We start from the raw sequence: 72,089 nt of genomic DNA, 5'->3' as shown, positions 1-72,089 counted from the left end.
ACGGGGCTAACACAGCTTCTCCATGCGGGATCCTTGAAACTTGCCTCAGAGTCACTGGCGGTGTTTGTTTCAAAATACTTCTTGACTTTCGCCTTAGATGATAAATCAGAACCCACAGGGATGGCACCTCCAACATGCACTTTCCACGAGGCTCCCAGCAGATTCTGACACATGCAAAACTTCTCATATTCCTAGATGAGCAATAAGGCATCTCACGACAGCGAGTGAAGAGAGAAGCCCACCGACACCCAGCCCTCTGCACCGGGTTCCACCCAGGAAGCCCGGTTCCCTGACATAAAGGAGATTCCTTCTTTCCATCACTGAACTGCGATAATGCGCATGGTACGAATCCAGGCAACGAAGCTAGTAACGCCATCCACTGGGTTTTCAAGCTGAAGGAGATAGCAGGGGTGGGGTTGAGGAGGCAAAGGAACTCAAAAGTTCAAGAAGCTGAGCGAGGCTGCAAATGCCCACATCCAACAGGGCTTTTGTGCCGCACACGCACCAAGTAGTGTACGGAAGCATCTGGCACGTGCCTGGTACAGAGCAGATTCTCAACACACGTCAGCCGCCCCGGGATTGTTTCCGCCGACTTTTCCTTTCAAGTGCCCTTTGCTGAGTCTGGAGAAGGTTCCGAGGAATTCACCCAGGATGAGCACCGTCCCCAGTGCACACATCTGGTGCCCACACGCTATGTACGTCAGGTGACTGGGGCTGAGTTCACCATCTCACCCTTGAGGGGTGTTCTCACAGATAGGGGTGCTCTTGGGGAGAGTGTTGCTCCTACTCATTAGGGCCCCGGGGCCACTGGCCTCTGCAAGCCACTCTACCAAATATTCTGGTCTCCCCGCCCTGAATTGTGGGGAGCACAGGATGCAGGGGGAGGTCCAGAAGGACCGAAAGGGGTGAAGCTCTGAAATTTCACAAGAATTGCATGGAAGGCTAAAGATGATGGTGTTTGTCACAGAACAGGGCCCAGAGCTGTCTTCCGGCTTTCCTCTATGCCAAGCGGCTCAAATGTCACAGAAGAGGGTCAGAGTAGGTTTTTATCCACTCTCGGTATTCAGTATATATTGCTGGGGCTCCCTTTGACCCCTACAGAGTGACCTGTAGGTCCTTGTAAAGTGGTGCAGAAGTACCTCCGACACAAAACGTCCCCGAGTCAACCCATCTTCTCCCCTAAGCTTGCCCCTTCTCTGGTATTGCCAACTCTGACTGATGGCCTCACCATCGGGCTACTGGCTCAATGGAAAACCTAAATCACATTCCACTCTCCTCCTCTTTTCTCCTGCATCCAAAACATCCTGTCGATGCTAACTCTCACTGAATGTTACGGCTCTTTTCTCCTCCCCACCTGCACTATCGCTGACTTAGTTGAGACCTCGACATTACTCACCCAGAATACTGCCAGAGCCTCCACACTATACTTCCCACTTCTAATCTTTCTCCCCTCTGATACATTTGCCACAGGACCATCGTAGTGATTCTTCTTAATAAACAAGATAACCGTACCGTACCTCCTATTAAAAAAAAAATCTCTACTATTTTCTGCATTGTTTAGTGCATTGCTTTCTTCAGGAAGACACATAAGATGGTCTTTGTATCATGCCTCGGGCAGTATGGAATCCTAGGTATGTTCTCTACAAAACAGCTTACTCCTGAAAAGCATACCCTTTAATGCATCGTTGGTCTCCCGTGATGTAGAAGCGATGTTCAAGAACAGCACTGTCCAGGAGGAATGTCTGCAGTGATGATAGTGTTCTCTGCTGTCCAGTGTCTTTGCCACTAGCTACACGTAGCTCTTGATCTCTGGAAACGTGTCTAGGGTGACTGAGAAGCCGTAGGTTTAATTTTACTTCATTTTACTTACCACAAATAGCCTGTGGCTGTCATACTGTGAGCTGAAATCTGAGCTTCAAAGGGTAAGCAAACTCAAGAAGTGGGAAATCTGATTCCTAGACTTCCACATGAAGCCCTGGGTGCTCAAGACCGGGTGCCCAGGCTAGATAAATTATGGCTCAGTAGCGCCCCCTGGCTCTCAGGAAAGGAAGATGCAAATCATTTGAGAATAAATGCCTCCAGTATTCCCACAGGTTACTATCAACCAACTATGATTTTATAATACAGTATCACCAAACATACAATAAAACAAGCCACCACGAAATAAGGTCAGCAGAAACAACAAACAAACAAAAACAGACTTAAATCCTAAGATTATCAGCTACTGGAGTTATCACATACAGAATATAAAATAACCATGGATGAAATATTTTTAAAAAATTAAGAGTTTCCAAAACAAACAAGTGGTAAGATCATCATATATGACCCAGCCTATCCGAAAAGAAACCAAACAAATTTTAGAGATGAAATATGTAAGTATTTCAATTAAAAATTGAACAGAGGGTTAAACAAATTAGACACCACTAACAAGAGAGTTCGTGAGATAAAAGATAGATATGAAGAAGTAGCTGAGAATAAAGTGTAAGGACATGGAAAATATAAAAGGAAGATTAATAGATGCAGAACATAAAATAAGAAATTCTACGTCTATTTTAAGTCTCAGAAGCAGAAAATACAGAAAGTGAATGAGAGGCAAATTTAAAGAGATGTGGCTGAGAAATTCTCAGAGCTTATGAGATACACGAATCCACAGAGTTTGAAAGCAGTCTTATGAGCAGAACCAGATCCACAAAGAATTACAAAATAGACTATCTTCTCGGTCCCTCCTATTCTTGGAAATGTTCTTCTCATTTTCAAGGATCCTCTTCCAAGCTTCCAAATGCCCAGTTTCCCCCACACTGCCCCCAGCCCACTCAAGTTTATTTATTATACACGTGCCCTCATCCAAACAGGCATCTTTCAAGATATGGTAATGAAACAATCAGATAAACCAGCTTGTGCTTATATATGTTCCAGCTAATGGGTTGCCTCTCCCATTAGATAATGCTTTAAAATCACTTTATGTTACAGATGTCCCTTGAGGAGTCACACAATTATTGGAATTCAAGGCACAGTGCCAGAAGAAGATTTGAAAGAGAAAAAGACTCTGAGTGTTCTCAGTTTGAGGGCCCTACCCAGCTGGATAACTCCTAAGATGGATGAGTGTCTAACTCACCCACACGTAAAATTAGCCCACCAGGGTAGTGGGTCCTTCATCATCCAAGAGAACTGACTTCATATTTATTATCAAAATTAGGAGGATGGAAATCAATATGTCTTATCTCTCAGAGTATCCCCCAACCCTATAAATGGCATATATGACCAATGTCTAAAACAACTAACACACAACATTTCTCTGGCCACAATTATTGGTTCAACGGGGAAGGCAGCCACTCAACAAATACTTGTTGAGCACTTAGTATGCCTCAGGCACTGGAGACACAGCACACAACAAAGTGGACAAGATCTCTGCCCTAATGGACCTTATGCTGGAGGTGGACACAATATATAAATAAACAAATATGTTTATATACACATCTTTATAAACATCTCTTTAGGCAGGCATATAGATGTATACATGCATCTGTTTATATGTATACCTATATATGTGCATATATTTGTATACGTGTGTGTGTGTGGCTGCACTGTGAAGAATGGATGGAGGAAAAGAAAGACAGGATGCACGTTAGGAGTTCTGTTTCTGGTATCCAGAGGAGGGACCATGGAGGATAATGGGTGAATTTGAAAGATACCAGGATGTCGTGTTGGTCATCCTGATACGGGCAAAGGAAGAAAAATCACTGTGGAAAATGATATATGAGTCCCATTTGGACCTCTGGGTAGATGGTATGGCCGTTTTACGAAGAGCATAGGGAAAGAGGGGTGGGTGAATTCAGTGTGGGGTGTCTGTGTCACCTGTAGGTGTCCATGGGAGCAGTCGGATATGTGGCTGGAACTCAGCAAGAAGACCCAGGAGATAAAGATTGGAGAGCGGGTCAACAGAGAACTAATAACTGAAGCCAAGTCACTGTTATCGGTAACAAATGGCACCCCACAAGAAAACTTTAAGGAATGTTAACACTTCAAGGGTAGGCAGAGGGAGTGTTGGAGGGTGTTGTGTCTGGGCAGCAAAGAGAAGAAAGCACTTCAAGAACGTCCGCAAAGAAGCAGGGGGAGGAGGTCCAAGGCACCGCTGGAGTTTTAAGTCTTTAAGAAAAGCTGTTAAAACTGCTGGTCTGAGACCGGGAGCAGCAGAGATAGTGTGATGAACAGCACCATCTCGTGGAAGATAAGATGAACAGCCGGGAGAAGACCGGTTTTCTTGCTTGTTGATCATGGGTCACATTGACTTGGGGTTGGAAAGAATCTTAAAGGTATATTTTCAGAGGAAGCATAGGCCACAAGAACTAAGTTTGGCTTCCCCACGAGTCATGTAAATTCTCCAGTGAGAGCTAGGGCAAGTACATGGCTTGTGGGCTCCCAAGCCAGTAGCCTCATTACACTGTCCTGCTTCTGAGGGGACTGTAAGTCATAGAACAGTCAGACCCAGACTAACTGTCACCGAGGTGTCCCTGGGGTCTCTCTGCTCCTTCGTGCCTGTACAATGTTTGGATCAGAAATCCCCGTTCCTCGCCCTGCAGAACGTCCACCGCTCTCCCAAGACCTGTGTAAATTCCGGAACACCTCGGGATATCCAGAATCTTCCTCTCACCGGTTCCCATCTTCAACTTTATCTCTGTGTTTGCATCACCCCCAGATTGAAAATAAACCCTGTCGAGGGTCCCAGCATTGAGAGAACAACCAAGACGAGCCCCACACCACCACAAACCACAACAAGCAAAACACCTCACTCGACGTCAACATGGAGATTAAAACTGGACATTAAGAAGCCCTGTCTTGACAGTATTTTGCCAATTCCACCACATTTCATGGGTTTCCTTCTCTCTGCTTTCTCCCCTGACACTTTCAGGAGAAAACCATTTTTTCCACATTGTCTTTCATAAAAAGTGTGATCATACGATTAATCCTCCAAACCAAGACATTTCTGAAAGTAAAAAAAGCACCAAAAATGATTCAAGACAGACAGACAGACAGACAGACAGAGTAGGGCATAGATGTAGATCTATGATGTCTTTCCTTGACTGCCAAACTGGTTTTATTTTATTGGTGGATCCTTAAAGTAGTTCTACACAAAAGCTATTTTCAGCACGCCTGGGTAGCTCAGTAGGTTAAGGGTCCAGCTCTTGATTTTGGCTCAGGTCATGATCTCACGGTTCATGAGTTTGAGCTCCAAGTTGAGCTCTGTGCTGACAGTGCGGACCCACTTGGGATTCTCTCTCTCTCTGACCCTCCCCCACCTGCTCTCTATCTCTCTCTCAAAATAAATAAAAATAAACTTAAAAATAAAACCATTTTCAAAATTAAAATTATCTTTTAAAATAATATGTGCCAATGCACACTAAGCAAAATGTGAAAAAGGAAAAAAACCCCTTGACTTGATTATCTGAGCGTTAAAAAAATAATAACATAAACACAAGCGGGATAATTACTGTGTACTTTAAACAGTGTTTGAGATGCACTGCTCTCCAAACCTGTGTCAATTGTATTTTTCTGAAGACTGTAGTTTTTCAATATGATTTATTTTTAATTCTTTCATGAAACCGGCAGAAATCTTCTTCAAAGTTGCATCTTATAATTAATAAAATTAATATTATTGAGAAAATCATCTCGCTACAGGTGCCAAGGTAGCTGGTAAGCTCAGAGCTAGTTCTCCTGCGAAGGAATATTTTCAATTCGAACTTTCTGTATCTCAGTACTAGAGTAATCCAGCCCCAATAGTGTCACAGGTACAGTGTCTTTGCCTTGACTCAAAGGACATTTATCCTACAAGCCAAACGTGTCGAATAAGTTATCTCTGTGGATCTCTTTGAACATACCACCAAATTTAGATTATGCAAAACTGAGGGTCTCACCTTTATTCTATCCTGGTATTAAAATATAAATGGATATAGAATTAAAAATCCAAGCTCTATCAAAGGATTCTTCCCACAAGTTGAGATCTTCTAAAGGGCAGTTACAGAATTCCGAATTTAAGTCTTATACACCTTTGAGCAACTCTTGTTCCTAAATGTAGTCAGCTCCCCCTTTCTTCTTCAGTAATTAATTTAAATGCTTTCCTGTCTGCAGGTTTTGTGTTCAGTAATTGCAGTTAGCCAAAAGTATCAAAAGCTGAGGTTTGGGGATGCGCTGTTCCTTAAATGCTTTGATCAGAGACTTCCAGCGAGTAGTGAACAAAACACAACCAAACGGTAAAGAATCTACTTGCCGAAACCAAGAACAAAACCTTAAGACGCGGACATAAGGAGAACTTGAGTTGGTTTACAACATAGCCCTTCACGGACTCAATGAAAGACGATGTCAGCTACCTCCATGTCGACCTCAGTCTGTACTTTCTAACTGGTTAAGTTCTGTCCAGCTTATCTCAGGCTGGAAAGGCCAAAGACATGGAGGACAAAGCATCCCCTGATGGGAGCCGAAACTACCCCCTCAAGCAATAAGGACCGTCCTGAGCCTGCAAGACCCCACATGCTTGACCCCAAGACAATGATCAGCTTGACTTTTACAGCCCACCTGCATGTAGCCACCAACCTTCGTCCCACATTTTCGTTGTACAAACCCGGAAGTATTGTTGGCACTTTGGAGCACAATCTTTGAGATGCTGGTTCACTGTTTCCCAGGTGTTGGCCTCACTGAAATAAATTCCTTTCTGTTTCACCACCCCTCATCTCTCCGCCTTTGGATTTTGTCTGCAGCAAATGGCTGAATCTGGTCTGTTTGGGCCCCCCTAGGCCCAGACACTCTTACCCCCCTGCACCCCAGTTACATCAAGCTTTTCCAAATTCCCATTGATGATGGCGTCACAAAAATTCTGTAGTTACCCTGTGTGTATTTAAAAATCTAAATTTTTACAACTGCAACTTCTATTTTGGTAGAGTAACACAGCATATTTGGACACCCTTATGAATTTTATGAACACCACACACAATTCCAAGTCTATTGCTGTTTTAAGAGGCTTTTTTCACTTAGGAGAGAAAGTTGTTTTCATTAAAACATTGAGGTCCACCAAAGTTTCTATTTATGTCATCAGTATAAAAATAATTTTATCTTTAATGCTGAGCCTTTTAACTAAATTTACAGTGGAGTTCATAAGAATGTCAGGAGTTTTTCATTTGATAAATTGAAATCCGAAAAGCTTATGAACCAGACAAAAGGAAAAGAGAACCGTTGTTGAAATTAACATAAATGATTTTCTGCTTGAAGCAGCTGGAGACACTGATATAAAGCTGACATCATTTGGGACGTCCAGATGTCTCAGTCAGTAAGCATCTGACTTCAGCTCAGGTCATGATCTCTTGGTTCGTGGGTTCAAGACCCGCGTCAGGCTCTTTGCTGACAGCTCAGAGCCTAGAGCCTGCTTCGGATTCTGTGTCTCCCTCTCTCTCTGCTCCTCCCCCCACTTGCACTCTATCTCTCTGTCTCTCTCTCTGTCTCTCAAAAATAAATGAACATTACAAGAATTGTTTTAAGATGACATCATTTAACCAAGGCATTCTTCTGCTAATGGAACCAATACATCCATAGCTTTGCTTCACTTGGCCTCTGCACACAAAAAACGTGGAACTGAAAACAAGTTCATTAATTTAGAAAAATAGTCACATGAATATGAATGAAAAAGACATTTCCCGGGGCGCCTGGGTGGCTCAGTCGTTTGGGCATCCGACTTCGGCTCAGGTCACGATCTCGCGGTCTGTGGGTTAGAGCCCCGCGTCGGGCTCTGGGCTGATGGCTCAGAGCCTGGAGCCCGCTTCCGATTCTGTGTCTCCCTCTCTCTCTGACCCTCCCCCGTTCATGCTCTCTCTCTGTCTCAAAAATAAATAAACTTAAAAAAAAAATTAAAAAAAAAAAAAAGACATTTCCCAAAGTGCCCCATAAAAGTGCCTTCTCAATGGGGTGTGTTTATATACAATGGAATACTATTCAGCCATAAGAAGAAGGAAATCTTGCCTTCTGCAACAACATGGATGGCTTGTGAGGACATTATGCTAAGTGAAGTAAACTGCCAATGTTCTCACGGGTTTTCACACCCCTACCACCCAACAACTAGCCTAATCCCCTGCCTCTCTGCTTTGCAAGTACTGTTCCCTCCCTTACTTTCCTCATCTACATAATGCCTACTTGTCCTTTAAAACTCAGTTTGGATTCTGGAGGATCCCTGGGCTGGGCTGGGAGCCCTCCATCTGTGCTCAGAGGTCTCCCTGATTACCTCCTCCTAACCAGTGGCTGCTCATTTCCTGCGTGACTATGGCCTCTGTGTCTTTTTTTTTTTTTTTTTCCAACATTTATTTATTTTTGGGACAGAGAGAGACAGAGCATGAACGGGGGAGGGGCAGAGAGAGAGGGAGACACAGAATCGGAAACAGGCTCCAGGCTCTGAGCCATCAGCCCAGAGCCTGACGCGGGGCTCGAACTCACGGGCCGCGAGATCGTGACCTGGCTGAAGTCGGACGCTTAACCGACTGCGCCACCCAGGCGCCCCTGGCCTCTGTGCCTTGATTTCCCACATTTTGTCCAGTGTCCAACACAATCAATGTCTATCAAATGAATAATTGAATGATTGAGTTGATGAAAGTTTTATTGATAACTTTGTGGACAAGACGGAGATAGGAAATGATCGCCCACTTAGGAAGTTTCGATAGGGCAGCAAGCGTCTTTGCCTGTTGGATGCTCGAGACAATTTGATTTAAAAAAAAGAAATTCATTATTGAGCCTGGTGCACTTAAAATTATTGACAACAGAAGCATAAAGCTTATTCACTGCCTACTGTAACTCCATCATTAGTGCTTGAATTCCCGCTGGGATTTATTTTATGGCAAAAGAATGACGCTCAGGATGACCACTTACCCAGCTCAGGCAGGCTCACTCTCTGGCCAGCAACTCTGCAATGATGCCTCGCCAAGAATGGGAAAACCTGTTCTCTACCTGGAAAGCCATCGACCTAATTACCCTACCCATTTAGTTTCTGCTTTTTCCACAGTCAGCAAAGAATAAGAATTAAGGGCAGGGGAACACAGCTCATGTCAGCTCCCCATGACCTGCCTTTGGTGTTTGATCAAACTTAGGGGATCAACACCAGGCTCTTGAAAAAGGAATTTTGAATAGTGCTCCAGTGAACTTAGGAGTGCAACTATCTCTTCGAGATCCTGACTTCAATTCCTGTGGCTAAGTCCCCAGCCCTGGCATTGCTGGATCATTACGGTAGTTCTAGCTTTAGTTTTTTGAGGAGCCTCCATCCTGCTTCCCACGGCAACTGCATCGCTTTACCTTCCCACCAACAGCGCACAGGGAAAGTCTATCTACTTCTGATTGGCCTGACTTTACATAAGCGTCGTTATCTTAAGAAAGTAGAATATTAAATTGGTGATGATGACGTCAACAATGGTAATTATAATAGAAGTAATGATGGTGTGATGATGCTTTTACTTCTTTTGAAAATGTCACCGAGTACCGAACAGGGCCACCTTTAGCCTGTACAGCACCTTTGTATGAATTCAGAAGAGGTGACTCTTCCTCAGACTGACACAGCCTCACACCCTGGCGCACTGCACTATGAAGGGAATGCCAGCTTGATGTCAGCCCCCTTGCCCTCTCACGAGGTGCCCTTGTGCAGCCAGCAACCCGCACAACCACACGCAGTGGCATTGGGGGACATCCAAATAAAGGGGAAAAGACTGGGTGGTCCGTAGGAAAAGAGCCAGGTCTGTGTTATAAGCAGACAAAAAAACAACAACAACTAGATGATGCCAAGGAGAAGAAGCTGGTTTCATTGCCTTGACACTTTCTGGCTGCCTCAATAACCTCCTTTCTAGGAGTGCTGGGGGAAGACTCATTTGACCACTAACGTGAGGTCCTAGAATCGGCACAGAAGAGGCTCTGCGTCAGGTGTTTCCATCCTCTACCTAAGTGAGAGGGCCATGGAAATCATGCCTCTCCATCCTGGAAAGGCCAACCTTGGTTCCCATTGACAAAAAGGAGAGCCAGCTCCTTGACCATGCTGTCAAGGGTGGAGGTGGTGATTGGCTCTGCATAGATGGATGAGTGAGGACTTGCTCGATAGAGAAGACTTGTGTTGGCCTGTGGGGGGGGGGGACTTACTGCCATCAGTAGGAATCTAAGAGATCATTGAGATAAAGGTTCTCCCTCATATTTAAGTAGCACGTGAGCCTTTGAAAGGGGGCATGGCTTGGATGCTGGGATCCAGGCTTCCTGCTCCCCATGCCAGCGTTCTTTTCACAGCGCCCACCTGGCAAGTTGACAAATCTGGACTTTTCTCCCCAACTTGATGTTCCAGGTAAGTTTACTTTGTCCAAAACTTGCCCCGCGAAACAATAGCCCTCCAAGATAGAGTGTAACTAGCACGTGTAGGGTTCATTGAAATTGAAGCAACAAGGCGGCACCTGGGTGGCTCAGTCAATTAAGTGACCAACTCTTGATTTCTGCTCAGGTCATGATCTCACGGTTCATGGGATCAAGCCCTGAGTTGGGCTCTGTACTGACAGCACAAAGCCTGCTTGGGATTCCTTCTCATCCCTCTCTCTCTCTGCCTTCCTCCCTCAAAATAAATGAATAAACATTTTAAAAATGAATAAATTTAAGAAACAAGGTCCCACATGCTTCCCCAGAGAGTTACACAGCCCACTGACCTCCCAAAAGCTTAGAAAGTACTGCAGGAACCTCTTTCATCTCATTCAACACAATCTGTGCACAACTTTTTAAGCATGGATTCCTATTTTCATAGCATCGTCTCATCCCCACAGAACTATTGATCCTCCAGACTCATTTCAGAAGTGCTGAATGATTTTTTTTTAAGTCAGCAAAGAAGGCGTTGTTCTGAGAAAGCAAAACAACTCAAACGGGTGGATTACCTGCAGAATCAGATGCTCTTTTCCCATCAATCAGAAGTATGTATTAATATTTACTGTTTATGGAAGGCACGGAGCTTATGGTAGAGATAGAGAGGACTCAGTCCAACTGCAGGGGTCTGGTAAGGCTCCTAAAAGGCAGTGAGGAGTTCCAGTGACACGGCTGTACCTACCATGTCTCTAACGGAGAATAGCGCCGTCTACTTATTCTGTTCCAGGACTTGGGTCAGGAAGAGTCATTCCCTATGATCTGCTCACTTGAAAGCCCCCACAGACTGGAGCTGCTATTACAGTTGGGCCAGAGGATGGAAACAGGGAGAGAAACCTGTGAGCAGGGACACGCCCATCTACTAAATCCTCTGTGGCAGTGGGGTGGGGCCAAGGGCAAGAATGCTGTGGAAGCAGTTTCAGGTCTAAGAGCAAAAAACTAAAACAGGGAAGCCTTTCAAATCCGGTAGGAAGAGCAAATGGCATACAGGTGACTGAATATGACCCCCGAGGAAAGAGCTCCGAACTGTTAAAAAATAGATTACATTTACCCAGAAATGCTTGAAAAGTAAACATTCCTACAAGGTTTGCTTACTGAGGGAAATATTTAGCTAAGGTTTATCTTTACCTACATTCGTTTGTCTTACATTTAACACAATATTTCATTTTTTTAATGCTTATTTATTTTTGAGAGAGAAAGAGCGAGCATGAGTGGGGGAGGGACAGAGACAGAGAGGGACAGAGGATCTGAAGCGGGCTCTGTGCTGTCAGTTCCCAGAGGTTTGTCTCTTCCTGCCAGGTTTTGCTGTCAGCTCAAATGTGCCCAGGTGTAACCAGCTCAGTTGGGTACATTGATAGAACATCCTCTACGGGCCAGGTGTTATATGTGAAAGTCTTTATGGATGTTACTCATTTGCGTATTCTTACAATAACCCTAGAGTTAGGCGCGATGCCCATATATTTCAGGAGGAAATATGGGCTTAGAGGAATTGGGCAAAGCATCCAAATCGGTGATTGGCAGAGTATGTGTGCAGCTCTGTCTGACCCCAGAGCCTACGGTCCTTCCGCGGTGACTTACGGTCCTTGGACCATGTGGGGCCATGTGGGGCTCAAACTCATGAACTGTGAGATCATGACCTGAGCCAAAGTCAGACGCTCAACCGACTGAGCCCCCCAGGCACACCACAAAATTTCATTTTTAACATAAATCGAACAAGATCGGCCCTTGAAGCAAATTTAATGGAATTCATCAAGTAAGAATTGTTAATGGAATCAAATGCACTGAGGTTAATAGTATGGGTTCTGAGTCCAAGAGTGAGGGTGTCCATCTTCGTAACACAATCTAGCAGCCACATGCACTCAGCAAGTTTCTTCCGTGTCTCTAAAGCCTCAATTCCTCTAGCCGGTCCTCAGGACTGTTGTGGAAGCTGAATTAAAATACATGTTATGCTTAGCACAGTACCCAGCTCCTAACTGGCAGTGGGGTTGATAAAAGTAAGAGTTGAAAAAATGCTCATTAATAATAATTATTTAATAATAATGGTACTAGTAATAATATACTAGCACTATTTATAAAATATTACTATTATAATTACAGTAATAATTATACTGTAATTATACTTTTTATACATTTAATTATACATTATTATACATTATATACATGTATATATATAATATATACATTATTATAACTCATTTGCATGAGTTAGTGCAAAGCCATCCAGAGAGAGCCTGCCCCAGTGCGTTCCTCCAGTGAGGAACCTGGAGAACCACTTTGGAAAACTGGCTGAATATTTGCATATGGGTCAGTAATTCCATTTCCCAAGTATGTGTGTGTATAAATATATACAAGTTATATATATATATTTTTTTTGAGAGAGAGAGAGAGTGTGCGAGTGGGGGGCACACAGGGAGAGGGAGAGAGGGAATCCCAAGCAGGATCCACTTGGGAGACGGTGTGGAGTCTGATGCAGGGCTCGATCCCACAACCATGAGATCATGACTTGAGCAGAAATCAAGAGTTGGATGCTTACTTGACTGAGCCACCAGGGGCCCCTGTAAGTTATATTTGTATGTGCCCTCCTTATACACGGCCATTGCAAGGCAGCTCTGGGTCAGCCCCGCAGCCCTGGACACAGATATCATCAGGCCGCCTGGTGCCAGGACCCCCCCATCCAGCCAGTTTCAATCTGGACTCTTGCTGTTTCCTTCTGGTTCCACATGCACTCTGAGTCTCGTGTGCAACACTTCATTTTCCTAACAGGACCACCGAGCACGTGCTTCTTTCTGTGGGGTCCCTGCCCTCTCTCTCTTTCCACATCTGGACTAAGGCTCCAGGCCCTTCTGAAATCCCCTGTCCTTCCCACTGCTTTCTGGGTGCAGCCACCTCAGCAGAGAGACACTACCCTGTCACTGAGTGCCAGTGAGCCTATGCAGCCCCTCAGGGCAGGGGAGAGGTGCTCCTGGTGTCCTGGTGAAGACCAGCACAGGGACTAACCAAGAAGTTTTGTTCTGTTCTGTGTCCTTAAAGGACAAGAGACAGGCATTGCTTTGGCAACACTGGGTGGCCAGAGGTCCCATGTGATGCATTAGTTAGTGCAAAGCCATCCAGAGGGAGCCTGCCCCAGTGCATGGTTCAAGGGCTGTAAGTCACCGCGGAAGGACCGTAGGCTCTGAGGTCAGACAGAGCTGCACACATACTCTGCCAATCACCGATTTGGATGCTTTGCCCAATTCCTCTAAGCCCATATTTCCTCCTGAAATATATGGGCATCGCGCCTAACTCTAGGGTTATTGTAAGAATCCATAAAGACTTTCACATATAACACCTGGCCCGTAGAGGATGTTCTATCAATGTACCCAACTGAGCTGGTTACATCTGGGCACATTTGAGCTGATAGCAAAACCTGGCAGGAAGAGACAAACCTCTGGGAACTCCAAAATAGAGAAGGTCCAGAGGAGGGAGGAATTCTTCCAGGCATCTGCAGTGGCCGCTTGCCAGGGGCCAATGCCAGGTGGAAGTTGGTGGCAGCGAGGTCAGAGCCCTGGCTCTGGACTCAGTCTGCAGGAGTTCCAATCTGGCCGTCAGCTCTCATCAGCTCTGTGCCCTTGCCCTGGTGATGTACCCATTCCATGTCTCAGTATCCTCACTTATAAGACGGGATTGTGGTTTCCTCCTCATACGTCTGTTGCCATGATTAAATGAGGTAATATACCCGTAACGGGTTTATTGGTGAACCAGGCACTTACTGCTTCCCTTCTGATGCCTTCTCAAGTCCACGCTGCTCCATCGTCCTTCGCACCCCCTAAACCAAATGCCCTAGACTGATGCCTCTCCGGTCACTTTCATGTATTAATGAAGACATTTTCAGAAGTGAAAAAGCCCAGAATTCTGCTAAATCAGAACTTCAGATTCTCCATCCATCACAGCTTGGGGTATGTTGGGGCTCACTAACCCACAGAGGACGGAAGTGGAGGGAGGCTTCCCCACCACTTACCCACCCTGCTCTTCTGCTGCTCCTTATAATAAGCAACTTGTGGGGCGAGGGGAGGAAGGAGAGGGAAGGGGAGAAGGGAAGGACCTCGCCTCACTGGTGCAATTGGACTCTAGGGCGAGAGGTGCCTCTTTCTCACAGGACGCTCCCGTGGGCTCCCGGGAGAACGCACACCTTCACTGGGCGGACCTTTGAGCAGAGTCTTAAAATACTCCAGCGTGGCCCCCTGCACGTGTCACTGCCGCTGACAGCAGGCACCCTCTCTGCATGCCCCCTGCACCCCCTTCTCCCTGCTCTGCCCGGGGGACCCCTCCCCAGCCTCTAGGGTCCCAGCTTCCTCACCCTCAGCAGTGCTCAGTGTTGGCCATTCTCTGGGATGTTCTGGGCATGGTAGAATATTGAGAATTCTTGGCCTTTACCCACTAGATGCCAGCAGCACCCCACCCTAGTTGTGACAACAAAATGTCCCTAGGAGACAGAACTGCCCCTGGTTGAAAACCACTGGATTAGAGCATCCCAGGCAAGAGTAAATCCGAAGTTTTGGTGCTTTCCAAATTCCGGGAGACATTTCAAGCTCCCTGAACACTTGGCTTAAAGAGGCATTAATCCCTTCCCTCCTCTAAATACTCACTACACCTTTCTGCATTAACCCATGCTTTCTGTTTCATAGCCTAGAGGGGGTAATGAGCCAAGAGTGGCAAAACCTGGTTTGGACCACCCCCCCTCCCCAGAAAGCCTGCACAAATGGCTCTTTCTTTTGGGGGGAATTGGGGAGCATTTTCCACTTTTTGTGCTCAACCATTCCTGCAGGAGAGGACACATTCTATGTGGGCACAGCACAAGGACAGGAGAAGGACTATGTTGGATGTTAGGTTCAGGGATACTGTAACTGATTGAAAACAAATGTACGTTGAGAAACATGTACTTAATAGCAAATATTTGGAGTATATACACCTTACTTAATAAAACTAGATTTTGAGCGGGCACCTGGGTGGCTCAGTCAGTAAAGCGTCCAACTCTTGATTTTGGCTCAGGTCATGATCTCACGGTTTGTGGGATTGAGCCCCGTGTCGGGCTCTGCACTGAGTGTGGCTTCCACTTGGGACCCTCTCTCTCTGCCCCTTCCCCATGCACGTGAGTGCTCTCAGATCTCTCTCTCTCTCTCTCTCTCTCTCAAAATAAATAGACATTAAAAAAAGAGAGAAAAAAATAAAATTAGATTTTGGGGCTGGGGCTTCAGTACAAACTGCAGGAGAAAAGCTCTGTGTCCTGTTCCCGAGTGCCTCTCACGTCATTGCACACTTTCATGCCGCGGAAATGCATCCCAGATCTCCCCTGGCTGAAGAGGGAGTTAACCCCAACCCTAACCCCACCCCCCACCCCCCACCCCACGATGAAAGGGAATGGGGGGAGGAAGCAAGCTTGGTGGGCAGGAAGAAAGGAAGACAAGGAATAAGGACAGTAATTATTCTTATTCCTTTTTATTCTACATCGGCCCCCCTCAAAAAGCACCCACATACAGGAATGCTTTCATAAACGCTGGCTTAGGTCTATTTCAAAATAGGAAACTTGATGTCATGGAAGAAACAAGACACGCAGTTCCATAATATTTTATTGTCCATAGCATCCAAGAAATTCAATATTGAACCTTCGGAGCAAGAAGAAAGTTGAACATATTTACAACGAATGCCAGAGAAGAGATGAGCAAAGGAATATCATGAAACCTTCAGTAAATGCGCTCTCCTTGCCAGTGAATTAATCCGTGTATTTGCAGCAGAGATTACTGGACAGGCCACCTTCCCAAATTACGTTCATGGAAGTTACTGACTAGCCATCCACAGTAACTAAAGCCACAGTCTGGAAACGTGCATGTCATGGCAATGAGAGCACTGGGTTGCTTTAGTTCTGTTTCCCAAAGGTTTCCCAAAGGCATTAACTCCTTTCCCCTTCCCACTATCACATCGGACAAACGGAAAAGTTCCTTACTCTCTCATTGGCTCCCTTAAAAGTCCCCTCGGGTTTGAGGTCCCCGGTTGTGAGACACCCAAGACCTTTCCGACTCAGCGTTCACTGCCAGTCACTGGTCTAACCACCAACCAAGTGACTGGGTGGGTGTCCTGCTTAAAGTGAAAGTGGGCTTTTAGTAAAATCCTGCCTCCCCCAAGGTGCTGCGCTTCAGCTGCTATAGGTCTGCCATCCCTTCCCCAACACTCCAAAGTTTCCAAAAGTTCTGAAAACACAGTCTGTTCATAAGCTGCTGGCACACTCATTTGGTGGCAAAACCTGGTACTTACGGGCTGCTCAGAGTCTGTCTATCCAGCTTGTGTGAATATGTATGGGTTGTGGCAGAAATATTAAGGTGTTGATTTATAAGGTGCTGTCCCAGACTCTTATCAGTGGAGTTCCGAAACACATAGTATGTGCAACAGGTTAGCTTTCTAAAATCCCAAAAAGTCAGAGTTTGAGGAAAACACCGGTACCACCGTTTAGCATAAGGAGCTGTGGACCGACAGTAGCCTGAACGTGTGCCCAAGTTCCAGCGGGGCTAGGAAAGTTTTGTGGATCCTGTGTACCAGTTTCTTTAGTCTTTCGGGGAAGTAAGAATGTCTGGAACATTCTGGTGTTCCCAGAATTCTGATCCCAGTGAAGGAAGGTAAAGCTCTAAAATCTTCCAGATCCCCCTTCCGGGGATTTTCTTTGTGAAAGACTGTATTCCTGCCAACAACCTGAGATAATTTGACACATAATGAATACATATATTTCCTCCAGAGTAACTCCTTTTCATTAAAAGCATTGTGTCTTATGGGGAGGAGGTGAAGGGAGAACAAAACAAAGAATTGGAAAAGAAGGGTCTATTGGTATGAGGGCTACACAGGTCAAGTACCAGCAGCTTCCAGATCCAGCAATATTAACAATTTATTGTATTTAGAAAGTGTTCCTTTGGATGCAGAGTTTACAGAAAAGTCAGGTGGGACTTAACCTGGGCTTTTGCCACTTAAGGGGAACAGAACTTGCCAAAGAAAATGATGTTTCGCGTTTTGTTGTGCCTGACGATGTAAATAAATGGGTGGTCGGCATTGAATTCATCCTTGTGTTGTAGGATTCGTGACCCTGGCACCTCCATGGAATCCCCACCATCTTCAGTTATTTCTAAGCACACTCTGTGAACAACATTGGAGAGGGCCACTCCCTTGGTCTCTGACATTCCAGAGAAATCGGATGTATTCTCATTAAAGATATTTTTCAGCCCTAGATTTTCCAGACTAGCTTTGGGATCAACAATCTTTTCCACCTTAAATTTTGGAATGGAGAGTTTGACTTTGGCATTGGCCATGGTGCTGGGATTAGTCCACTGCAAGAGCGTCTCTGAGTTGAGTTGTTGTTCAACCTGAAGGACCAAAAGGAAAGGAAATTATTTTTTTATTCCCAGATGTGAAAGATCCAGCTTGATTGGGAACAGAAAGTGCCATCGTGAGTCCAGTGCTGAAGCAGTGCCCTCGGACCACCGAAAATGGAATCAACCCTGCGGTCTGGGTGTGGGACTGGTTTCCCGTATCAAAGATGCACCCAGCCACCCAGCACTGCTCTCCTCCCCGCCATGCTCCGACCACAGTCCCCTTGCCCTGAAATGTCTCAGGCTATTTCTTTCAAGTTATAGAGTAGAAATGGATGTGTGGCCGATGATGTTGCATAAATAAGAGTAAAATAAACATAAAACTAGGAGGGCTTTTATACATACTATTGCTTGAATGCTTGTTTTAATTTCTCTTCTAGGAAATCCAGAATATTCGGGTCCTTGGCCTGGCATCAAAAGTAACTCAAATCAAATCTAAAGTTACTCTTTGTAAAATGAGTTACTCTTTGTTAAGCTGTCTATGGCCATTCTCGAAGACCGGGGGTGATGAATGCATCCATTTCAGTTGGTTATTTTAAAAATGAGAGCTATGCCATGACACATGGAATGGTTGAGTCACAAAATTCTTCACTGAGCAAATCTGAAATTGCTCCTTGCCCTCCCAACCCCTCACTGGCTGGAGAAGAAACAAGAATACAACTGAGAATGATAGTACCTTGACCGTATTATCATGGGACAATCCTGCACTGAAGTTATTCACATGAAACTCATAAAAATCAGTAACATGGCAAGGTCACAGACTGGTCACAAGTCTGTTTGTTTTGTGTTTAGTGGGGGAAGGTGCCGTTGGATTCTCTTGTTCATCTATGATAATCTGGTTTTCAATGACTACTGTTTTTATTTATGGCACATTATTAGAACCGAAAGATTGCCATAAGTAACTAGAATTTTTCAGCCAAAAGGTATATTCTCTTGCCCATTTATTATCTGAGAATGAAGAGAGGGAAGAATATTCATTCATAATTCAAAAAGACTAGTCAGAAGGGGAAAAAAAAAGTTTTTTCCCCTTCTCCATTATATATGTGTTATGGGTCAAATTGTGCCCCCTCCCCGCAAAAAACTAAATTAAAAAAAATTTTTTTTTCAACGTTTATTTATTTTTGCTACAGAGAGAGACAGAGCATGAACGGGGGAGGGGCAGAGAGAGAGGGAGACACAGAATCGGAAACAGGCTCCAGGCTCTGAGCCATCAGCCCAGAGCCTGACGCGGAGCTCGAACTCCCGGACCGCGAGATCGTGACCTGGCTGAAGTCGGACGCTTAACCGACTGCGCCACCCAGGCACCCCAAAAAACTAAATTTTTATATTGAAGTCTTAACCCACGGTGCCTTAGAATGTGACCTTACGGGGAAACAGAATCCTTGTAGGTGTCATTACTTAAGACGAAGTCATTAGGATGGGCCCTAACTTAATATGACCAGTGTCCTTATAAAAAGGAAAATTTTGGACACAGATACACACGCATACAGGGAGGAAGCCACGTGAAGACAGAGGCAGAGATTGAAGTGACACATGTATAAGCCAAGGAACACCAAAGATTGGCGGCCAATCTCCAGAAGCTAAGAGGGAGGCATAGAACAGAGTCTCCTTCACAACCCTCAGCAGGAACCAACACCTGAGCTCAGATTTCTAGCCTCTGAAACTGTGAGAGAATAAATTCTTGTTTAAGCTACTCAGTTTGTGGTACTTATTATGGTGGCCCCTGGAGAAGAACACAAAGCGTGTTCTTGAATTTCTGAGACTCAGAAGTTCGGTATTTCCCATTCTGTACTTTAATCAGAAAAAAAAATGGTATGAGGGTCTTTCACGTAAGTGGTAAAGTGCAAAACAGCTGAATAACAACAGCGAGAGAAGGGGAGATAGGGCATGGAGTGGAGTGAAAAAGAAAAAGCACAGTGAATGTGAATAAAAGAATAATGAAGGCCAGGGACGCCTGGGTGGCTCAGTCCATTAAGCGTCCGACTCTTGGTTTTGGCTCAGGTCACGATCTCACGGTTTGATCATGGGTTTCAGTCCCACATCAGGGCTTGGGATTCTCTGTCTCCCTCTCTCTCTGCCCCTCCCCTGCTCGAGCTCTAGGTAAATAAATAAATAAATAAATAAGCAAACAAACAAACATTAAGGAAAAAGAGTAATGAAGGCCAGTGATGGATAAAGCGTAATGACCATTAAAGCAGCAGGTAGGACGGACATGGACTGAGACCACACCCTGGAAAGCCAGGGAGTAACCGAGGCATGACTGGAAATGAAGCAGGTGACCTCTGGGGTCCTCAACGAGCCTGTCCTTCTCTCTGGCCAAGGGCCAAGGCCCCGGTGGAGGGGAGCTAGGGAGCTGGGAACACGGGGCCGAGGGGGGAGCAGGTGGCCCTGGGTGGCTGGATGGGGCTGCCAGAGCAGAGGGGGGAGCAAAAGCATCCTTCACAAGGAGATGAACCTCTACTCTTATTTACACCTCGTGCCTCTAATAACCTCCATAAAGGATGAAGCATAATAAAATCTCCTCTGTGTGTACGCATTAAAAGAGCTTTTCCGGACCCGTAGAAAGTACAACACAAAGTGAACCCTAAAGCAGGCTGCAGACTTTATGAATAATGTGTGGACAACTGGTTCATCGGTTGTAACAGATGTACCACACTAACGCAAGATGCTAATAATAGGCACTCGGGGCTAGATTAAGAACACAGATTCCAACTTCCCGGGCTCCAATTCTGATTCTACGTGCCACCGATGAGTTAAGTGACCACAGACTTGTCACCTCCCCTGCTGTGCCTCAGGTCCCTCAGTCAACAAGAGCACCGTGACAGCTTCTAATAAATAGATAGGCCTGTCCCAAGAAGTCGAGGAGAAGGCGTACATGGGGACCTCACAGCTCCTGGCTGGTCACGAGTGCCAAATACATGCTGGCCGTTTTCATGTCAAAGACAAAGGCCCAGAAAGGACCACGAAACCCTTGGAGACGACTGAGCAAGTGATGTGTAAGGCAGGGCAGCGTCACAGCCACGCACAGTGCCCTCCACACGGCTCCTTGTCACAGCAGGTGGCACCTTTGTGTTGAACACCCCCCTCCCTCCTCACCTTCTCCAGGCCCGTGGACTCATCCTCCACATCCTTGGGGAGCAGAATAAGCAGGCTGAGGTGTTTGTTTTGAAAGGGAAGCTCTATGACCTTACAATTAATACCATCAATGTTGCCCATACAGAACGTGGCGTCCATATTCATCATCTGCACTGGTTTGGTGTCTGTCTGTAAGAGGAGAAGAAATTCGGATCACTTGCTTTTCAGTTCACACAAGCATAAATACACACACCCGCACGCACACGCACACACACACGTTTGTTCTTGTTATAGTTTCAGACCATCGTGGTGTAATCATCCCTCCGCTGGGATCCCAACTGTACTGGACCCAGACCATCGCCGACTGTCCCCGGACGAGCAATGACTTCCTTTGAAAAAGCCATTCACATGCCTTATCATTCCAATATATTTCGGGAACTATACGTAATACGGCACTTGCTTATACAAAACATCGAAAATAAGAGAGTAAGACTGGAAACAGAGGCAGACTTTGACTTAGTCTTTATAGATGCTCATAATTGCCAGCTCTTTACTCCTGGTGGAGTGGAAATAAATTCGAGGGCAAACCACATAGCTACTTAGGCAGCGTTTGCTGGTCGAATACATATGAGGGAACACTCAGCACACAGCAAGACACAAATCACATTTGTTTGGTCCTCTGTTCTCCTTTGTTTTTAATCCCCCTCTCCCTGTACGGCCGCCTACTCTGATCTGAGCTGTGAAGAAGTCTGGATTTCAGATACGAACCTGGGGTTTCGGTCTCAAATGTGACATAAACAGATGGTGTGATCTTAAGGGAATCACTTCACTCCTTGGACCTCAGTTTCCTTGTCAGTAGCAGGAGGGAATTGGACATTTCAGAATGGGCGTTACCTCTGGGGAGGAACCTTGAGACAGGGAAGGAGGGGCTACCCAGGGGAAGTGCTATTGTTGCTGTATTTTTTTTTTCTTTAAAAGATCTGAAATAGAGGCGCCTGGGTGGCTCAGTCGGTTAAGCGTCCTACTTCGACTTTGGCTCAGGTCACGATCTCTCAGTTTATGAGTTCGAGCCCCACGTGGGGCTCTGTGCTGACAGCTTGGAGCCTGGAGCCTGCTTTGGATTCTGTGCCTCCCTCTTTCTCTGTCCCACCCCTGCTCACGCTCTGGGTCTCCGTGTCTCTCAATAATAAATAAAGGTTAAAAAAAAAATTTAAAGATCTAAAATAAATACAGCAAAATATAAAGATTGACAAAGCTGACTGTTGAGTACATCGGAGTTTGTTTTATTATTTTCTAGAATACTCTACATGTTTAAAATATTTCATAATTTCTTAAATGAGAATATTAAGTAACCAAATTATCTCTTAAGTCGCTTCTAGTTCCAATGCATTCCACACTCCTCCAAAAGGGTCTTGGTGCCCAGGTTCTTCTCTCTGGGCAGCATCCCAGGCCCTTCCTTCTCTCTGTCCCCATTGATATCTGACTGTGTCTCTGCTACTGACATGACTGATTTTCTGAAGGAAAATTAGTTCATACTAAAGAGTAAGAGACTGACAGTAAATTACTGTAGCTTATTATTTCGATCTCTACCTCCCTCAGGATATTTGCCTGTTAGCTGGATCTCTGTTAGGGGAGATTTTAAACTTCGTATCAGGCCTGGGAGATAATATTTCAGTAAAACTTATATCTGGGATCTTCAAACAGTAAACTGAATTTCCCCCAACGCCTCTCAGCAGAGCTAGACTATACTTATTTTACTTTTTGTAATACCTCTATTTCAATACTTGTCACATGGTTAGAAATGTTTGTTTATGTGACTGTTTCCCACACACACACACACCCCTCACCCTAACTAGACTACAGTCAAAGCAGAAACCATGTCTTATTATCTTGATATATCCCATCACGTAGTAGTTGCTCACTAAATATCTGGTCAATAAATAATTAAAGACTTCCATTCTAGGTACAACCAGAAATAGAATTAGGATAGAAAAGCACACCACTTTTGAAATTTACTGCTAATGCTTCCATTTATTTCTCTTAAAGACGCTCTAGATTTGTCTAAAACCCTCCATCACGTTAGACGGCTAGTCATCTGAATTTGCCTAGAGTTGTGGCCACCAAATACAGTCATCTATTTCATTTATCAGCACCGAAGATGGATACAATAATTCCGTTTTCTAGAATATAAATCGAGAGACGTATCTTCTGAACACAGGGCTAAATACAGACTCTTCCAAAAAACGTGTGTGTGTGTTCACCTTGTCCGAACAGGCCCTATTTACACCTTTCATAATCTAACTTCCTCAATTTAGTCTACCCTTAAAGAAGACACCATGGGACAGGAGAAAAGGTTTATTTAGTAAGACCTGTGAAAAAGTTCAGAGGCTGACAAAAGTAATGCAACGGAAACAAAGGAAAAGTCTGCATTCAAAAGGAGGGCGTATCCCCACGCAGCAGTGTTTTCCTGCTTGGTTAGAGGCCACGCTGAAAAATCAGTGACATTTCAAATCTTGAGTGACTCTCTTCTAGAGTCTGAGTCTCCAGGATCTGACACCTCCCAGCTTTATGGTTTAATGACAGTAAAGGAGTCCCCCGCACTCCCCCTCCCTTCCGCCCATGAACACTTTCTTAAATATAAAAACTACACTTCTGGGTGCAGTGGGGGCGTGCTCACTATTATAAGAGGGGATTATGGTTCTTTGCCCACCCCTCCTCTCCCAACCATTGGTCTCAGGAAAGCCACACTACCTCCTATGCCTCAATTTTCCATAATTTTTCAGATCTGTACTTGGGAGCCTTTGACCCGCGGCCTTACGTACCTTGTTGATTCTGAAAGGGCATTCTCTGGTTTCGGATTCAGGAAATTTCTTCATCCACTTTCCAACGAAGTAGGCAGCATTAACCACCAGGATTTGGGTCTGCTCACTGACACTGCTGTCAGACAAAATGTTCTCAAAGCGGCCTGCAAACAATTGTAGGAAACCACAGATTGCACAGGGTTATTCTTCAACACCACATCTGGGATCCACACCGCATCCGCTCCCTGGGTATTTGTCACGGCTGGAGCCACCCACGCGAGGTTCGATCGATGGCCCGGAATGCCTCACAAGGGTTCCTTTCTCTCCTTTCATCCTGTTGCGAGAAGACTTACCCACGAGATCTGGCGGCAGGGGTGGGGCGGGCAGAAAGCAGAGGGGAAGGGAGGGAGAAGAACAGGAAGAACAGGAAGAAGAAAAACACGAGCTACCCCTTTTGAATGCCTTGTGTGGGGCAGCGTGCTAGAGATTTCCTATGCACGAGACCGTGTATTTCTCCCCATTTTACAGATGAGGACGCTGAGACTTGCTGTTAAGTCACTTGCCAAGATGACACGTGAGCAAGGAGGGATTCGGGATTCTAATGAGTCTTTTGGACTGCGAAGCCTGTGCTCTGGGATGAAAATGCACGAGTGTAATTTTAGCCTTGTCACGCGTATTCCCTCACAACGATCCTGTAAGGCCAGGATCATCCGCCGCATTTTATACTTGAGGAACCTGGGACTCGGAAAGGCCAAGCAGCCTTCCTCTGCCCGCAGCTGGAAAGCAGATCCGCACAGAACCAAGCTGCGCTCTTGGCCAAACAGCTTGGCGCCCTCCCCTCCCCCACCCAAAGATTACATTGCTGCAGACACCTGTTTGTGTCAAGGTCAGCACTGTAATTACCGCAGAGATCAAGCTCCCAACAGCCACAACAGTTCAGTGGTGATAATGCCTTGATAGAGCAAAGTCCTCACATTTGAATAGTGCTGACATGTTTTGCAAGGGATTCTCACTGACCTAATCCCTCGGGTTGTCACCTCTCCGCTCAGGACCCGCTTCGTGGACCTGTGGCGGTGTGTGTGCAGGGCCCTTCACTGGCTTCATGCTCCCCTGTCACCACCTTAAAATGCGTAATACCTTTGTTAATAAGGAGCCCCGCATTTTCAGTCCCGCCGACATCACATGATGTGCTGAATCCATAATCATGTCAAAGAAGGAACTTAAAGACCAGAGAAGAAGGGGAGCCAGCAGGTGGTCATTTCAACTGAAACCTCGAATTTCTGATTCTAAACTCAGAGGACTTTTACTAAGCTACCTTCTCCCATAAAAACCTTAAATTTGTGAAGGTCTTTTAAAGGCCCTTGGAGAGCAAAATGCAATTATATGGCAATTCTAGAAGCAAAACAGTTACACAGCGATTTAAACGGAGCTGCTTTTGCTTGCAAATTTTTAAATTGTGCGCAGCCTGGTGTTACTTATACCTGTTTTTTCTTTACATACGAAGGCAATGAAAAGGTCATTTCAAGGACATATATATGTATGAATATGCACGTGTGTCCACGCATAGCTATGGCTACCATATATTACCTTCGCTATCTTATATTATTCATTAACCTATTTTATCTAATCTGATTCTCACAACAACTGTGTAAAAATTAACCAAGTAACAAATGCCCCATTTTACAGTTCAGTAAACTGAGGTTCTCTATCCAAATAACTCAGTGCAAAGTGGCAGTGTCTGGATTTGAACCTGGGTCTTACATGACTCTGAGACCACGTTCTCTCCATGGCCTCACTCTGCAGTTACAGCGTGGAACCTGTCATTCCTGAGTCAGCGGCACGACAGGACCCCTCTGGCCATTCCTACAGGAAGCGTGTCTCCCTTGCCGAGAAGCGTGACCCTCCCGGGACTGCAGGTGGGACCTGAAAGGTTCATCTGCACAGTCAGTCCTTCACATTTAAGTGCTGTGTCCCAACAAGTCCACTCTGTACAACACAAACATGTCCCCGGGAAGGGACACATGGACACTGACCGGCACTCAGACTCATCCCAGCTCCAATTCCTATCAGGGGAGGACGACTCACCATGGAGGTGGGGTGGGGCAGGGAGGGTCGGTGCAGGAGGAGAGCACTGAGCCAGGGGCAGGACCAGGCAGATACTGCGGAAGAGACCCTGAGGCTAGCAGAGGGCAGACCAGCACTGGGAGTGGTGGGTCTGAGGACAGGTTTCCTCCTCAGTTCACTTCGTTTTTTCTGGATGTGTGTTTGATTACCTAGGAGCTTTTGTCCTTTTTTCCTTCAAAAAATTTGCAGAATTTTTGAGCCGAAGGTGGCCGCGGGGATTAAGTTAAAGCCCAAGCCCTTCGTCTCCGCATCGAGAAACTGGCCACTGAGTGGCCCAAAGCCTCCCTCTGTTGGAGGCAGGGCTGGGGCTCCAGGAGGACCAGCCAGCAGCTCCCTGGGGAGCACAGCAAAGTGGACCGGAACTGAAGCACCAGGAATTCCTGCGAAGCCTTAGATGACGAGGGTGTCGACACGCCCAGGAGTCACGTGGTTGACATGTCTGGCATTTCAAGGGCAAGAATTTAGCCTATCTACTGAAAGCATCCGGGGAAGCCTCCAGATGTTCAGTCCTCTGCTTAGCAGAAAGAGTCAAGAGAAGGCGGTGTCCAAGTAAGTAAAAGATACTTGCCGTCGGTGAGGTCCTTGATGGACTGGTTGATCTGACTTTTCGTCTCTTCCAATTTATCTTTGAAGTCAACGGTTTCCATTTCCTTCGCGTAGGGTCTCTTTGTAGAGCTGATGAACTCCTGAAAAACGTCCAGCTCATAAAATCACAAAACACCTGAACTCTGCAGTCAAACCATCGTGCCCTTCCATGATTCCAACTAAATTGGGGTTTGTAAAATGTCCGGGTGGGTGAATACCCTTTCAGCATCTGTAAATACTATAAATGGAGGCTTCGTGTGGAAATCAATGAAATGCCCTTCGTATAAAGTGTTTCACTTCTTCAATTCTAAGACAATAGCTATTATTAAATGCCTCTCTCAGTGTAGTAGCAGCTTTGGAGGAAAGAAAGAAACATTACGCTACACAACAGTTATAATATGAATTCCAACTTAGAAACATTAAAGGGTATATTATATAGATGTAGATAGAGATATAGATAGATATCTTAGAACAGAAGAAATGTACAGAAAAGAGAACTCTGTGAGCAGAAAACTCTTACTCACTGAAATTCATACCAACTCTAGAGATTTCTTGCTACTGAAAGAGGAGCTCAAGGACCAAGAGCCACAGCATCACCTGGGATCTTAATAGAAATGCAAATTCTTGGGGCGCCTGGGTGGCTCAGTTGATTAAACATCTGACTTTGGTTCAGGTCATGATCTCAAGGTTCCAGGGTTTGAAACCCGCATGGGACTCTGTGCTGACAGATCAGAGCCTGGAGGCTGCTTCAGATTCTGTGTCTCCCTCTCTCTCTGCTCCTCTCCCCCGCTCTGTCTCTCTCTCAAAAATAAATTAACGGGGGCGCCTGGGTGGCGCAGTCGGTTAAGCGTCCGACTTCAGCCAGGTCACGATCTCGCGGTCCGTGAGTTCGAGCCCCGCGTCGGGCTCTGGGCTGATGGCTCAGAGCCTGGAGCCTGCTTCCGATTCTGTGTCTCCCTCTCTCTCTGCCCCTCCCCCATTCATGCTCTGTCTCTCTCTGTCCCAAAAATAAATAAAAACGTTGAAAAAAAAATTAAAAAAAAATAAATAAACGGTAAAAAAAAATTAAAAAAAAAAAAAAAAAAGAAAAGAAATGCAGGCTCTCAGGCCCCACCCCAGACCTACTGAACCAGAATGTGCATTTTAACAAGATTCCAGGGGGACTCTTCTCACATTTAAGTTTGAAACACGGCTCCGTGGTGAACGCGGCAGGGGTTCTATTGTTAAAAATGCCAAACCCCAAGACCCATCCCCATTGAGTGATCTGAGGCCAGGAATTAGCACTTTTCACAAACATCCAGGTAGTTCTGAGGCAGGCAGCCCCCCTCAGGCCGCGCGCTCCTTTGTTCTATTCTTGGTGCATTTGCAAGTGAGGTACAACCAACAGAAGGATGGAAAAAATTTTTTTAAACTTCAAAAATTTCTTTAAACCGGCTTTGAAAAAAATCTCTTTCAACTCCAAACTCAAGTTTGGTTGAAATAATTCAAAACATTGAACGGAAGTTCCACCAAATGACACATAGCTGATTAAACGTCCTAAGCACAGGGGGCCCCTTGAATTTCTTCAGGGCAGCGACAGCCTCAGCCACTTTGCATCTGTGAACTACAACCCAACCTTGGGACTGCGTGTTGCCCTTGACTGAGAGAACTGGGGCCACCCCAAAACATCAGAGCCTCACCGAGATAAAGACACCTCCACTGTCCTCACTGCTGGCGCAAAATGTATTCGGCATCTTCGTAAGGACCACGTGGGGAGCTTTCAAAAAACTTTCCATGCTCGGACCCCAGCTCACATCTCAGTATTTTTTTTTTAATTCTCTGGGTGATTGTTAGCAGAAAAGAAGGCTGTGTATATATGTCTTCAAGCAATAAGAATAAAGTTACAACATGGGGCGCCTGGGTGGCTCAGTGGGTCAAGCATCGACTTCGGCTCAGCTCGGGATCTCATGGTTCACGAGTTTGAGCCCCGAGTCAGGGTCTGGGCTGACAGCTCAGCTCAGAGCCTGGAGCCTGCTTCAGATTCTGTGTCTCCCTCTCTCTCTGCCCCTCCCTGACTCATGCTCTGTCTCTCTCTCTCCCTCTCAAAAAAATGAATAAACAATAAAAAAAAATTTTTTAAGAATAAAGTCACAACAATAATCTAGTGATGGATGTCCTCAAAAGATCTCAACCAGAAAGACAGCTACAGTAGCAGTTAGTAAAACTATGGTAAGCTATTTAACCGACAGTCTACCTTTTAGATTTGGAGAGCTTGCAGTTTTGAACAGGCAACCACAAACTGAATCAATTCTTTATTGTTAAAGTAGAGAAAGAACGTCTATGTGGTAGTCTAGAATGCTGGCTACGTGTTTCAAATACAGACTTGAAAAATATCGATATACTCTGGGATCAAATTTAAGGATACTACAGTAGACTTTATATGATTCCTTCAAGAAACAGCTAAAATTAAATACCTAGAGCTACCTTGTACAGATACCCACGCGACCAGCTGAGTAAAGCAAACAAAACCAATCTGTGACGGATGAAAACTATTAATTCATACAGTTGTTATTTTTCTCATTGATTTGGGAAACATCAAGAGAATATTGTATGCAGAAACAGATGAGGCGGAGAACTTTAGAGAACTCAAAATGTTCATCCAGGTCATTTGCCCTGCTGTTTAAGGAGAACCCTAGCTGACCCAATGGTCACAGATATTAAAAAAGGAGAATTCCATACATTCCCTTACCCCCTCACCTCCCCCCTTAACTAAGCCCCCCACTACTTTCTCAGGGCAGACAGTCTCTCCCTGGCTGTCCTGTCTGCCCCTCCTGGCGATGTATCAATAAACGTCTATCTTCTTTGTTCTGCCTCAGGGCCATCCCCACCCCCCCCACCCCCACTCCCACCCCCACCCCCACCCCCCCCACCCTCCCGCCAGCCTCCATCAGATTGGGCCACACCACATTTGGCGCCCCCCATCTGATCAAGAAACCCCACACTCCCCATCAGGACTGATTTATTTTAATAAGCTTCAAATCATAAATGAGCATCTTAGAAGTGGATTTTGCTGAAAACAAAGTGGTGGGTGTAACCGCGTGAAAATGCCACTCCTGGCAAAGAGTCGAATGGTGCGAATTGCTTTAACCCACTTACTGTAGAAGGATTCAGAGATTTGTCTACGTAGAGTCGTTTGATCAGTTTCAGGGAGTAAAAGGAACTAAGTTTGTTTACATCCGATGTCACTGTTTGAAATCCAAAGGGTACATCTTTGATGTTTCCAAAATGAAGGACCTGTGAAGAGAAAACAATCCATCATCCACAAGCTTTGTCTCTTCCCACTGCAATGGATACAGGACCATGGTCAGCCGCCTCGGGGGAGCAGTATCTTCCTGCTCAACTGTCCTCATAAAGCAAGGCTTCTCAACCTGAGTGTCATTGACATCTGGGGCTGGATAATTCTTGGGGGTGTGTGGGGGTGCAGTCCTGGGAACTGTAGGATGCTTAGCAGCAGACTAATTGCCAGTAGCACTCCTTCCTCCATTTGTGACACCAAAAATGTCTGCGGGCCTTGCCAGATGTCCCTGGGAAGAGAGGGAGAGGAACCGTCCCCAGCTGAGAAATACTGCCATAATGATACTGTTCTCTTTACTCAACTATCGGGGGGATTTTGCCCTTTGTTCAAAATGATGCCTCTGAGGCTCAGACCAAGGCCTTTCTAAACATGGGAAAGAGTGAAGCTGGGGTATAATTTCTATCCAATTTATTTATTACTTTTTTGATATTTACGTATTTATGTATTTATTTATTTATTTTTGAGAGAGAGAGAGAGAGAGAGAGAGAGAGAGTGCACGCGCGTGTGCGCACAAGTTGGGGAAGGGCAGAGAGAGAGGGGGAGAGAGGATCCCAAGCAGGGATTCAGCGCTGTCAGTGCAGAGTCCTACATGGGGTTCGAACCCGCAAACGGCAAGATGGTGACCTGAGCCGAAATCAAGAGTCAGACACTCAAGCAACCGAGCCACCCACGCGCCCCCTTCTATCTAGTTTAGACGCGAGCAAAGAGAGATTAACACCAAGAGAGACCATCACTAGGCAGATGTCAGATTCGGGGATAGAGGGTCTCTAGCAAGGTCTATGTGACCCCATCAGTTGCTCCAACAAGTCGCTCTAACCGTGAGCTGCTGCATCACTGGTGGTAGTCAGCACAAGTGGTGGCTGCCCTGGGTGGGCTACAGTCAGACACCCTTGCCTTGGAATCCCAGCCTGTACCCGCCAGAAACGTAATCTTGCCCAGCCCTTCAGAGCTTCCCTTTCCCCTCTGTAAAATGGACTGAGAATACCTACTTTTCAGCGTTGCTATGATCACTGCAGACATTATATGGAAACCATCTAAAACATCATATCGAAACCTTAACGATGAGGGGCGCCTGGGTGGCTCAGTCGGTTAACCTTCTGACTTCGGCTCAGGTCACGATCCATGGTTCGTGAGTTCGAGGCCCACGTCCGGCTCTGTGGTGACAGTTCAGAACCTGGAGCCTGCTGTGGATTCACTGTCTCCCTGTCTCTCTGTCCCTCCCCGCTTGTACTCTGTCTCTCAAAATAAATAAACATTTAAAAATAATTTAAAAGGGGCGCCCGGGTGGCTCAGTCGGTTGAGCTCCCGACTTCGGCTCAGGTCATGATCTCACAGTTCGTGAGTTCGAGCCCCGCATCGGGCTCTGTGCTGGCAGCTCGGAGCCTGGAGCCTGCTTGGGATTCTGCGTCTCCCTCTCTCTCTGCCCCTTCCCCGCTCATGCTCTGTCTCTCTCTGTCTCTCAAAAATGAATAAACATTAAAAAAAATTTTTTAATAAATAAATAAATATAATTTTAAAAGAAAAGAAAAGAAACCTTAATGATGAAATTAGGAAGTGGGGTTCATGAGCAAACGGCTAAGAATTCTTGAGACATTTTTGGTGCAAAAAGGTAATTTTAATATAGCACAGGGACAGGACCTGTGGGCAGAAAGAGCTGCACTGGGGTTGTGAAGGACTGATTGTATACTTTTAAGTTTGTGGTGGGAAGGAGAATAGAGATAAAGTAAGTCTAAGGATTTTGAAGCAAGGCTTTCAGAACCTTGCGGGGCTTAGGTGCCATTAAGATAAAGTTACTTTTAGTTTTTAATGACATATAAACCTTGAGGCAGCCGTGAGTCCCTGAGGAAGGTCACACTCTGGAGGTTTCAGGTGTCAGTGGGCTGCAAGCTGTAAGGAAATTTAATTTAAGCTACGTGTCTCTTGCCTTTCTTTGTTTCCCTAGTCAGTTAGTAGTTATTCTTACAGTTATATTCTAAGCTACTTAAAACCACGATGCTATCTTCTGGAAGAAGTCCCCTTCTATTTTGTTCCTAACTTTTCTTTCATTCCAACTGATAGCCCAGCAGCTCTTGTGTTTCATGGTGCCCCAAAACGATGTCTGCATAAGGTGATTCTCTCCTGACTCTTAAGTCATAATAACTGCCCTGACACCACACCCTAGGTAATGTCACTAAATGGGCACATTGTGCCTGTGACTCACAAAGCCTCAGTACTGCAGGGTTAGATGTCTGATCCAAGGCAGTACGTAGCTCTCCTGCCTAATGACAGGTAAAAAGACCAAAAAATTAAAGAACCCAGGTCACCATTACTGGGGGAACCATTGTAGGTACTGAAAAGAGCTTTATTTTTATTACTGAGAACAGACCCACCACCAGGAAGGTCTCTTTACCATCCCTTCTCTAGGGGGAGACGAGGAAGGTAAAAGGGGGTAGGAATGGAGGGGTGGGGGGTGAGGAACCAAGGACGGAGAAGAGAGAGACAGCTTTTCTCCACAACTGAAGTTTCTTTTCCAAGCCTCACTCAATTTCAAGTGTAAATTGTTCATCCTGACCAAAATAATACTTTGTGGGTCTTACTTTGTAGGGATTTATGGATATAAGAAGAGGTCCCTATTTTTGAAATGTTTGTGCGTTGATGGAAAAGAAGATTCTACTGAACATAAAACCATCAACCTAAGAAGATAACGGAATGGAATTAGGAGCACATCCACCTATGACCCAAAAGGGGACAAAACTTCCAGGCATAAAAGAAATAATTCATGGGAATGTAATGTACAGCATGAGGACTGTAGTTAATAACACTGTATTATATACTTGAAAGTTGCTGAGGGAGTAGATCTCAAAAGTTTTCCTACAAGAAAAAAAAAGAATTTGTAACAATGTAGAGTGAGAGATGTCAACTAGACTTATCGTGGCGATCATTTCCAACATGTGCAGATATCAAATCATTATATGGTGTACATCTAGAACAAATATGTTGTATGTCAATTATATCACATTTGAAAAGAATGATAACCTAAAATAAAGGTAAGTGAGCAAATATGAAACGTAGCAAGATAGAGAAGATCACTCCATTTGGAGGTCTAAGAATTTTACAAAGCTAGATGGTCAGCCATAGCCAAAAAGAAACTCAAACAACAACAAAAAAAAGTAAAATACACGCACATATACATATAACTATATGCATATGTGGGGGAGGGTCGACATCAGTTCATTGCATTCTTCTTAAATAGGATACTCAAGCCCCAGGGAGTATTCTGGAACGTAAGTAAGCACAACGCATCTGCTTCTTTATCCCTGTTACTTGAAGGCAGAAAAAATTTTAAGTTATTTCTATACCAACATAAGCACAGATCGATGTATCTAATATGGACATATTATAGGGTAGAATATATCACAGAGTAGAATGAAGTTGAGCCTGCATCTTAAAATAAAGCATGATGCCATAAATAAACACGCACTGGACGGGGTATCTGCAGTGGCACATTTAACAAACACCATCTTGATTGATTTTCACAAAGTATCAGAGAGACTCGCCAAAGGCTACTCGTTAGTGTAAATATTGTGATTGCCTAGCAAGCAGGTCCCCAGGTTGTCCATCACAACCTGGTACTTGTAAATGTGGGTCGCAGGAGAGATTAACGACACACTTAAAGATAGATTAAGACGATGCGAGAACTGGCATACTTCTCAATCCTGAGGAATTTTCTCCAAGAGCCCCCATTCATTTTCCCGAGGCACCGCCTCTGTGTTCTGGTAAGTCTGTTCCCACCGAAAGCAGAAACAAGGTATGGAGCTTACCTGTCCAATTTCATTTGCTGTGTCACCTTTGGTGCCTACTTGAGCAAGTGACAGAGAGGTGGAGAGACAGATCGGAGAGAAGAGGACATTGCCCGCTGGCTCCTTTTCACACAGTTGTTTGAACAGGTCAACTGCAAAAGCCGAATTTGCCAGTTGTAGAGCGTCCATTGTGGGCCTGCAGCAAAGGACAAGGATGAGGTTATTTCTAAAGCGTCTCTGAGGTGTTCTCAACAGCATTCTGCCAATGCAACGGGATTCTATTCAAACAAAGTAACGGTCTTGGGTAGAAGAGAGGAAGGAACTTTCAGTAAATGCAATCTGAAAAGCCAATGGTGAAGAAACTTCTGGGAAAATGTCCTAAGGTCTGAACAGTCCAGCATATGGGATCCTCTGTGTGTCCAGCTCTTCCCAGAATCTCCAGATTCAGGCCTACTCGGCCACAAAGGCCATCCTCAGGAGCCTGCACACCTCTTCCTCAGCAGGTGGACGGAACAGTTGATGGCACTGATCAAAATCAGTCGGTCTTAAGGGCGCCCGTGTGGTTCAGTCGGTTGAGCCTCCAACTTTGGCTCAGGTCACGATCTCACAGTTTGTGAGTTCGAGCCCCGCATTGGGATCTCCGCGGCCAGCACAGAGCCTACTTTAGATCCTCTGTCCCCTCTCTCTCCTCCCCTCATCCACTGGCTCTCTCTCTGTCCTCTCAAAAATAAATCAAAAAATCAGAGCAGTTTTGTATGGTTCAATTTAATATTTAGTAAGTGTTACGGGTTGAATAGTGGCTCCCTAAAGGATATGTTGAGGTCGTGAGGGTGGCCCTAATCCAATATGACCAAGGTCCTTGTAAAAACAGGAGAAAAGACACTGAGACAGACGTGCACAAAGGGAAGATGGTGTGAACGCACCCATGGGGAAGGCCACATGACAACAGAGGTAGAGGTGAACTGGTGCTTCTACAAGCCAAGGAACACCAAAGATCACTGGCAACACCAGAGCCTAAGAGAAAAACATGGAACAGACTCTCCCTTACGGCTTGCAGAGAGAGCAGGGCCCTGCAGGTACCTTGATTTCAGGCCCCTCCAGACGGTGGGAGAATAAATTTCTATTGGTTTAAGCCACGCAATTGGTGGTACTTTGTCATAACAGCTCAAGGAGACTCATACAGTCAGTCATGCCTTAGTAGGCCACCTAGAACACAGCAATAGTTAACAAATACAGCTGTTAATGTTTTTGTTGTTAGTACACACCTACAGTGTGGAAGACACTACACAAAGTATTAGAAGGATCAACTGAGTCCCTCCTCTTCTGAGCCTGCCATCTCTGGGGGCAGATACGTAGACAAGTAAGGGGAATGTGCGGCTTCCCGTGCCGTGCGAGCGGTGTGACAAATCATATAGGAGTTAATGAAAAGAGAGAGAAGGTGGGTTCAGCTAAAAATACGGGGCCCGGGGAATTGGAGACAACAGCAAGCGGGCACCTAGTCCTGTCTGAGGACTCTTATTCTCATGTAGGTTCTCTAAGTCCCTGAGACTCTTTCGGTGGGTCTGTGAGGTCAAAACCACTTTCAGGGGCACCTGGCTGGCTCCGTCGGTGGGGAATGCAACTCTTGATCTCAGAGTCTAGGTCGAGCCCCTCGAGGGGCACGGAGATTTTTTTAACGTCATAAAAGTTTTTAGACATTGTTTGTCTTTCCATTGTCAATCTGTCACAAATATGCAGCAGAGTTTCCAGAGCCTGCATTATGTGTCTTCTATTAAACCAAATATTAAAGAGATTCGAGGAAATGAAGAGACAGTGTTACTTTTCTTTCTGCACCTCTTTTCCTTTAGAAAACAGTGGTTTTTCATAGAAATAGGTTATTCGTGTTAATATGTAAGGGTCACGTGATTGGTATCTTCAATAAATGAGTAAATATTTTAAAATTTCTCCAGTTTTAATTTCTGATTTGGTCAATACCAATAGATATAATTGACATCAAAAAAAAAAAAAAGAAAAAGAAAGAAAGGAAAAGAAAAGAAAAACAGCTCTTTGGGATCCTTGGTAATTTTTAAGAGTTCAAAGACATCTTGGAATTGAAAAGTTTGAGAACTGTTATTCTAAGAAAAGGTCGACCTTTCTGTTCAATCCAGTCATTACTGACCAAGCCTGAAGGCACCTAACTGAAAGAGTCAGGGAATAACACTTTTTTGAACAGAACTGGGCTGCATAGACTCTTCAGCCCCTGCCTGAGCCCAGGATAGGAATCCACCTTTTATGGGACGTGTGGCTTGTGTGCAAGATGGATTCGAGAAGGTTATAATGTATCTCAGAGTCTATAAAAGCAAATACCTTACCAAAAAGAATGTTTTGTTGACCCATTCATGCTCGCTGTTCATCTCCAATGACTTCTTCCTCCTTTGTTCTATGCCTCCAATAAGAACAGCTAAGTGAACTTAGGTCATTGTTCTGAAAACCTACCACAAGGTAACCTTAAATCTTACATTACTTTGGGGCCCGACACCTTCTCCTCTCTCTGGGGCGGGATCTGCTCGGGATGACTGTGCACTCCCAGGCAAAGCCGCCCAACATCAAGGGTACGGAAGGCCATGAGACAGAAATGGAAGCACACAGGGTGTTTTGACCAGTACGTCCACCACGAAGAAATTAAAAGAAATTTCACAAAAGGTTTGGGGGATCCCTGTAACAGACTTTCAGGACTTGAAGTCTGGCTTTCTCCAACAGCAAATTTAACACTGATGGGGCTGAGTTCATCAACAACTAAAATTCAACATGAGTCATTTTTCCATCAAATAAAGATGCCTAAATGAGCTATTTCTTCACCAAAGAGAGAGGCCTAAAACCCAAGCCACTGCAAACTTCTTGAAGCTTTTACAACTTGAGGCCTGCTCACATCAATAATAAGATGAAAACATACCAACTCTGCTTGAACAAACAACAGTAGTCCTTCCCAGCATGTACTTCCTACCCTTCAAGAAGAGAAATTAGAATAATTTTGCATAATCGATACAAACTTTACTTTTAAAGTTTGATTTCCTCTGTGTATTCAAGGCCTTGGAGTAATCCGCTCAGGGAATTTTGACTGCAAACACCTAGAAGCGGATCAAAGGGTAAGGAAATGTTCATTTTACCACATTGTTCAAGCGAAGCACTCTTCATTCATCCTTTAAAGCATCTGAGGGTAAATTTAGTCTAAATGGTTCCATGCGATACAAGATAATGGTGGTTTTTAGGACAGCTGATTACACAATCCAGTTAACATTGTGTTGCAATTCAAGGCTTGGATTTCCAGTCCCTGATGGAAAATGTAAATCAGTACACGTCTATCGGCTGATGCTTTCCCGACAGGGGCAGACCCTCCCTTTCAAGAGTCTGTTCCTTTGCATGAAAGTCCTCAGTGTAGGCGTCCAAACAGGTGTGCCTTCTTATCTGTGTGCTGACTGGCTCCTTTCTCAGATAATTCTCCCACGAGTCAGGGAAGGTCATACGGCCTTAATATCTGAGGTCCTAGAGATAACAATATTGTTGGATGCCTGACGAAGGAAGCAGAAAATGGGTGCACACGGAAATCTGTGTAGAGGCAAGCAATCACCAACCAAGTAATCCACCAGATATCGCATGGCAGACCTCACCACCTGCTTGGTGATTAATAACAGCAGACCTAAAAACACTTAAAGCCGGTCTGGTCTGAGGTGGTTCCAAGGGATGACTTTGCCCACAGCCCATCGCCACCTCAGGGTGCTGCAAGACAAAGCATGCAAACAAATCCCAGCAACGTAGCAATACAAGCCCAGGAAAATGCATCCGGTCCTACACGGGCCATTTTGTGCAGCTAATGCTATACAAATTATGGGTCCAAGGGTAGAGGTTAGCAAGTCCTCCATCATAATTGTACATGCCTAATGACCTGTGTTCAGAGTGTGAAAAATCACTGCAGGTTTTTTTTTTTTTTATTTGTTTTACTTTTCACTTGGTCACAGAGAGAACTTCTGTCCTTTTCATGAAAACCCTCTGACAGGGGCGCCTGGGTGGCGCAGTCGGTTAAGCGTCCGACTTCAGCCAGGTCACGATCTCGCGGTCCGTTGAGTTCGAGCCCCGAGTCAGGCTCTGGGCTGATGGCTCAGAGCCTGGAGCCTGTTTCCGATTCTGTGTCTCCCTCTCTCTCTGCCCCTCCCCCCTTCATGCTCTGTCTCTCTCTGTCCCAAAAATAAATAAACGTTGAAAAAAAAAAAAAACCCTCTGACAATTATAACAAAAAGAGAGAATTTTCATTACAGCTCCAACGTAGGAAACGCTACATGTTTTAGTCACTTAGATGTTTCAAAGGCACTTTTATTTCAGCCAGAGAAAAGTGAGATGGAAACATAAGTCACAAGTACAGACGCAACAAACAAAAACTTGTAAGGACGTATTGCGAAGTCGTCTATGTTTGCGTTATGTCCTAAAATCGTAAACCTTGAAAGTGCAGCCAGATCTTGGAATGGATCTAGTCCGGCTCCTCCTGTTCATGTCCCAGTGAGGAAAGTGAAGTGGGCAGAGATGAAGTGATTGTCCCAGGCCACCCACACAGGGAGGTGAAAGTGGCAAAACCAGACTTTCATTTCCACCAGCTGCCAGCCGGGTACTCCCGACCACACCTCATCGTAATCGTGTCTTGGCTGGTATGTGTTCTCTCGAGTGTCTTGGGAGCTCCAAAAATTCTACACATCCTGAATTACCCCTTTAGAGACACCGAGAGACTTTGTGTATTTTGTTAAATCAACACAAAACTTTGTTTCCCATTTTTGAAGAAGTTCTTGTTCTCTCTCTGCTATTTACATCGCAAGCTATTAATCTGATATTGCTCTCATTTAATAAGTATGGCCTGAGCACCTAATTTGTGTCAGGCACTGAGCTAGACATTAAGGAACCACAGGGGAACACACACTTGGTTCCTGCCTCTGAGGAGCTGTCGTGTGGCCTCACACGTGTGATAGTGCGATTAGTGTTTGGACGGGGGCACAAGTTACTTGTGGGGGGCACAAGTACTTCGGGAGAGGCAGTTCACTCATAGAAAAATCTCAGTGAGGGGCGCCTGGATGGCTCCGTCGGTTAAGCAGCCAACTTCGGCTCAGGTCACGATCTCGCGGTCCGTGAGTTCAAGCCCCGCGTTGGTCTCTGTGCTGACAGCTCAGAGCCTGGAGCCTGCTTCAGATTCTGTGTCTCCCTCTCTCTGACCCTCCCTTGTTCATGCTCTGTCTCCCTCTGTCTCAAAAACAAATAAACGTTAAGAAAAAAAATTTTTTTTAAAAAGAAACATCTCAGTGAGGTCTCCTCAGAATCCGTTCCATCCAAGTAAGTCCCACCAAAGACGGGTTCTAAAGGATAAGTAGGAGATAGTCATGCAAAAGTGTGTGCCGGAGAGAACAGACCCAATTCAGAGAGTGCAGGTGACTCCCAAATGAGAGCAGGCACATGTACTAGGATGTAAGCTGGGTCACTGAGCTCATTTCTCTAGACCTAGAGCTGGTCACTGGCCCCTGCATAAAGATTCCTAAAGGTTCTTTTTTTAAATTTTTGTTAATGTTTATTCATTTTTGAGAGAGACAGAGAGAGAGACAGAGCATGAGCGGGGGAGGGGCAAAGACGATGGAGACAGAATCTGAAGCAGGCTCTGGGGATCTGAGCTGTCCGCACAGAGACCGACATGGGGTTGAACCCACAACCCGTGAGATCACAACCTGAGCCCAAGTCAGACACTTAATTGCCGACTGAGCCACCCAGGCACCCCAAGATTCCTAAAGTTTTTAATGCATCTAAGCCAATGGTCCTCAAACTTTTCATCTGTAGACCATCTGGCTGAGATAAAGACCTTATGGACAGGTCGACCATATGTCCCGTTTTGCCTGGGACAGTCCTGGTTTATCTGTGTTGTCTTAACATTAGCAAGAGTGCCCCTTTCCCTCTCAAACATGCTGTATTTGAACCAGATAAGTTCACTCTACCAACAGACCCATTCTTCTATGCACAAATGCATGTGCACACACACACACACACACACACACACACACACACACAGCTATGTACATAAGCTTTTTCATTCCTTACCGGCTAACTTTTCACTGTGTCAGGTTATTGTGGAAATCATTTAGCCTCAGTTTACAGATGAAGAAAAATGTGGTGAATAAAAAACCTCTAAGATTCGGTATAGCCAGTCCCTAGGCAATGTGTCGAGAAACCTTGTCTCTAATAATAATAACTACAGTGGAGAATGCCTAAAACCCCAGTCTCTGCTGTCTGCACTCCCGAGAAGAAAAAGTCAGAGCCGGATTAAGAAAATAGGAGTTCTTGCAGCTTCTGCAGCATGAAAGAGTTATCATGAGGATTAAACAAAGTCATGAAATGAGTAGATGCATGTGAAAAGTGCTTCGTTAGCAGGAAAGGATAACGCAGCTATTAGTAATAAGGCCAATGGCTTGATTGCCGGTGGCAGGGGTGCTGCTGTGCTCAGATGCCCTGTTTGGAAGCCTGATCTTGACCCCTGAGCCTTCCCACTGCTGCTTAACACTAGAGTCAGGCTTGCCACACCAGAATGACCAAAATTGCTCTGACTGCATGCTTTCGAAGTCAAGCAGAGGGATCGAAGGGACAGAATTGAAAGCATTAGGAAGCGAAGAAATAAACCGGCTGAGTCATCTGGAGAATGCCTTTCTTCAGGCCGGCTGCCATCTCTCCACCCGTCAAGGAACCCAACCAACTTGCGCAGACTGGTGAGGACTGAGATTTGGGACACACCTGATTCTATTCGAAACCTCTTTGGTGACGTTGGGGTGAAAAAGTTAAGGGTACCTGTGGAGTCGTGGAAAAGTCTACAAGCTATGAGTTTGAAGGCCTGCAATCTCCTTCATCTCCCCACTTAGAAGTCGTGTGACCGCGAACAGTGCTTCGCCTCTGTGAACCTCCACTCCTCATCCACAAGCAAAGGGCTGAGCTGTAGTCTGGCTAAACCCCTCAGCTCTGCAAATCCATGTGTAATCTGATTACGAGCCAACTGAACAGCCTGGCTTGTTAAGTTGATCTTTAGTATGATACACTTAAATAAACCACAAAAACCATAGTGTCTATCAGGAAGAAACCATGAACCAGCCCATTTGAAAGAACACACACTGGAGGGGCGCCTGGGTGGCTCAGTCAGTGAAACGCCCGACTCTTGATTTCGGCTCAGGTCATGATCTCATGGTCGTGGGTTTGAGCCCCGTGTCAGGCTCCATGGAGACTACTTAGGATTCTCTCTGTCCCTCCCTCTCTCTGCCCCTCCCCTGCTCTCACACGCACATGCTCTCTCTCTCTCTCCCTCTCAAAAATAAAGAAACATTTAAAAAAAAAAAAAGAACATATATTTGAAACATATAAATTGTTTCAACTGTCCTGAAACCCATAAACAGGGAGGGAGAATAGTCTCCGCCCGGAAGAATGTGGTTGCTAGTAAAGCGAACAGTGACTGGTTGCTTTAAATTGCCAAAAAGAAGAGTGGTTCCAAAACTGAACTCTCACCCAACCAGGAAGGTGGGCCAGACTCTCAAACGCCTTCGCAGTCTCTCCGGTTTTCAGCACCTGGCCCTTCCTGAAATTAGTGTCACAAAATCCTTCTGAATTCCCAGGCACGGCTGAAGATGTCCTCAGGAATACTTTCTCCTCCGGGAATCACTGTTGCGCTGCCCGCCCCCCACCACCACCCGAACCCCCAGCCAGGTTACACCTTCACAGTTGGATGTGATTTTGCTCCCTACCTGGCATTCCTGGTTCCCAAAGGACCCAGAGCTCAAAGTGCCGCCCATGTGGCAACACTACAGCCCACAGCCTATCCTTGACAGTAACCATCATGGCGACCGACTCCACCATCTTGAAACAGCTCAAATAATTATTGTGTTTCAAGAATCTCCCTGAAAAATCGCCCTGCTACCGCGCTTTGCTCACCTGGAGTCACCGTGATCCTGGAAAACGCACAGCAAGGGAAAAGGAACACGAGAGCCTCCCAAGGACCTTGATGTAGGAGCAACCCTCTGTGGGGCAGAGGCAGGGCTGGCTCCCCTGAGCAGGCACCACTCCCTCTGTGACCACTCCCAGCCTGCGCTCCCGGCTCTTACTCATGCCTCTTGGCAGCAGGTCCATGACTGGAAAAAAAAATGATTCAGGTTGAAGTTGCTGTTGTCTGCACAGCCTCCAAAGGCCTCCGACATGCTCGGGCAGGAAGGGCTTCGGTGGATCCTGCCTTGGGCTAAATATGTACATACATTCATCAGGGCAACCCTGATAGGCCACGTGGGACCGGAAGGTGAAATATGATATGAAATAGAAGGAATATGTGACGGTCGTAATGATTCAGACTGCTCAAATAGGGTGGTGCCCGAAAAGCTCCCTAACCCCCACCTTTCCACGTAAACTGGGGCAGCTCTTTCTGCTAGGTGCGAAACAGGTACTCCCTATTAAACAGGATGGCGATCACAAAGGAAGAGGGCCTGGAAATTAAATGAAGTATGCTCAGCAAAATACGTAATCCCAAACTGATAGGAGAAAGCGCTTGATGAAGTTCCTGATGATTAAGATACACAGCTTTGCTCTCTGTGGAGCCTGCTCTTTGCAGGTTCCAGAGTTCCTGCCATCCTGCGGCTCCTTCATTCAGTGGGACCTACACGCTTCCTACCAAATCTGTTCTCAGGAAAGTCCCTGAAACCAAGCCATTCATTTTTCTGCTCTGCTCCCATTATCATCTATATGTTGTACAGTCTTTTCTATCTGACCACAAGACGGTAACGATAAAGACGGAGAATCCTACAGATGAAAGACCAAGCCCCATTCATTTTTTTTTTTTTTATAAATTTTTTTTTTCAACGTTTATTTATTTTTGGGACAGAGAGAGACAGAGCATGAACGGGCAAGGGGCAGAGAGAGAGGGAGACACAGAATCGGAAACAGGCTCCAGGCTCTGAGCCATCAGCCCAGAGCCCGACGCGGGGCTCGAACTCCCGGACCGTGAGATCGTGACCTGGCTGAAGTCGGACGCCTAACCGACTGCGCCACCCAGGCGCCCCAAGCCCCATTCATTTTTGTAACACCAGCTCAGTATGGGCTTGAGAGACAGCGTGCATGCAGTCGACAAATACCGGTCTAAATGAATGAGAGCGCCTCATTTTCCCAAACTAAGATTGACTGATCGCTTCCCTTCCCCCGACGCCTGGTTATTATTAACCAGGATCAAAGTCATAAACCAAATGAGTTGAACTCTGAAAGGAGAATCTCAGGAGCAAGTGGAGGCAAGAAGGTCCTGAGAGGGTGATGTGGGCAGGCTGCCTCTCAAAACTTACATCCCCAGCTGGAGTGGGGAGATGTGGGTTTAGGGGCAGAGTCATACGTTTAGAAACCTACTGTACCATTCGATGCTTGAGATATCCCAGTCCAAGTGCTTAACCTCTCTGGCCTCAGTGTCTTCATCTGTGAATTGAGACACACATATTCATGAAGACAGAAAACACATGAAGTGTCGGCATATGTGTGTGCCTCCTAACTACGGTGGATATTATTTACCACTTTGTCTATTCCTCAGGCAGGCACGGGCTCAGGGGATAATCATAATGGCCAAAAGCCTGGTGCAGAATATTCACACCCTAGTCTCTACAATAACTTATTGAGCAGCTGCTGCCTGCTTGCCACTGTGACCCAAAGATTTTAAGAGACGTGCACTTGAATCAGAGGGCTTTGTCCATTCCCCCTTCTGGTATTTGAATTCCCTCTGTAATACTCTTGCTCAGTGCTTGTCAAACCTGAACAGAAATGCTTCCAGTGAGGGGCACCTGGGTGGCTCGGTTGGGTAAGCCTTCGACTTGGGCTCAGGTCATGATCGCACGGCTCGTGGGTTCGAGCCCCGCATCGGGCTCTGTGCTGACAGCTCGGAGCCTGGAGCCTGCTTCGGTTTCTGTGTCCTCGTCTCCCTCTCTGCCCCTCCCTCATTCATGCTCTGTCTCTCTGTCTCTCAAAAATAAATAAACATTAAAAAAAAAATTTTTTTTTAAGGAAATGCTTCCAGTGACAGGAATTTAGCAATGCCCGAGGAAGCCCGACCATAATTCTGTCGGAAATAAATACTCCATTGAAGATATTTAGTGGAAAATGATACACCGGTTTGTAAGAAGCGCCATTTGCTTTCTAATTCCCCTAAATAATCGACAATTTTCTCCCCTTTCTCTTTCATTTGCCACAAAAACCATGTTATTTGCTGTCCATTGAAGGGTACATATTTGCAGGGGGGGGAGAAGAAACACAGCTTAAAGAATGAATTATCCATTCAGTCATCATACAATTTTAACAAACGTAATTTTCTCGAGTTCAACGAAAGCAATCATCGGCCCAAATATTTAATAACCTAGGAGACTGGTAGGTTGGTGTGCCTTTTCTTACCTATAGGCTGAAACCCTGCGAACATTATTAACTTGATGACTCGGCATTCTGGCTGAGGGCTGGCTTAACACACCCCGCCACTCCCAGGAGCTTCTCAAAGGAGCTTTGTTATAGCATGCTTAAAATTACTCTGTCTGTCTGTCTCTCCCTCTTTCTTCTCTTCCAAGAAGACAAATTTCAGCCACAAATTCTTGAGTATGCTCCCAAATCATCAGTGTTTTGTTGTGTTTGTTGTGCTTTTTCACCGCTGGTGGGTAGGAGTCCCACCGATGGGCACGACAGTTCTCGCGTACAGCAGAGGAATACAGAGAAGCGTGCTCATTTCCAACTACTCACAGAATCGCACAACAAGGCCCCCAGCTACTCACTGAGGACTGTCACCTCCTTTTCACATGTGGAGAAACTGAATCAGGAGGGTTAAGGCAACTTTACCTTGGAGTTTCTGACCGAGATACAAAACCATGTGTTCGAAACCCCAGATGTACAATCCTTCACCCAAACTATGTCCATTTCAAGAGTCCAACAGCTTTAACGGGCTTTCGGGCTCAACTTACCGATATCTGGCATTTGAGAAGGCTAAAATTCTGTCTAGAAGGAATTTTATATTAAATGATGGCCTGTAATGGAACATCACTCACATGAAATTTCTACTAAGATGCAAACTTACAGGAAAAAAACAAGAAACAAAACACCTAACACTGAAAAAAGTGAAGGGAAATAGTATAAGTGACATAATCCTTGATCCTGAGCGTCAAGGTGTATCCAAGCAGAAAATTCAATATCAAATCACTTGCATTTGGTTGATGGATGTAGAGGAAAAGAAGGTGACAGTGTGGGAAAGAGAAGTCAATTCATCTTAGAGTCGATTCTGAGCCACACTCATGGCTCAGTAAGTATTAGTCATCAGCGAGAAACTTAGCTTCTCTGGACCTCAGGCTCCTGCAGTGTAAGAAAGAGGCAAAGGTTGGACCTGTTGTCCCAGTGTTCCTTTTAGATGTAAAGTCAGAGAGTAAAACTTCCCTTTACCTACACGGGGCTCAGGATGTTCTCTTTTTAATACTTTTAATGTCCATCTCCTTTGGCCCAATAACACAGCCTTTAGAAAATTTTCTCAGGAAATAATTACAGGGGCGCCTGAGGCTCAGTCAGTTGAGGGCCCAACTCTTGATTTCAGCTCAGGTCATGATCCCAGGGTCATGGGATCGAGCTCCAAGTTGAGCTCGGCACTGAGTGTGGTGCCTGCTTACGGTTCTCTCTCTCTCTCTCTCTCTCTCTCTCTCTCTCTCTCCCTCTCTCCTTCTGCCCCTCTCCCCTGCTCCTGCTTTCACTCTCTCTCTCTCTCAAAACAAAAAAAGAAAGAATTACAGATAAAGTCAATGATTGATGGACAGAAATATCCACAATAATATTATTTCTAACAGAAGTGTCCATCTTTAAGGAAAATAACTACATGTTTTTGAAGGGTACTGGTCACAAGATTAAGTCACGTAACAGTAAGTTAAGAAATATATAGATACATACATGTATTTAGAGACTTTTGGGTCTTGCTGTAATGCACGTAAGGGTTGCTTGATTTCATGTTGACAAATTACGTCTGTGCATATACTCAGAAGACTTAAACACTGCGCGTAAAATAATTTATCAGTAAGGGGTGCCTGGGTGGCTCAGTCAGGTGAGCCACCAACTCTTGATTTCTGCTCAGGTCATGATCCCAGGGTCATGGGATTGAGCCCCCCATCGGGCTCCACGTTGAGCATGGAGCCTGCTTGGGATTCTTTCTCTCTCCCTCTCCCTCTGTCCCTCTCCCCTGCTTGTGCTCTCTCTCTCTCTCTAAAATTAAAAAAAAATTTTTTTTTAAATAATAATCTAACAGTAATGATTTCTGGCTGATGAAATTGCAAGTGACTTTTATTTTCTTTCCATACTTTCCTGTGTCTGCCAAACTTTCTAAAATCATCATATATTATTTCTTGTGATTAGCAAGTTATGTTTCTTGACAAGTTGTTTTCAAAAAAAGCTCTCTGCCACCACTGGGCCTTTGCATAATAAATCTCTAGCCGTGGCCAACGATTACCCGGGCTGTCCGATAAAGGCTATGCAACTCAAAACCAAAATTGTGTTTCTTAAGAAGTAGAAATTTCAGACTTTCCTTTGATGAGGTCCAGGACCTCTCACCGGCCCAGCAGAAGCTGGTGTCACAGCTGAGCCAAGCAACCAGCCCCAACCCCTCCCTAGATGAGCCAGACCAAGGAGAACAGGAGCCCAAGGCCCTGGGGCCCAGAAACACCTCAAGGAGGATCCCTGCCCCAGGCCCCGGGAGGGGATTGCAAGTGGAAACTGGCCTGACCCTCTTTCTCCCTCCTCCTGCCTCCTCCCTCTCCTCCTCCACAGCATCAGCTGCCGTGCTGACTCAGTTGCAGGCTTTGCTCTCCGCCTTCCTACACGATGCAACTAAATCCTGTCCAGGAGAAGCTGACACTTCAGAAGGAAACTCGGCCATCACCAAGTCCAAGTCCCTTGTGTCCAAATGGTGAAACTTAAGCCCACACAGTGCCTTGTGCACACATTTTTTTTTAACGTTTTTTATTTATTTTTGAGAGAACGCAAGCAGGGGCGGGGCAGAGAGACAGAGGGACAGAGGATCTGATGCAGGCTCCGTGCTGACAGCAGCGAGCCCGATGTGGGGCTTGAACTCGCAAACCGCAAGATCACAACCTGAGCCTAAGTGGGGCACTCAACCCACTGAGCCACCCAGGTGCCCCTGCGTACGCACTTTATAGGTGACGCAAGATTCTTTACTGCATGCCTTGTAACAATCATTTTTTTTACATTCTGTCTTTATTCCATTTTCATTAATGAAAAAGAAAAAACTACAGAGGCACAGGGCTGTTGCATAACTTCCCCCAGGTCACAACATTAGTAAATGGTGGAAACAGATTCCAGATTTAAATCCAGGTGGTGCTCTTAACAAATACACTATGCTTTTTTGTTTTTTAAGTTTATTTACTTATTTTGAGAGAAATGGAGAACGTGTGATGGGGGAGGGGCAGAGAAAGAGGGAGACAGAGAATCCCCAATAGGCTCCACACCATCGGGGCAGAGCCCTACACGGGGCTCAAACTCACGAATTTGGGGGGAGGGGGAGAAACGTATGAATCAACCTATACTATGCATGCTAGGCTCTTCATATGAGAATTCTAGTTCTGGTCTCTGCCTCCGAAGATGGGATTTAAAGGTAAAACGTTCTGTCCAGTGCCGTCATCTCCCTGGACCTGGGCGACTCCAGGATTCGCTTACTGTGCCTCCAAATCCTCCCAATGTGGACACTTGAAACCTGGCATTTCTTCACTGAGCCCCATTCTGTACACGTACTTCTTCACTCACACCCACATTATTATGTGCATTTGAGCCTGGTCCCTCCCTGGGCCCCAGGCCACATGAGAGCAGGGCCGCTTTATTTATCTACACGTTCCTTCTCCCCCTCCTAGAACTCACACGGTGCTTTGCACAATAACATTAAATAAACATCTCTTAAATTTGTAAAACAACACATGAGCCGAAATCGAGCAGTAGAAAGCAGTAAGTTATTTGTAGCAATGGCGGGTGCAGACGATGGTCGCCATGAAAGCAACTGGTGTCCAATTCCAAGAAAGAGAGTTGCTTTTCTAGTATTTTGAAACATAAAGAATTGAAAATTGTAGTAAACAAATCAAATTGTCTTTTTTTATCTAATTAGATCAAAATACTTACGTTACTGGTTCTTTGATGCCATTGTGCATTAGAATCTTGGGGGGGGGGAGGCAGGAAGTGTGGGGGGGGAGGGGAGGGGGACAAGAAAGGAAGTACAGTCAAATTACAGATACTCCGATCCAAATCTCCTGACATTGTGACTCAATATGCCTAAGCCTTGGAATCTGAATTCCTTTCAGCGGTTCAGGGCTGGTTGTTCACAGATCAACCTCTCAAAATCACAGGCTTCTGTCGGGTTCCTCGCCAACACAGATCATCCAATGGTTAGCGCTGATTCTGAAAGGAGATTGGCTGGTTCCCAGCTCCGCTATATACTGATTCCGTGGCCTTGGACAAAGTACTAAACTCACGTTGCCTCGGTCTCTTCATCTGTAAAATGGGGTGATGTTAGCAACTCTTCCTAGGGTTATAATGAGAACTGAATGAGATAACACAGGTCAAGTGCTTCGAATAGTGCCTGCCACCAATAAAAGTCCAATAAATGTTAACCATCATGATTCTTCCTTGCTAAAAGCTGTCGCGAGGTTACAAACCTCAGAGAGATTAGTTTTACCTATATAGTAGATGTAGAGAAAAAAGAGGAGGTTCTTTTTTTTAATGGAAGAAAATTCAATAGTCTATAAAGCTTGAGAAGAATTAAGAATCTTTGGCTGTATCCCACACGTGCACAGACATACACACACTCACATGCACACGTATACCCAAATATACATGCCCAATTTATATGAGGTTTTCTCTTCCTACATTTAGGCCTGGGTTTTTTATAAATAGCAAAAAGTAACAGCCAAAGAATAAATATGAAAAATAAAAATAAAAGTGGAATTTACTGGTAGTAAGACAGGAAGATTAAGACTTTGAAGAGGGGAGTATATAATTAATATTTCATATTGAATTTTATATCAGATAATAGACATTTATTGTGACTATCCCTGACAGCCTATAATACTTTGCAATTTATAAGTTTTTATTGCACACCCAGTCTTTTCCCCAAAGCAATTTTGTGTATATTATTTCTTTCAACTCAGTTATGTATCATGATTCCAATTTTACAAATGAGAAAAGTGATATTAGAAATCTAAGTAATTACTGGGGCGCCTGGGTGGTTCAGTCGGTTAACATCGGACTCTTGGTTTCTTCTCAGGTCATGATCTCAGGGTTCATGGGTTCAAGCCCTGCGTGGGGCTCTGTGCTGACATCACAGAGCCTGCTTGGGATTCTCTCTCTCCTCTCTTTGCCTCTCCCACTCTCTCTCTCTCTCCTTCTCTCTTTCTTTCTCTCTCAGAATAAATAAATAAACTCTAAAAAGGAAGGAAGGAAGGAAGGAAGGAAGGAAGGAAAGAAAGAAATTTAAATAATACTAGTGAGAGATAGAGTCAAGCTCACACCCAGAACTCAGACTCCAGAGCCCAAGCCTGTACAAAGACCATATCACCTCCACTCATTAAGAAAAAAAAAAAAAAGAAAAAAAAGGGGGGGGGGGTTAATAAGTATGGAGTCCTAAGGGCCCATACCTCAAGAATGGAAGAAAATAAATTAATCAAAGATAATTCTCTTGACATGTATTATCAGTTTTCTTTCCAAAAGCAGTTTTGAAAATGAAGCCCAAAGACTCACCACAAAGCCAAACCACCATCCTGACTCACTTGGTTAGAATCGAGTTCCCTCCCACCCACTGCGCAAAGCTCCATCCATTGGCGGGCCTCATGGCTCCCTCCATAATGGTTGTCTCCCACACATCCCTCTCTAATAGAGTCATGATTCTTGCACACCCCAAAACTGAATTATATTGTCAGTCCCACCACTTGTTAGTACTTACAAAGATGATATATTCACTCTCCTTGTGTAAAACAATGTGTCTTTGATGTTAGTTTTCAACCTACTTTCTTCAAGCTTCTTGTATTCCCGGATTCGACGAGCAAACCGGTGTTAGCATCCTGTTAGCAGTCCTGACTTCACAGGAAGATACCATTAGCCACAGAAGGAGGAGCCTGAGGAAAGTTGAGCCAGGCTTTGAGTAGCTCTGGAGGAGGAGGAGGCCGTGTTAGACCGGCAGAATCCCTCCTCTTTCCTGTTAACCTGTCCAGAAGATTACAAGGATGCCTTCGAATAGCTGAGCAGCCATAACATGAAAGCTAGCTTTAGGTTAGAGAAGGAGAAAAGCCAAGAAAAGCTAATGCAGTTCCCTAAAAAACCCTGAATGAACTAGCACACGTAGGCCATGATCATCAATGGTAGATACCATCACAAAAAGAGACACAGTCGAATCTTGTGTATTTCTTGGTGGGAGTTCACAATAAACAGCTTTATTGACGCACAAACTGAGGATTAAAAATAGAGAAGAGGGACGCCTGGGTGGCTCAGTCTCTTGAGCATCTAACTCTTGATTTCGGCCCAAGTCATGATCCCAGTGTTGTGGGATCCACATTGGGCTCCACGCTGTGTGTGGGGCCTACTTAAGATTCTCTCTCTCTCTCTTTCTCTCTCTCTCTCTTCCTCTGCCTCTCTCCCCCACTTGCTCTTTTTAGAGCGAGAGATTTCCTTTTAGAAATTTAGATTTAGATTTCTTTTTACAAATCTCTTTTTAGAGAGAGAGAGAGAAGAAATGTGAAGTGTAAATTAAACAGAGATTTCTCACCCAGGAAGTCTTACACATAGCATTTGATTCCTGAACTAAAATCTACAGTATGTGGAATATACGCTAATATATTTATTTTCTTTTCAAAGAGGAGATGAACTCCCAGGTCATCATTAAACTCGCCAGATGGCTTTTAGGTTAGGGGGTGTTGTTAAGCAACTAATAAGACAAGCCTAATGTCAGAAAGAGGCTCCTGGGTTTCTTCCTTTTAAAAAACGCCTTCTGCTGCCTTGCTTTTCACCTCACTCTCCTACCACTGGCAGCCGTGTTTGTGCTGATGAGGCAAGCTCACCAGAGATCTAAGCAATTACGAGCTGGAGGGGCAATTAGTCTGGGTGGAGAACACACATTTTGGATGCTCCAGCTCCAAAGTATTGGGATTATTTTAACTTCGTCATCTCTGTGGTGAAAACTCTGAGTGCCAACCCTGGTGTTGAAAAGACTGAGTCCGAAGGATTATATCATGTCTTGCTTGATCCAGCTCACGATGACATGTGATCTCGCAGCAGGAACTGTGTTCAAAGTGTAACACAAATACTATCTTTCCTTCACACAGAAAATCGTCAGTGTAGACCAAACAATTCCAACTTAGAGAAAAACAATCATCGTCTTGCAAATGCTGGGTGTACAATCAGTGAGGAATCTGGATCTAGTGGAGAGTTTCCCTGTCCTTGTATACTCTAAGGATATTCACAGTGGCAACATGTAGCAAGTTATTTGTTTTTAGTGACCTGACAAACATTTGCTCATTACCTGCCATGTATCAGGCGTTATGATATATATTCCTCTGATAATACCCACGGCACAGCCAACACTCAAATTTCTGCCCCCTACACAGTACATGGTGTCAGAACTGATTCAGTGGTCTCTACTTCTTTTTCCTCTGACGCTCCCTGTATCTCTCTTCCCAGCGTGACATTCTAAATTAAGCCATATATAAATTATATTATCTCTCATGATGCCCTGTTAGCTTGGGGCAAGTTGCTCTCACATCTTCTTCAAGTCTCTATTTTCTTATCTTTAAAAGGAGGTTAATAACACCTACCTGTTGGGGAGATGAGAGAAATAATTATCCCTGAAATGCTTTGAAGATGAAAAGTGCCACATTGCTCTTTGTGCTCAATGCCTGGCAAAAGATGCCGAATTTTCCACTTGCATTGGCATGTTCTTTAGGAAAACCAAAGACGAGACTGTCATAAAGAGGCTGTATGGTCAATTCTTGGCCAATGAGCAAACATAGTCTATAATTACCTTCTTCTACTGTCTTAAAGAATGCACTCTCCCAACCAGTTTACTGTTTTGAGAATGGATACAAAAGGGAAAGAACCCAACATTTATTTTGCCTTTCCTGTGCAATCTCGGATAACCAAGCAGCTGATAAAGAGTTTTCTCTTTACAAATGTTTTCCAGCCGGGCACCTGGGTGCCTTAGTTGGTTCAGCGTCTGGCTTCAGCTCAGGTTATGATCTCACGGCTCATGAGTTCAAGCCCCGCGTCAGGCTCTGTGCTGACAGCTCAGAGCCTGGAGCCTCTTCAGATTCTGTGTCTCCCTCTCTCCCTGCTCCTCCCCCACTTACACTCTGTCTCTGTCTCAAAAATTAGCAATAACATAAACACACAAAAAAAATTTGAGCAAATGTATTCCAGCTAATGGATAAAGAAGTGATAGGGTTGGAGCACCACTTTATAACCCCAAATGAACGAGCACAGGTAGTTCCTGATCATCAATGGCTGATCATCATCATCAATGGCTGATACTGTCACAAAAAAGAGACACAATCGCACCTTGTGTATTTCTTTTTTTTTTTTTTTAATTTTTTTTTCAACGTTTTTTATTTATTTTTGGGACAGAGAGAGACAGAGCATGAACGGGGGAGGGGCAGAGAGAGAGGGAGACACAGAATCGGAAACAGGCTCCAGGCTCCGAGCCATCAGCCCAGAGCCTGACGCGGGGCTCGAACGCACGGACCGCGAGATCGTGACCTGGCTGAAGTCGGACGCTTAACCGACTGCGCCACCCAGGCGCCCCAGCCTTGTGTATTTCTTGATGAAAGTTAACAGCGGCCCTTCTGAAGTAGTCTAACCAAAACAAATCAAACCTGAATATGGATCAACCTTCTATATTTAACTATGAATTTTAGAATATATAAGGAAGAGAACTTTACACCATAGAGTCCAGAGCAAAATCCAGAAAACAGGAACATCTACAAACATATGATCTATTTTCTTCAACATTTAAACTTCAGATGGAGTTCCTGGGTGGCTCAGTCAGTTAAGCATCTGACTTCAGCTCAGGTCATGATCTCGCGGTCCGTGGGTTCGAGCCCCGCATCTGGCTCTGTGCTGACAGCTCAGAGCCTGGAGCCTGTTTCCGATTCTGTGTCTCCCTCTCTCTCTGACCCTCCCCCGTCGATGCTCTGTCTCTCTCTGTCTCAAAAATAAATAAACATTAAAATAATAATTAATAATAATAATAAATTCAAAGGAATTTATGCAATGCCAAATAATCACAATTATTTAGAGCATGCTCACACAAACTGTAAAAATAATAACAATGATAACAATAAGGATTAGAAATCCAAGAAGATTTGAACACTAACTGGATATTGATGATATTAAAAGGCTGATGTAATTTATGTTACGTGTAATTGTGATATCAGGGTTACAATTTTTGTAATTCCTCTTCAGTTAGATATACCTCTAATATTTATATGGAAAAAACAAGGGTGCATGATAGGATTTTCTTTACTTTTGAACACATTTGAAATATTCCATAATAAAAGCTTTCAAAGAATGGGAGAGAATTTAAAATGAAAAAGAGTAAAAAGTCAAAAATTTAAAAGGAAAAAAGTATACAGGCTCTGAATACAAGAAACAAGGGAGACTGCTAAATAAAATGAGTTAATCTTAAAGACAGAAGATTTTACGTACTGAGGAAAGATTTCAGGAGCAGAAATCCAGAAATTCCACCCAAAGAAATCAAAATATATATCCTCACAAAAAAATTAATAACAGCCTTATTTGTAAGAGAAAACAAAGGAAACAATCCCAATATCCATGTTCTTTAGCTCTATCGGACATTACTGAAACATTGGGACAACTGGAAAAATTTGGATGAGATCTGTGCATTAGATAACAGAATTATATCAATTGTAATCCCCTGACTAAAATACTTATACTATGGATATGGGAGAAAATGTCCTTGTTTTGAGAAAACACCCGGTGACATATTTAGAGGTGAAAGGACAACATGCAATTATTCTCAGTGGTGGAGGAAGAGAGGGAATAATAAAGCAGTCAGGTAAAATAATAACATTTGGAGAATTTAGGTGAAGAATATAAGGTAATTCCTTGTATTATTATTGTAATTTTTCCAGAAGTCCGAAAAGAAGTTAAAAAGAAACAATCAATTTGAGCAATTTTGGAGTTAGTGGAATTGTAAAACTAGAACTTTGACTTAAAAAACAAAACAAAACTTGTGACTTGATTTCACTTTATACAGTAATGCAAATGAATCAGGAACTTCCAATCAAATGTTTGGACCTGAGATAGAATATTCAAATAAGCAGAACCCCAGACCAAAGAACTAAGGGGTCCCACCTAGGCAAGAAGAAACCAGGGTGGTCCACTAATCAGGGTCTTAAGGAGCTGTTTCCTCCAACAAACAAGAGTAGGGTGAGGCCATATCAGGAGCCAGTCATTTCCATCCAAAGTCTAGCTCTGGGGAAACCAAGCTCCCTTCTCCGACCTCCTTATCCCACATCCCTGTTCTCCTTACCCCCACGGAAGTGTCAAGAGGAAGTTCTGGACCCTGGCAGGAAAGGTAAGGATGAAAGTAACCAAAGCAATGTAATTTGGGGAAGATCAAAAGTACCTACTCTTTATGGAATGTTTCTGCAATTCGTTTCATTTTCTTGTATTTCCAAATGCATTGCAATTAACATACATAGCTTTTATAATTAACACTGCACAGCACAAGTGACAACAGAAACCGATGCTTTTGGCTTTCAAGAAGATACTGTGAGGGCACCTGGGTGGCTCTGTCGGTTGGGCATCTGACTTCAGCTCAGGTCGTGATCTCACAGTTCGTGAGTTCAAGCCCCACATCGGGCTCTGTGCTGACCGCTCAGAGCCTGGAGCCTGCTTCAGTTTCTGTGTCTCCCTCTCTCTGTGCCTCTCCCCCACTTGTGCTGTGTCTCTCTCTGTCTCTCAAAAAAAAAAAAAAAAAAAAACAGAAGAAGAAGAAACATTAAAAATTTAAAAAAGAAGATATTCTAGGTAAAAATGTATATATACTAAGTATGACTTTGATCAAAATAATACTTGGATGTGTTATAAAAATTAAAAATTTATGTAAAGCTTGAACATAAACCTACAGGAATCCTTTATGCATATGAAAGTGAGTTTTCTCAGAACTCTATTGAGACAAGGCAAATGATCATATATTGGGTGAAAAACATAAGGGAAACAAAATCTAGGTCTCATCTTTTATAACACTATAGTTAGAATGTTTAACAGTTATGAAAAAAGCTGTGGATAAATTCATAAATCACTGGAACTGTAAGCATCGTGGAAGGAAAGGAATAGGGAGCCACTGTGACTACTCACGGGTTCTCGGTACTTGTTTTGATCTAGAACATGTGTGTTAACACCTAAAGTCCCATTTGTGTAAGCTGTGATTTTTCACCTCTGGTGTGTGGTGCTTTTGCATAATCTCACCTGTAGCCAAAATATATAGCAATTCATAGTATTAGAAAACATTCATGTGTGAAGGAAAATTCTAGAATGCTGAAGAAAAACAAATATCTGCCCCTTTGATACATACGCCCCCAAAAGGAAAACATGTGCACAAACACTTGACCGTAAACGTCCATAGCAGCATTATTCATCATAACCAAAAATAAAAATAAACCAAACGTGCACCAACTAATGAATGGATGAATAGAACGTGGTGCACAAACACTTGACCGTAAACGTCCATAGCAGCATTATTCATCATAACCAAAAATAAAAATAAACCAAACGTGCACCAACTAATGAATGGATGAATAGAACGTGGCACATTCATACGATGGAATCTTATTCAGCCTTCAAAGAAAGAAGTCCTGGGGCACCTGGGTGGCTCAGTCGGTTAGGCATCCAACTTCGGCTGGGGTCATGATCTCATGGTTCGTGAGTTCGAGCCCCACATCGGGCTCTGCGCTGACAGTGCCTGCTTGGGATATTCTAGCCCTCTCTCTCTGTCCCTCCCCACTCACACTCTGTCTCAAAAATAAATAAACATTTCAATTAAATTTTTTTTAACAGAAAGAAGTATTGACGCATCACAAAAATATTACGCAAAGCGAATAGATCAGTCACAAAGGACCACATGTTGTATGAGTGGGTCCAGAAGAAAAGCCTAGAATAAAATCTACAGAAGCAGAAAGTAGATTAGTGGTTGCCTAAGACTAGGAGAGGGGAAGGTGGAGTGAATTGGGAGTGACCGCTAACGGGTACCAGGTGTTTTTAGGGATAATAAAAATGTCTGAAATCAGGTAGTGATGGTGGATGCACAACTCTGTGAATATGCTTAAGGGAAACTGATTTGTACACCTTAAAAGAGTGAGTTCTAATGTGAACTACATCTCAATAAAGCAGTTTTTTAAAAAAGAATTCCTTCGGGGAAGTCACAGTAAAACATAAAGGCTAGTAGCAAACCAGCTACAGGAAAAAGGAAAATCGTGCTTTGCTGACACTCCTTGAGAGAATCTAGGGCTGTTTTAGAGGTAAGAAAACAGACAAGATGAACCAGATACTGTCACTGGAAGACCGAGTGGGTAGAGCTTCAGGGGATGGGATGCATCAGGGGCTTGCATCCAGCCCTTGCGTCGAAGATGTCGCTGCAGACCCCGCCAGAGGAGGGAAGAAAAAGTCACACTGGGCACAGATACGCCGGGGAGGGGTTTCTTCTGCGACATCATACAGGAGCAACACGTCTCAGTAGCCTTCTGGATATCATTCCAGAGCACTAGTGAAAAATCTAAAACCTAGAATATTAGTCTCTCTTTCAAACTCAAAGTCTGCCTTCAGTAGCAAAGTTTTTGTGTTGTGGTCTACCGAGAAAAATGTAAACTTTATGTGAATGCCAAACATACATAACATTCCTATATTTAATTAAAAGGAGCACCATACAGGGGTGCCTGGGTGGCTCAGTCGGTTAAGCATCCAACTCTTGATTTTGGCTCAGGTCAGGATCTCATGGTTGGTGAGTTCAAGCCCTGGGGCTCTCTGTGCTGATGGCATGGAGCCTGCTTGGGATTCTCTCTCCTTTCTCTGCCCCTCCCTGGCTTGTACTCGTTTGCTCTCTCTCTCTCTCTCTCTCTCTATCCCAATAAATAAACTAAAAAAAAAAAGGATCACTAGGGGCACCTGGGTGGCTCAGTCGGTTGACCGTCCGACTTCTGCTCTGGTCATGATCTCGTGGTCTGTGAGTTCGAGCTCCACGTCAGGCTCTGTGCTGACAGCTCGGAGCTTGGAGCCTGCTTCGGATTCTGTGTCTCCTCCTCCCTCTGCCTCTCCCCTGCTCCTGCTCTGTCTCTCTCTGTCTCTTAATAATAAATAAACATTTTTTAAAAATTAAAAAAAAAAAGGAATTGCTATACCAAAAGCCCCTCTCTTAAATCAGGAGTTAATGGAGCAATGGGTGGGGCAGTTAATGGCAGGGTCCAACAGCCCCGGGCTACTGGAAGCTCTCTGTGAGTAAGCGTGAGTCGCCCAAAGTCAAAGCCAAGCCCCATTAGTCTGGCAGCCAGTGATGTCACAGGCCAGGAAGAAGCAGAATGACAGCTGAGGTCACACCCCTTGTTAGATGTTGTGGCCGATCAGGTGCGAAACACTGCAAATGAGGGCATGAGCGATTAAGTACTTTCTTTCAATTATTGTACATGAATTAACGTCCCATTGAGACTCCAAATGCAATTGTTCTGGGCAGCATCTGCTTGGTAGGAACTGACTGATTTATCTGGAAGGGGTCTCTGGCCGCAGTGAGTGCGAGTCACTGGTATGTGACCCTTCTTTACAAGAACAGCTGGCCTGATAAATCAGTAATGCCGTATCCATTGCCAAGGTTGTGGACAACTGGTTGGTCCATCATTCATCCCATTACATGCCTGAGACCACCTAGGTTATAAAACAATGTTTAAAAATAGATTTTAGTGGGGGCAATTTTCCATGAAGCCATTTTGATCATCAGTTCATTTGCATTTCAAAGTTGAATCAAATGCGTTTTCATTCTTTCGTAGCATCTCTTGGTGGAAGGAGATAGCAAAATATATTAGAAGAGGTCTGTGGCCTCAGGATCCAATGCTGGTTCCAATACTCCTAAGATGTATGTCCTCAGATTAATTATATAACTTTTGTGAGCCGCAGGTGCTTTTTTACCTTTAAATGGGGATAATTATACCAAACTCATAGATTGCTGTGAGATTTAAAAAAAAAAAAAAAAAAAGCACACACATTACATTGTAAGGAAACACAATTTTCCCCATGTACACAATTGAATGCCAACTTCACCCTAGAAGTCCATTGTCTAGCTCGGACCCTCCTTGCCCCAACTACAAGTTGGAATTAACCTAAGAGCATTTTAGCAAAGACGGTTCTCAAGCTCTGCCCCTAGAAATTCTGCTGTAATTGATCCGGAGGAGGTGGGGCAGGCATCATATATTTGCAAAAAGCTGCTAGCAATTCCAAGCAGCAGCCAGGGTTGGCAATCGTTGGATAGGAAGAAGGGTTCTCAAATTGTGATTCGATAGAATCACCAGGTTTGGCTATAAAATGTGGGTTCTGGGGGCTGGGCCCCACCCTATGCTTACTGAGCCAGATTTCCGGGTAGAGCTTCCCAAATCACCATTTTTAACAACTTCCCCGGTAATTAGAACGTACACCAAAAATGAAGACCGGGAGGAGCAGGAGGCTAGCGTGACCGGTGCTTCCCAAATCGGATTAAAAGGACATTTCTCTGAGCCCCACCCCCAGAAGAGACGACCTTGTCTTGTTTTTGTATCCGTTCACGTGTCTGAAGTTTGGGACTCACTCATCTAGACTTCCGGCACCTTTGTCATTCAGATACAAAGGACCAACTCTCTGATACACGATCCAGATTCAGGGTGAGGATATTCCCCAACCAGTTTAACTCTCACATTTTAAAATGAGAGAATATGTGGGAGACACAGCTGCCTATTCACTTGGGAAGGGATGTAAGTTTGTATGTTGGGATTCCCCACCTTCTGTCTCCCTTTCAAGCTGCCTACACCTCCCCAGCTTCAAGGAGAGAAAAGACAGAAAAATCGTGTATTTATTCAGGAAGAATAGATTCACTAATATATATATTACAATTAAACATTCATGTATATATACCAAGTCACATACACACACATACACTAATACATGTGTCTACACATATACATGCACACATGTACCTATTTACACACATATGTACACACACACACACACACACATACTCATCGAATTCATTCAAGAATATTTCTTCACTGAATGGATCCATCAATGAATTGAGTTGACTTGACTTAAATCAACCCAGAGCCCATATTCTGGTCAAGGGGAGCGCATGGTTCCCTGAATAAACCACTTGTTTTCCTGCTCTTTGCCATTTCCACCAGTGCGCCTGGAACATTCCATTTCCCCTCCTTCCACTGGTGAACACCTCCCCACCTTTAACATCTAGCTCAAATGAAAACAGTCTTCCGCCCATAACTACTGGCCCAACGGCCTTCTTCCGTTCCCTCTCCCCACCAGAAACTAAAGTATTTCTCCCTCCGCACAGCCCCGCTACAGCAGGTGTTCAGCATAGGACGCCACAGGGAGCAGTTGTTCTCAAGATGGTCAATAGTCTCTGTGTTATCTCTAGGAGATGCTGCTTCCATTCTTACAAGTCCCCTCTGGGGTATACTAGACATTTACAAGTTGTACTTGTAGTTAATGAAATATTGCCTGCTACAGCTCCCAAAATATAGAGAGTGGACCTAAGGAATTGCTAGAACCACAGAGGCAAGAGCCAGAAGGATTTCAAACAATGATCCATGGAATTCATACATCATTAGATACTTCTGGTCACATTAAAAATTTTAGTCGGAAGCATTTTGAGGACCCTTGAAAGGTGTGGGAAAGTAGCCAGACACTAAAAAAAAACAAAAAAAACAAAACAAAAGGCAGGGGTGGGGTGGGGAACTTATATAAACTCCCAGAAAAACAAAATGAGTTGTAAGAAAAGAAATGTAACTATATTATATACTATTTGCTTTGGTGATGAACAACATTCACAGTGTTACGAGAATGAAAATGTCACGTGGACTGAACCAGGAATTGTGACATAAGTATATCAGGAGGATGCGAGGAGGAAAATGGGGTGAAGCTGTAAGAGATGTAAAATTCTCATCTATCATAAAAGGAAGTCGTAGGTCTTGTGAGATGAATTGTGCTCCCCAAACAGATATTCTTGAGGTCACAGTAACTACATGTGACCTTATTGGGAAATAAGGACTTTGCAGATGTAATCAAGTCAAGATAAGGTCTTTCAGATGGGTCCTAAGCCAGTATGACTGGTGTCCTTATTCGACAAGGGAAATTTGGACACAAAAACACACATGCAGGGAAGAAGATGGGGAGTTGTATCAAGAGAAGGGCCATGTGATGATAGAAGCAAAAGAATTGAAAGCAATTGCTTCTGGGGAGTAAGGACTTCCTTGAGTGAGCGTGCTAACACCATCTGAGTTTTTTAAACAATGCATATGTTTATGCATAGGCATAAAAATGAAAATTAAATTTCAAAAATAAGCAATAACTTATACGGTTACCTAGCGGAGGTCACAGCTACAGTACCTACAAAACAGATGAAAAAGACTGTCGGGCTTGGGGTCCAGGACAGTTTCAAGTGGAATCACACAGAGCCTGACTTTCAGACAATGCAGATGAAAGCTGTGATGTGCTGTAGAGAGCTCTGATTCAGGAAGTGGTGCTACTGGTAAAGACGACGTTGACGCAAAGATATTCAAAAGCGTTTGAATCCGATTGTTTCAGAAATGTGAATCTGGAGAAATGTGATCTCTCTAAATGAATCTATTGTTGCATAACATGATTTTAAATATGTGCATTAGTAATCGAATTAATGTAATATAAATAAAAAGGGGAAAGAAATGGACTAGATCAGTCACTGCTTTCAAATAGAACCTTAATTTCCTTATTTCACAGTTGAGGAAACTGAGAGCCAAAGAGATTAACAACTGCCTGAATTTACTCAGCCAGGCAGTGGACAAGGAAGCCTAGAATCTGACCTTGTTGCTTGCTTGTACTTGCCATTTACCATTTGCAGAGCACCTTTCAAGAAAGGACAAGAAAGAACCTATGAGCCCTATTAAGCCTCATGACTCTTTGAAGCCAGAGAGAAACAAATTTTGGTCTTCATGTGAAGTCATTGAAAGAACAGAAAACACAAAGAGAGCGTTACTACCAACGAGAATAAAGCCTTTATGTATATAGTGTCTCTGCTGTCAGAAGGTCGTGCTATTAATCCACCATCCTGCCTCTTCACGAGGAAAGCAGGTAGCAATTAGCCTCCTTGTTTTACAGAAGGGTACACTGAGGCCAAGAGACGCTACCTATAAATCTGATAACCTAGATGAAACAGACCAATTCCTTGAAAGACATAATCTGCCAAAACTCACACAGGAGGAAACAGACTATCTGAGTAGGTTTATATCTAACAAAGAAATTGAATCAATAATGAAAAACCCTTCCTAAACAGAAGGCACCAAATGGGCTCATTAATGAATGCTACCAAATATTTAAGGAAACAATTATAGCAGTTTTCTACTATCTCCTCTAGAAGATAGAAGCAGGAGGAATGCTTTCTAACTCGTTCTCTGAGGCCATCATTACCCTAATACCGAAATCAAAGACATTACAAGAAAACTACAGAACCATTTCTGACAAAACTAGACGTACTCTTGCCGTATAATCCAGCAATCACACTCCTTGATATTTATCCCAAGGAGGTGAAAATGTATGCTCACACAAAAACCTGCACATGGATATTTATAGCAGCTTTACTCATAATTGCCCAAACTTGGAAGCAACCATGATGTCTTTGGTAGGTGAATGGATAAATACATTGTGATACATCCTGACAATGGGCTACTATCCAGTGTTAAAAAGAAAGCTATCAAGCCATGAAAAGACATGGAAGAAACTTAAATGCGTATTAGCGAGTGAAAAAAATCTGAAAAGACCATATACCATGATTCCAACCATATGGCATTCTGGAAAAGGCAAAATTATAAGGAGAATAAAAAGATAACAGTAACCAGAGGGTAGGCGAAGGCAGGGATGAATAAGCAAAGCACAGAGGATATTTAGGGCAGTGAAAATACTCTGTATGATGCTATAACGATCAATGCATGTCATTGTAAGTTTATCCAAACCCACAGAAGGTTCAACATCAAGAGTGGCCCCTAGGATAGACTACGGACTTTGGGTGATTATGCCATGTCCATGTAGACTAGCCAATTGTAACAAATGCACCACTCTGGTGAGGGATGTGGACGACGGAGGAGGCTGTGCGTGTGTGGAGACAAGAGGTATGTGGCAAAGCCCTGTACCTTCCTCTCAATTTTGCTACGAAACCAACACTGCTCTTAAAAAAACATTTTTTTTAACCAATATTAAACAATAGGCCTACTCAAGGGGTTAACGTTAACATCAGCAGTAGCGGGACAAACTGAAAACATGCGCCACCTCTCACCTCCTTCGAGCCCATCCCCTCTACTGTTAGGAAGAACTAACATTTCTTCTAGGAGAACTCGTTCATTTCTTTACAAGACATTTGGCTCCCTTGGCAAGTTCTCTGCCCAGGACCCGGGCACGGCTTCGTGGGATTTGTTCTAGTAGTGGGCAGCCCAAATACGTCCCTGCAAGAGAACCACCCACCGGATCGTATGCAGGTAGCAATGAGTATCTTTGCTACACATTTGAAAAGAACATTTCATTCGGGCCACGGAGCAAGCCTTGTCCTCACTGAATGTTGGTTCGACGCAATGAACTCACGTGTGGAGGAAGGACAAGGAGGTGATTAGGGGGACGGTTTTAAAAAGGATCATATCTTAGATCCTAGCCACCCCAGGAATGGGTCTCCTGAACTGTACCTTTGAAGAATGCATGCTGATCACACTGATCCATCCATCATGTCATTCATTCTCCCTTCGGGATAAATATTTACGTGGTGATCAGAAATAACGCATATAGGTATGCATTTCCAGAGACCTATTTACACCTCCAGGAACAAGAGGCAGAGCAACATGTTTCCCTGGGGACTCATTTTTCTAACTTCCTGTCAGGCTCAGTGGTGGCCCCCCTGGGTTTACTGCCAATGAGTGACATCACCGCCGGCCCACTCAGCACATTTTAAGGAGACACTCCACTTGACCCACTCCGACACACTGGGCTCGAGAGGGCTGCCACATGCTTCTAATCTATTGCATTTTCAAATGTCTAAGCATTTACTCAAGGATAAAAGAGAGTACATTTTAATGCCCAAGAAATAAAATAAGCGATCATGTTTCCAACTACAACACTGAAGTTGAAAAAAATGAAAAAAGTAAGAAACGAAATTTTTAGAACCAGGGTACGAAATGAAATATAGGCGAAGGTCTGTTTACTCTGAATTCCTCCACTTCCGCCAGCAGGACACTTGACTCAATGCCCCTCAATTCCAATACCCACCATCACTGGTTCTTTGTACAGACCTCTGACTCTGTTTCTTCACCGGCTCACTGCTCTGTCTGGATTAGCTCTGGCCTCCCCAAGACCCACATCACCCCACCCACGACCCTCCCAGGCGGGGTCATGTTGGAACCCCTGTTTTCTTGTGAACAGAGACGGTGTTCATGAGCTATGATCGCAGGTGGCTCCCACCCTCCACCTACATCTCTCATTTACCTCTGGAGTCTGCCCAACCGCCCCCGCGTGGCCTGAATCACCAAACAACGACGACATTGAAAGGAGGAAGGCAGAAAAGCTGTCAAAGGAGGAAGGAAAGAGCTGACCTGGTTCCCCAGACCCCACTCCTGCTCCAGTAAAACAGAAGACCCTCTCCTTTGGGAAGAAGGAGGCAGAAAGTGGAAACGAAGCAAGAAGGTCATTTTCAGGGTGGGAGCCACACAATCTGCCTGTCCCTTGGCAAGTCAGGTCGGAGGTGGAAGAAGGAGAAAGAGCACATGGGAAAGACCCCACTGAAGTTTCAGAATCCAACGACAGGCAGGACCTGAGCTTCAGGTCCTGGAAGAGGCCCAGAGACACAGCAGGCTGCGCAGAGGGGTCTTCCCCAGGGTTAGCAGCCCTAACGGGGGGGAAATGGCAATCCACGTGTGTGTGTGTAGCATGTGAGGGCGTCTGGGTCGGCCGTGGAGACCCCTTCTCCCAGGGGGCTAGGATGCACACCCGTCACATCCTAACATCTACCCTGGAGAAGCGAATAGTGCCCGGAAGGATAAGATTGAACGTGACTACATTTGTTCTGGGAGTGACACTCTCCCACATCTTCTTTGTACATTCATCTGCCAATGGACCTTTGGATTCTTTCCATACTTTGGCTATTGGCGATGGCGTTGCTATAAACATTGGGGTGTGTGTGTCCCTTCGAAATAGCACACCTGTATCCATTGGATAAATACCTAGTAGTGCAATTGCTGGGTCGTAGGGTAGTTCTATTTTTAGTTTTCCAAGGAACCTCCATACTGTTTTCCAGAGTGGCTGCACCAGTTTGCGTTCCCACCAGCAGCGCAAAAGCGTTCCTCTTCCTCCACATCCTCGCCAACATCTGCTGTTGCCTGAGTTGTTAATTTTAGCCATTCTGACAGATGTGAGGTGGTATCTCATTGTGGTTTTGATTTGCATTTCCCTGATGATGAGTGATGTTGAGCATTTTTTCATGTGTCTGTTAGCCATCTGGATGTCTTCTTTTAAAAAGAAGATTTTTTCCTTTTTGGGTGTTGAGTTTGAGACGTTCTTTATAGGTTTTGGATACTAACCCTTTATCTGAAAAAGCATTTGACTCTTGATTTCAGCTCAGGTCCTGATCTCACAGTCATGAGTTTGAGCCCGGCATCAGACTCCTTGCTGAGTGTGGAGGCTGCTTAGGATTTTCTCTCTCCCGCTCTCTCTCTGCCCCTCCCCAGCTCACACACACACTCTCTCTCTCAAAATAAATAAACATTTAAAAAGAAATAAATACCCAGGCTATTTTCTTTTCTCTGTATTAGAACTAAATTCAGTTATCCAAAAAGTTATATTTTTATGTGTGATTTTTGAAAGTGCATCACACTAATGCATAATTTGCCTTGTATCTCCAAACATTTATTTCTTTGTTATACCTGTTCTATCTCCATCCATTAAAGTACTTGGAATTTGACTTTTAACCACTGACATCACATCCCTACAGTCTTCTCCAGTGGAAGGTGAGTTTCATCATTTCTCTCTAGGAACACCTTCCATGGCTCCCCCTCTCCTTCCTTACCATGTCCTCATCACAGCATTTACAGCACTTATAACTGTCTGTGATCACCTATTTTAGTATTTATTTATTACTCTGATCATCTCACCAACCGGAAGATAAGATCCGTGTCTTTTTGACTGCATCTATCCCCAGCATCCAGCATGGTGCCCATCCCATATTGGGTATTCAGTGGAATCTGGCAGATTCTCTACTCACAAACTTGCAACCCACAAAATCTTCGCAGGAATGTACAAGCTCCTCTGGAAGGCAAGAATGTATCGGGTCTAATCACCAACAAAATTATGGTCTAGTATCCAATACAAGTACGGTTCATTTACAGGGAAAGTAAATGGGTGACTTTTCTTGGAACACAACCAGTTGCTACTTGGGACACATTTCTGCAAAAAAAAAAGCTCCGTCTCCATCTTTGGGCATCATCCTGAATCTTTAAACTGTCCTAAGTTAAAACTGTCCTAATTCTTTATCTTTTTTTGCAGGAGAAAACACAGTTCCACTTGGGATACTTGAGTGGGAATGCTCATTTTAAATGACCTTAGTGATTTACTTATCTCTCCCAATTGTAGGCAGACTTGGAGACAAAGTTGGCCAATATAAAGAGGGGGAAATAAGAGGAACCCCGATATGGAAGCAAAGTCTGAGGAGGAGGGACGGGGTGCTGGTTAAGATATAGTAACAGGTGTAGAGATCCAGAAGTCCCTTGCCTAATGAACTCCTCGTGGGGAGGCTTTCATTGCCATTGGCGTTTCATACTCTTCCTGAAGGAGCAATCCGCTACTGCCGTGCGCCATGTTTGATTTATGTATTCCTCCAACATTGGCTGGGAGGTGTCCAACACCCAAGACACAGAGTAGAAAGGCAAAGACCTTATCCTCAAAGACTCCCAGTGGAGTCATGAACCAAGTGGATAGTTACCATCTAATATGGGGCCCGTGACAGGACGGAGCAGCACAGGGGGTAAAATGAGAGCAGAGCCAGGCTGAGGAGGGACAGAAAGTCTCAGAGAGGAAGAAGGGCTGGGAAATGGGAAAGGCGAGCATTTGTGGTGGAGACAGGGAGGGAAAGGGCTAAATTCTCACCTTCCAGAGTGGAAAGGCGAAAGATGACAGGTAAAGCTGAAAAATCCAGAAGTAGAAATACATGGACGCTCTTTGGAGAACTGGAAATAAACTCTAAAATGGCCAGTTCAGAAAAGCTGGAAGAGGAGGCCAGTGGGAACAGAAAAGGTGGAAGGAAAGGGGGGTGGGGGGGCTGATGCTTTCTATAACAAACCATCCAAAACTCTTGGGTATCACTGACAAAACCAAAAACTGAAGAGGAGGGAAAACATTCATGGAAAGCTTACCTGGAAAGCTGCATAATATCTATCATATGGAGATACATGGTCAAGCAATTACCAAATGTCGAACGTTTAAGCTGCTTCAGTGTTTCCCTAACAAAACAAGGCCACGTAGAACAGCTTCACCGGGCAGATCTCTTGCTCTGCATCTTTGATTAGGCCCCTAGGGTAGATTCCCATTCTGGGGTAGAAAGACTTAGACTTAAAAAGACTTAGACTTAGAAAAGCCACTCTCTTCCACCACAACCCATGGCTTCTTCTAATGAGACCCAACAAAAATGCCCTTGAGGACAAAGACCTTCATGATCAGTAGTAAATGTCATCAGTTTAATTATAGACTTATTTTAATGAGGTAAATTACATATGTTGATTCATTAGTGTAATTTCATATATGCATCTTACGTTTAAGCAGCCCACCCAGCCTGGGACCCCACAGGAAGGGGAGGGAAAGCAAGCCAAGCATGTGACCAGCAGGCTCCAGGTTGCCCGGGTTCCTGGGCCCTGACGTGGGGTGTGGGTGGAGCTTGACGGCAGAGGGTTGCAGCCATCCCGAGAGCGAGAGCCCAGAGACAGGGACTCCAAGAGCCATTACGACTGTCCAAGAGGAGCCGGGGGGCCCCCAAGCCGCCTGCAATCACGTCCTGCTACCATTCCCACAAGTGCAACTATCGGCCCAGAGCATCTAAATGTTCGGAAGCTCTGGGAACATGATATCAAACCACTTTCCAGGGCCCTATACAATGTAGGCACCCCTGGCAGGGACACACAGAAAACATGAATCCCTGGGCTCTAGGCCCCTGCAAGCCAGTCTATTAACGTTTGACAGTCCTTTTCTAAACAGATTTTGGACAAACCATAAGATGCTGCCCTGAACTATGAATTGTAAATTATGAAACAGCTAACACCATATCCTTCCTTCGGGTTCCTATTCTTGCTTTTGGAGTTTCTCTAGTCCCGGGCTAAATAACCACCAGCCCCATGGGGCTACTGAACATCTGAAATATGGCTAGTCTGAGTTAGGATGTGCTCCGGGTGCAAAATACATCCCAGATTTCAAAGGCCCAGTGCAACAAAAGAGTGTAAAAAAAGTCTCATTTTTTATATTGATTACATGCCGAAGTGATGATATTTTGGATATATTAGATTAAATAAAAACACATAATTAAAATGACCTTTGTTTCATTTTATTTTATTTTCAATGTGGCTACTAGGGAATTTAAAAGTATATATGGGGCTCACATTTGTGCCTTGAATTACTTGTCTATTGGACAACGTTATTCTATAGCGAAGCATTTTACATTTCAACCCTGACAGCTGTAGGCCATGATTTGCTTCATGGCTCATTTCCTAATCTGTGCCTTTTCTTGTTCCTGCCCTGAGGCTACCACCTCTGACAATTTCCAAGGAGGGAACACCACCAAAGGGAAATGGCTTACTTGGGAATCAGTCACAGCTGCAGAGGTAGAGAACTGTAGTTTCCCCCAAGTAACCACTAGAGGGACCTCTTATCACGCTTAGGACTGAAAAACCGTGCGTGCTCTGAAATACAAATTCTTTTTCAGTAACTGCAGGTTGTTAATTAACAGATTGATTGAACTAAGAAAATTAATGTATTAATACTGAGTGGGAGAATTTCTTTAAGATCCGCAGATGGCTCTGATATCATGGAACTGTTCCAACAGCCCAAAAAGCATTAAGAAGCAATGTTTCAACTTCTCTTTTAGTTTTCTCAAATCCTTTCAAATTACAACTTTTAGGCTAATTGTATTCCTCTTTCAGATCCCTAGACATTGAGGAGTAAAATTCCAATATTTCCTGATGTAACTATTTATAAATGAGCTTTATATCCTTTGTCATTTGTATAAAATATTTACAACAAAAGGTGACTAGGGAGTCAATATTTTGTGTCCTGTCATAACTAATGCTCTTAATGGCAGTTATGCTTTTGAGGCTAATTGTCCCTGGGTTCTGCTTCTCCTTGGGACCTTCTGGTAACACTTGGGTAATAAATCAGTTTGTTCACACTGCTGCTACTCAGAGTGCTTGCCTGCAAACAAGAAAAGCTGACTTTGTCTTATTTAAACGAAGGAGAGGGAATTTGTTGCAAGGATATTAGGACGATTGTAAAAGTGAAGGCAAGGCCATGCAGTCAAGTTCAGGAATTAAGCACAAACTAGAGGAGACCAGAAAGCCCACCCACCCACCTGTGTGCCACTGTCGCTGGCCACTGTGACACACAGGGCCACCCATTCGCTGCCAGGTTGTGGAGCCCAAGTTCACTGTCGCGATAGCTTTGGGGCACTTGCTCAGGATGCAAGTGCGCGGACAAGAGCACCCAAGCTGGGGTTGTGGGTTCACGCTCTATCCACCAAGGAGGCAGCCCCTTCCAGCCTCTACCCCAGTCTCCACGCTGAGAAGCAGAAGTCATCAAGTCAAGAAGAGATTGTAGTGAATTCGGTGAGCCCCGTATCCAAGATGGCTGGTGTCCTCACAAGAAAAGGGAAATCTGGGCACAGAGGCTCAGACACGAGCAGAGCACAAGGAGACATCAGAGGCAGAGGTTAGAGGGATTTGTCTCCAAAGCAAGGAGCACCAAGTTACAGGAGACCACCAGGATGTAGGAGACCCACGTGCAGGCAAGGCTCCTCCCCTAGAGCCGTCACAGGGATCCTAGCTCTGCCAACACTTTGACGCGGACTCCTCGCCGCCACAACGGCGAGAGAGTAACTATCTGCTGCCTGAAGCCACAAGTCCGTGGCACTTTGTTACAGCAGCCCGGGGAGACTAACACACCGGGGGTCCCCTAAACCAGGAAAGGTCATTGGAAGCTGGGCCACCAGAAACCCCACCCACCACCCTCTGCTTTCTGTGTTTAGACGTTTGACAAGATTTCCTTAAAAACCATTTTCTAGTTATTCTTTCAATCCATCAGAGAAATATTCCAGAAATAACAAAGAGCCAGGAAACGTTTAGATCTCCTACATTTGGATTTAGTCACCTAAATATGTTAATGAATTTGTGAATCAATTATAACACAAAACTCATGAACTGTAGCCGTAAATATGACCCATTCCACCTGTCACAGACAGATTTCCGTGGAGCAGAGGCAGAGGTGACACCTCACGTTCATCAAGGGACTGCTCCCTCTCAGTAAAATGGGTTCCATCTTAAGGGTCACGTTAACCCTCGATGCTGGCTGTCGCTGTTGAGAAAATCGGGATTAGACATGCGGTCTAGCCAAGCTCGCGGCCTGCGGGACAGGACACCCACTTTTCTGCCGTGTCCTAGGCTGAAAATATCCACAGCAGAGATGAGCTGATGAATCCATTGGGAAATCAGAATCTCCAGTGGGGCGTCTCGGAGAAAGAATCTGCACAAACCAGGGGTCAGCCCTCGTCCTGCCCCCACACCTGGCCCGGCCTCTCCTCTCCCACCGCCAAGAGCCAGCTCCGGAGTTTGTTCCCTGAGTAGCCGGCCTGGCCCAGCTCACGGCGAGCTCTTCTCCCACTCACGCCTGCCTCTCGGGACTGTCTGTTACTGATCTCTTAATACAGGAACCGACCGTGAACTCTCTGAGAGCAGGGATGGTGCCTCATACAAGGGGGCTGACGGCGAAACCGTGGAAGCTGGAGACGCTATGTCTCAACGCTCACGTGCGAACACTGACAAGAAGTCCCAGGTCCCAAAACAGTGAGTGACAGGTGCTCAAAAATGAGCTAAATTAATTCATTCGAAGTAGATTCCTGAATCACACACGACTGTGTAACCCTCAAAGGGTTTCTAACTTTGCACCTTGTAACGATCGCTGTCGGTGCACCTGAGATGAGGGGACGTGGTCAAGGTCGACACGAATCTGTGTGTTCTGTTTGTTTCGCGAGAGGAGGGAGCGGCCGGCAGGATCCAGATGTGGCAAAAATGCAGAAGTGTGGACCAGTGGCTACCCCACGTGCCAGGGACGGTGGCGGAAAGAGGAGCCTGCAAGGAATCATTGAGGAAGATGCCAAGCCAAGACGGAGCTTCATCTGGACCACAGTGTAGCCCGTAGGTCAGCTCGGGGCCTGCCTGAGCTGGCCCAACTGTGGGCATTAAGTGTCAGAATCCCAGACCGTGAGATCTGGGTAAGCGACATTACAAAGGTAACATCCAATACCTTTGCAAAGTAATGGACTCCCACCGGAGTCCATTAGTAAGTTTTTCTAACAGTTCCTACCTGAGCACCGTTACAAAAGATAGCATTATGCCGTGTCAGCCGCAGCGATGCCCTAGAAACTGTGGATGGTGATACAGTTCGTCTTATTTTCCCACGGGACTAATGCTACACCTTGGCAGCGAGTAGTTAGTTCATAAAGGGAAAAATAAAAAGCACCGTCATTTACTGAATGTCCACTACGGGCCAGACTTCGTGGTTCATTATCTCTCATCTTTGCAGGAACCCTGTAAAGTAGGCGTGATTAGCCCAGTTTTAAAGATAAGAACATTAAGTTTCAGAGCAGCTAAGTGCCTGACCTTGGGTCTCACATCAAAACCTCTTTCTGGTATACCACAGCGCCTCAACAATCTGACGTGAAAACAAAGAAGCAGGTCTAAGCACCCACAGTGATTGCAAGTAATATAATTATGCTGTGCTTCGACGGACTGGCTGAAAGCAGCAAGAGATCTTAGAGACGATCTAGCTCAACCTCGTCACAAACAAGCAAATGAAAAACAAGAGAAGCTAAGGACCTATCCAAGATCCAAAAGCAAGGGAGAGGCGTAGCTGGGTTTAGAAGCAGGATCTTCTGGGGGCGCCTGGGTGGCGCAGTCGGTTAAGCATCCGACTTCAGCCAGGTCACGATCTCGCGGTCCGTGAGTTCGAGCCCCGCGTCGGGCTCTGGGCTGATGGCTCAGAGCCTGGAGCCTGTTTCCGATTCTGTGTCTCCCTCTCTCTCTGCCCCTCCCCCGTTCATGCTCTGTCTCTCTCTGTCCCAAAAATAAATAAACGTTGAAAAAAAAAAATTAAAAAAAAAAAAAAAAGAAGAAGCAGGATCTTCTGATTCAATCACAATACGTCTCATCAAAGCCCCTCTCTTAGCTAAGAAAGGCCCCCAAGCTGTCGACTGGGAGAGTCAGGATTAACACCTGGAACATCAGACTCCAAGCCCAGAAAGAGCTCTTTCCGCCACCCTATAAAATTACAACATCACTGTTGGCACGTCTAAAAATATATTTGTCTTGTAATACCCATTAGTTAGACAATCAATGCACAATGCTGGCCCTTTTCATTTGAGAAATTTAGAAGGAGCTTGGAGGGTTAGATCCCTTTCACATAATAGCTCGATTTAGATTTGTTGATTGACATATTGTCCTCTTGGATCAATTACATGATACTTTACACTGCGGGGTCTTTGAAGAGAGTCGACTTCTAAATAAGTTAATGTCTCCATCTCTCTCCAAGGTATACATTTCCCCTGACCTAAATCTGCCCCCTGGAGGCTCTTATAATATCCCTTTTCTGGAATTTCTCACTGGCACAATAAACCACTTTCTGTGGGGGTATTCCTTGCCTTGATAGGCGTAGTATACTTTCTCTTTTAAGAAAGAACCGAGCCTTTTGCTTCTAAAAGTCCCACCATTTCAAAAACAGGCCCGAGAACACGAACAACCAAGCTGAACATTTCCGTCTTTTCACACGTTATTTGTCACCTCCCCAGGCATGACATCTCTTACTGCAGTATTTTAACCACCTGTGAATACCTGATCATGGCAACATATGGAAAGCACCTGTCATTAACGCTGCAATTTGCTGCTTTCTCCTATGATTTTTGTAGACCCAGGTTACCTCTTTATAAAACCTGTTACAAAATTGCTTTTCAGACCGCTAC

General features: G+C 44.7%; 1 protein-coding gene across 1 annotated transcript; it reads right to left on the bottom strand.

The window, feature by feature from the left end:
• Positions 1–15,995: 15,995 nt before the first annotated feature.
• Positions 15,996–58,453, bottom strand: SERPINB5 (serpin family B member 5). Its single transcript, XM_047828837.1, has 8 exons — positions 58,448–58,453; positions 41,465–41,592; positions 33,515–33,689; positions 29,516–29,653; positions 26,364–26,481; positions 23,693–23,835; positions 20,892–21,059; positions 15,996–17,789 (listed from the first exon to the last, which is right to left on the bottom strand). Exons 3-8 carry the CDS (start codon positions 33,680–33,682, stop codon positions 17,397–17,399), a joined length of 1,128 nt encoding a protein of 375 aa, XP_047684793.1. The 5' UTR covers positions 33,683–33,689; positions 41,465–41,592; positions 58,448–58,453; the 3' UTR covers positions 15,996–17,396.
• Between the last annotated feature and the right edge of the window lie 13,636 nt (positions 58,454–72,089).

The sequence above is a fragment of the Prionailurus viverrinus genome, chromosome D3 (genome assembly GCF_022837055.1).
Source record: "Prionailurus viverrinus isolate Anna chromosome D3, UM_Priviv_1.0, whole genome shotgun sequence".
Lineage (NCBI taxonomy): Eukaryota > Metazoa > Chordata > Mammalia > Carnivora > Felidae > Prionailurus > Prionailurus viverrinus.
The sequence above is the reverse complement of the archived record's forward strand: the minus strand, read 5'-3'. Positions and strand labels throughout refer to the sequence as shown.

Bases quoted from the DNA above. Each gene is read 5' to 3' on its own strand.
- SERPINB5 (XM_047828837.1), bottom strand. From the start codon at position 33,682: ATGGACGCTCTACAACTGGCAAATTCGGCTTTTGCAGTTGACCTGTTC. The intron at 29,654-33,514 runs GTAAGCTCCATA...TTCTCTTCACAG, and splicing joins CAGCAAATGAAATTGGACAG to GTCCTTCATTTTGGAAACAT. The intron at 26,482-29,515 runs GTAAGTGGGTTA...GACGTTTTTCAG, and splicing joins AATCTCTGAATCCTTCTACA to GAGTTCATCAGCTCTACAAA.